The sequence below is a fragment of the Zea mays genome, chromosome 7 (genome assembly GCF_902167145.1).
Source record: "Zea mays cultivar B73 chromosome 7, Zm-B73-REFERENCE-NAM-5.0, whole genome shotgun sequence".
NCBI classification, from domain to species: Eukaryota; Viridiplantae; Streptophyta; class Magnoliopsida; order Poales; family Poaceae; genus Zea; species Zea mays.
In genome coordinates, this window is record NC_050102.1 from 11,321,341 (window position 1) to 11,393,429 (window position 72,089).

General features: G+C 43.8%; 2 protein-coding genes across 56 annotated transcripts; one reads left to right on the forward strand and one right to left on the reverse strand.

Annotated features, from left to right (window-relative positions):
- Positions 1-9,644: 9,644 nt before the first annotated feature.
- On the reverse strand, positions 9,645-20,052 carry LOC542082 (DNA methyl transferase 1). 6 transcript variants are annotated; one of them, XM_008653622.4, is made up of 14 exons: positions 19,461-19,594; positions 18,792-18,831; positions 18,100-18,364; positions 14,070-15,543; positions 12,426-13,905; positions 12,116-12,280; positions 11,834-12,026; positions 11,642-11,753; positions 11,421-11,568; positions 11,121-11,318; positions 10,745-11,023; positions 10,504-10,665; positions 10,210-10,428; positions 9,645-10,129 (listed from the first exon to the last, which is right to left on the reverse strand). In XM_008653622.4, the coding sequence occupies exons 3-14, from the start codon at positions 18,149-18,151 to the stop codon at positions 9,971-9,973; spliced, it is 4,641 nt and encodes a 1,546-aa protein (XP_008651844.2). In that variant the 5' UTR covers positions 18,152-18,364; positions 18,792-18,831; positions 19,461-19,594; the 3' UTR covers positions 9,645-9,970.
- On the forward strand, positions 19,793-34,250 carry LOC103632028 (DNA (cytosine-5)-methyltransferase 1B). 50 transcript variants are annotated; one of them, XM_035960841.1, is made up of 16 exons: positions 20,009-20,165; positions 21,453-24,094; positions 24,177-24,294; positions 24,718-24,757; positions 25,181-25,445; positions 28,016-29,489; positions 30,039-31,518; positions 31,664-31,828; positions 31,918-32,110; positions 32,191-32,302; positions 32,376-32,523; positions 32,626-32,823; positions 32,921-33,199; positions 33,280-33,441; positions 33,517-33,735; positions 33,816-34,247. In XM_035960841.1, the coding sequence occupies exons 5-16, from the start codon at positions 25,394-25,396 to the stop codon at positions 33,972-33,974; spliced, it is 4,641 nt and encodes a 1,546-aa protein (XP_035816734.1). In that variant the 5' UTR covers positions 20,009-20,165; positions 21,453-24,094; positions 24,177-24,294; positions 24,718-24,757; positions 25,181-25,393; the 3' UTR covers positions 33,975-34,247. The 50 variants fall into 50 exon arrangements, with proteins under 50 accessions (XP_008652112.1, XP_020396507.1, XP_035816717.1 ...); XM_035960830.1 differs by lacking the exons at positions 20,009-20,165; positions 24,177-24,294 and adding exons at positions 20,205-20,457; positions 20,576-20,734 and having other exon boundaries at positions 21,453-21,540; positions 25,097-25,445; positions 33,816-34,250; XM_035960843.1 differs by lacking the exons at positions 20,009-20,165; positions 24,177-24,294 and adding exons at positions 20,205-20,457; positions 20,576-20,734 and having other exon boundaries at positions 21,453-21,540; positions 33,816-34,250.
- The last annotated feature ends 37,839 nt before the right edge of the window (positions 34,251-72,089 follow it).

Consider the following 72,089-nt stretch of genomic DNA (forward strand, 5'->3'; position numbering starts at 1 on the left):
GGGGCCGCGGGTCAGTCAGCCGCGGGGACAGATATGGTAGTTGACTTGACTGAAGGTGGTGTGACAGCGGGAGCGTCAGCACACGCACTAAAACGGCGCGCCAATCACCGATCAGGTCATGTTGAGGCGAAGTACAGGCTTTGGCCCCACCTGCAGGCTCGCATCCTCCCCTGAGGTGGACCCGGGGGCCACTGTCGGTACCTTGAAACTAGGGTACCCTTTACTACTGTATGAAGACGCAGTACCCGCACGGCTATCTTTAGTCACGTGGTAAAGGAGCTGTACGTGGGACCAGGCCATGACTCGCCCCAGCCTCGGGCGACTACTCTGGGCCAGCAACAGCACCTAACCCCACCACGTGGGTGGCTCCGAGGCCGCCACATGTCCAGAGAAAGTGATATACTCCAAGGCATCAACAGTGAGTCCGGACCCCCACGGGAAAGTGTCGGACTCCTGGATATACAGTTCGGACCTCCAAGTTGGTCCAGGACGCCCACATGTACGGACCGGACCCCTAGAATGGGATCCGGACCCCCCCCCCCGTATGGGGTCCGGACCGCCCACAGTAGGGTCCCAAGGTTCCAGGACAGAGCACACCCGGGCCTTAATCACTACTGGAATTCGGCTCTTTGCCGAGTGCCGGCGGCTTTGCCGAGTGCTTTTTATCGGGCACTCGGCAAAGCCGACTTTGCCAAGGGCCGCACTCGGCAAAGACCTACGCTCGGTAAAGGTCTTATTTACCGAGTGCGGGACACTCGGCACAGCCCAGCACTCGGCAAAGACTGCTTTGCCGAGAGTCAAACACTCGGCAAAGACGGCTCTCGGCAAAGGGCCGTTAGCGGCCGTCTACAGCTGACGGTCGTCAGTCTTTGCCGAGTGCCACATATTGGGCACTCGGCAAAGGACGCTTTGCCGAGTGTCTTCTCTAGACACTCGGCAAAGTATATTTTTATTTTTTTTATTTTGTCTCCTAAACTTTTTGTGGTATGTTCCTACACTATGTAGACCTATATTTATCATTTGTGGACAATTATAACAGAGTTTCAATCGTTAGTAGATTTAGTTCGTTTATTTGAATTTCTTCGAAAAATTCAGATTTGAACTGCAGGTCACTCGAAACTTGGAAAACCGTGCATGCAAAAATGATATTCATGTTACTTAGCATAAGTTATGACCGATTACAGGAGCGGACCGGAAACTTCGAGCAACATGCTCACTAAACATGGCCGTGAACTTGCCATCTACATCTTTAAAAATTGTATAAAACACAAACAAAGTCAGAAAATCATGAAACTTGTCCACGTGTCATAATATCATATGTACAGGCTGTGATAAAAAATTGAAAAAATTTCGAGAAAACTATGACGCGCTATGTGTACAAACCTAAGAGATCCACATTGAAACTCTATGATTTCATGTGTAGTTCTCTTAGGTTTCTACATATAGTGTCTCACAACTTTGTCCAAACATTCTCAATTTTTTATCACAACCTGTACATATGATATCATGATACGTGGACAAGTTTCATGATTTTCTGACTTTGTTTGTGTTTTATACAATTTTTAAACATGTGGATGGCAAGTTCATGACCATGTTTAGTGAGCATGTTGCTCGAAGTTTCCGGTCCGCTCCTGAAATCGGTCGTAACTTGTGCTAAATAGGACGGGTATCATTTTTGCATGCACGATTTCCCAAGTTTCGAGTGACCTGCAGTTCAAATATGAATTTTCCGAAGAAATTCAAATAAATGAACTAAATCTAATAGTTATAAAAAACACTTTTATAATTGTACCAAAATGGTACTTGTAGGTCTACATAGTGTAGGAACACACCACAAAAAGTTTGGTTGCCAAAAATAAAAAAAATAAAATATACTTTGTCGAGTGCTGTCCAGTTAGCACTCGGCAAAGACGGCTTTGCCGAGTGCCTGTCCATTGGCACTCGGCAAAGTCTGTAGAACACATCTTTGCCGAGTGCTCTACAGCTAGCACTCGGCAAAGGCGTCTTTGCCGAGTGCCCGAGATCCGGCACTCGGCAAAGTTTATTTTTAAATTTTAAAAAAATCTTTGCCGAGTGCCAGATCGCGGGCAATCGGCAAAGAAGGTAACTTAACCGCCCGACGGGCTCTCTTCTCTCTTTCTCTCCTTTCACTTCCTTCTCTTCCACCCGCCCGGCACGCCGCCGCTCCCACACCGCCGCCCGCGACCGCCGCCCGCCCCACGCTCCCGGCTCGCCGCCGGTGCCGCCCGTCAAGTCGCCCGGCCTCCCCACGCGCCGTTACGGCGCCCCCAGCGCCGCGCCCCGCCACCGTCGTCACGCCGCCTGCCTCCCGCACCCGCGGCGAGCACCGCCGTCACGCCCACCGCCGGCCGCGCCCACCGCCGTCGCGCCACCGCCATCACCGACCCAACACCATCCCGTCTTCTACCTCGGTCCCTCTCCGACGAATTTAGTGAGTATAATAAGTTTAATTAGTTTAGTATGTATTTATTGAGTTTATAGTATATGTGTTTAGTGGATTTAGTGATTTTCGTGAGTTTAATTAGTTTTGTATGTGTGTTTAGTGAGTTTATACTATATGTTTTTAGTGAATATAGTGACTTTAGTGAGTTTAATTAGTTTAGTATGTGTGTTTAGAGAGTTTATACTATTTTAGTTAATTTGGCATAATGTGATAGTGGATATGGATGCCGTTGAAATATTTGTGATGGTGGATATGGATGCCACTTAGATGTGACTTGCATTCATCGTGTCGTTTGTATATGTGTGTGTCAGCCATCGTGCTGTTAGATGTATTTGCAGGTTTTGGAAACCTCTCCGTACAGGGGAAGTGCTGCCGATTTTTTTGACATACTTGTTTATTTTTTACAGAGAAGATACTTGTCTTTCTAGCCACTGCGGGTCTGCCTGCACCGCGTCGCGTCGCCACTGCAACAACCCGCCACAGCCCCGCTAGCCTGATTCCACCGTCACCCTAGGTATAACCTCAATTTCCGCATCATGATCGTAGATCACGTAACCCAGTTAGGCGTCTCCCGTTCGAAAGAGATACGGTGTAGATATGCAGATCTTTGCATATCTACAAATGTATCAGTTTCGAATTGTCCACGTTTTTTGGACAGCCCGCGGTTGCCTAGATGGTGTTAGTTTCCATGCTCTACTCCAGTCCGAGACAGAGTTTCGGCGTCACCTCCCTATTGTTCTTCGGACAGTACACTCTCCCTGTCAGGACATGTATCCGGAGAACAGCGGAGAGGTGCTGCCGAAATTCTATCTCGGATCAGAGTAGAGCATGGAAACTAACTCCATCTACGCAACCGCGGGTGGGATTAGGACCTATCCTCACCTATTAGAAGGTACGAACGTAGTGTACATGCATTACATGTCTATATTAAACTATACTCGGTTATATATGTTAGAGGATGGAGGACAGTGAGTTGATGTACACGGGACGCCTTCGACGTAATGATGTCACCCCTGAATGGATTAGGAAGACCGATGCTTTCGTGGAACGGGCATATGGCGAAGCTGCTAAAGGAGCTAGCCTAGTCCCTTGTCCGTGCAGCAAATGTGACAACCGGAAAAGAAAACCAAAGAAGGCCATGGTAGAACATATTTGGAAGAATGGATTTACGCTGGACTATACTCGGTGGATCTTCCATGGTGAAGCGCATCGCACGAGAGAGGAGGTGGTGAGACAACGCGTCGAGGATTACGATGCTGATGCCGGGGTAGCGGACTTGTTGAACGACTATCACGAGGCACAGTTCGCCGAAGGACGTACGGAGGACGAGCCAGAGGCGTCCGCAAAGGCATTCTACGACATGTTTGACACGGCACAGAAACCCCTTCACGGCAAGACAAAGGTTTCTCAACTGGATGACATTGGGCGTATAATGGCGTTCAAGTCGCAGTATAGCATGAGTCGAGACGCCTTCGATGGTTTGTTGACAGTTATTGGCGGCCTAAGCGTATAATCGAGGCGTCCATTGCAGAGGCATACATACTGGAGGAGGTGTCAAACTTCACAACAACTTACTATGGTGACAAACTGCCGAGCGTGCATAATCCACCCCCTCGTTACAATGATGGCGACAATGAATCGAACCTCAGCATTTTTCGAGGGCAACTCGGAAGCGCGAGTGGTTCGACCACCAAGACCCTGAGACATGAAGAGTGGCGCCATATCATGCTATATGTATTGACCAACCTTGAAGAGGTGACGCCATACATGGAGCAATTTCTTCATGAATTCTGGCATCGATCAAGGGACCCAACTCCACAGGAATATGATACCCTTCTTGGAAAGGGTGCGGGAAATGGATTGCCCGATTTCATTTCCTGGTTTAAACATAAGGTACGTGCTTAGTTTGTCATTTGAAGTTGCTCTTACATGCGAATAATATAACAATCTAGCGTGTTTGAACTTGCAGGGCCAAAGAGAGCCGTCTATGAGTGCCGAGTTGAGACAAGTAGCCAATGGCTTTGCCTATAGGGTCAGGAAATTTTCTGGGTATGACGTCAATGGATACCGTTTTCGCACAACAAGCTACGACCAAAGTCGGCCCAATCAAAAAACCACGTGTTCTGGAGTCTTTACGCCCGGGCTTGACGAGGTCGAGTATTATGGAAGAATTGAAGAAATATATGAACTCAATTTTTATGGTTCCAAACCTCTTACTCCAGTGATATTCAAATGTCATTGGTTTGACCCTGAAGTTACGAGACGGACACATTCTAATCTTGGGCTAGTCGAAATTCGACAGGATTCCATCTTACTAGGAGACGATGTCTATATTGTGGCCCAACAGGCCACACAAGTGTATTATCTTCCATATGCGTGCCAAACGAAACAACATCTTAAGGGTTGGGATGTTGTGTATAAGGTATCACCGCACGCTAAATTACCTGTTCCAAACGATGAAGATTATAACTTAGACCCGGACACATATGACGGAGAGTTCTTCCAAGAAGATGGACTCGAAGGGCGATTTGAGATAGACTTAACCGAAGCGATCGGAATGGAAGTAGATATTGAAACGCCGGATGATGAAATGGTTGTTGATGAGGAGGATGAGGTGCAAAATGAGAATGACTTAGAAATGCTTGAAGGCAATGCCAATGACGAAATTGCGCCTTCAGATGGTGTTGACTATGAAATGGTTGATAGTGATGATGACACTTATGATCCGGCTAACCCGGACACATATGAAGATTATTTTTAATCGATGTAATGCTATATTTTATTTATTTTGCATATGTTTCTAAATACATATTTTTTTATCTGTGTTTAATTACTTACTCTTAATTGCAGGTTGTTGAACAAAGATGGTGGGCGGTGGGACGAGGACGAGGAGGGGGAGGGGGAGGGGGAGGAGGAGCACCCGTAGGACGGAGGAGGAGGCGCAGCAGGACGACGCCGTACAGTAGCAGGTGGAGCAGCAAGCCGCTGTCGATGCGGCGCAGCAGGACGACGACGATGCGGCACAGCAGGACGACGACGACGCCGCTCAGCAGGAAGTCTCAGGTTCTGGCTCCTCAGGTTCGAGGAGTATCTACTTGCGAGGTCCCGCGAGTCTCCCTCCACGACCCATACTTCGTGACAGACGTCCGCTGATACGACCTGATGGAGAGAGGTAGGTAACTTTAGATGTTGTTGCTGCTTTTTCATATTATATGTTCAAATTAATAATAGAAACTAATACTTTATCTTAATCACTTGGACAGGTCTTGGATGATTTTGGAGACTGCAGGGGGTCACGGCCGCAACCCCAATGGCATCCTCGGCCTTCTATGCAGGGAACACTTCCCTGGACTTGTCGAGTACGCCGGAGTGACGAGCCCAGCATACACCTTCGACCACTACGCCGTCGCCCCCGATGCAGTAGATCGGGACGGCAGACAATTCAACAACAAGGCGGAGCGGGTGAAGCAAGAGCTGTGGGTAAGTCTTCCTCGCACTATATTGTTTAATAAGTCGCATTTGTTGCATATTCTTGAAATAATGTATGGATACATCGTCTTTGTATGTAGGATTTCTTCAGATGCGAGGCTGGATACGAGGCCAGGGCGGATGTGGTGGCTACGACGAGCTGTAAGAAGCTCATCGTGGACATGCACTACGAGGCGCGCATCCAGGCCATCGTCACTTACCACGGCTCCGTCCTTGGGGAGAAGGTGACCAAGAAGGACGCCCGAACCATGTCGTTGACTCCGGACCAGTACTTGCAGGTAAATACAAAACTTTATTATTGGTACTAAATATGCTTAATTTTATCTTCTGATATGTTGTGTACTTGTATTTTTTTAGATGGTTCCTCATTGGTGCGCCGCGCATCCTGAGTGCTGGGAGCAGATGGTGCAGAGGTGGTGCTCGGCTGAGTGGGACAAGGCGCACAACGCTAGCCGGGAACGGCGTTTGATGATGCAAGGTCCCTCCCAATATCAAGGCAACCGCAGCCTGGGCAAATACGCGGAAGCATGGGTACACGCTCTTTTTTATTTAGGTATATAACTTTCGATTAGACATGATTTCTAACCATCTCGTTGGTTTTCTCGCAGTCGGCGGCACATGGTGGCGCGCCTTGCTCCACGTTCTCGGCATATGCTATGGCCCACAAGGGGAAGGCGACGTCCGACGTCACCTACAACCTGGATGACGGGCCCGAGGCGTACACCAACCCCGCCATCCACAACCGCCTCAGTGAGTACATCGCCATGGCCAAGGAGGTCCATGGGCCAGATTACGATTCGAGGACCGAGGACATCGACGGAGATGTCCTCATGAGGGTCGGAGGAGGCAAGAGGCATGGGCGGTACTGGATTGCCGACGGGGCAATCGACTCGTCCTCCACTCCCACTCTCTCTCAGGTGCGAGCAAGGAGCACGAGCGCGAGCCCAGCCATACGACCTCGGCAGGACAGCTCACAGCATCGTATCCAGCAACTCCAGGTTATTCCTTATCTATTCATCGTTCATTGATTATTATATATCTTCTCTTTGCATTATCGTAACATTAGGGCGAAATATTACAGACTCAGCTAGATGATGAGAGGAGGCAACGTGAGGAGCTGGAGAAGAGGATAGCGGAGATGTTCGCGTACATGCAGAGCCTTGGCGCCGCACAGGGTCATGCTCCACCACCTCCGTTGTTCCCTGCAGCTGACCCTGCTGAGTTCACTACTCCTGTGAGTATCAAAATTTTAGTACTGCATGATATATATTCATATGTTCTCACACATACAATCTCTTCTCTGTGCAGGGTCAATCGGCGGCGTCGAACAACCCTCACGCTTCGTCCAGCCCTTCACCGAACCAGTCCAGATGCCCACCTCGTTGATGATCTGTTTTGTGATGATCCAGACTTATATTTGTGAGTGTTGGTGATGTTAGTTAGACTTGGTCTTGTGAGATACTTGGTGATGTTAGTGATGATCCAGACTTATATCTGTTTTGTGATGATCCTGACTTATATTTGTGAGACTTATATTAGTGAGACTTTGTGATATATATGGTGTTCATGATAAATGTGTTCATTCTGTGATGCGATTGATATATAATGTGATGTGAATGATATATATCTTTTGTTTGTTTGGATGGAACAGCAAAAACAAATAAAAAAGGGACATCCTGGTCACTTTGCCGAGTGTAACACTCGGCAAAGGGTAGCTTTGCCGAGTGCTATGACCTTGGCACTCGGCAAAGAAGGAAACCTGGGAACCGATAAAGCCATCTTTGCCGAGTGCTGACCATGGCACTCGGCAAAGAAGGAAACCTGGGAACCGGTAAAGTCATCTTTAACGAGTGCTGTTGCTAAGGCACTCGGCAAAGTGACTGGCAAAGGGGCCCACTGGAGGACTCTTTGCCGAGTGCCAGTCCACTAGACACTCGGCAAAGAAGCCTCCTTTGTCGAGTGCCTACGAGAGCTCTCGGCACAGGGACTGGCGGTGGGGCCCACTAGACCCGTCTTTGCCGAGGGCTGCTAGAGCAGACACTCGGCAAAATTAGCCTCTTTGCCGAGTGCCAAAGAAGACACTCGGCAAAGGATCCGTCACCGTCACTTGGCGCCGTGACGGTGACTTTTCTTTGCCGAGTGTCAAATGGCACTCGGCAAATTCTTTGCCGAGTGCCCGACAAAAAGTACTCGGCAAAGAGGCTGTTGCTGATGTACAGTTCGCCGAGCGTTCTTTGCCAAGTGTTACACTCGGCAAAGCCTTTGCCGAGTGTCTGCGACACTCGGCAAAGGAGCTGTGTCCGGTAGTGAATCAGGGCCCAGGCAGGGGTCCGGAGCTGACACGTGTCCAGACCTGGTCTGGTGTGATCCGGACCTATCCGCATACACTCTTGCTCCCTGCTCAAGCGGAGACCCGATGCTGCCACGTGGCATACTGCGCGCGGCATAAGCCAACGAGCGGAACCTGACATGACGCCTCTGGGCTACGCGCGCCTTCGCATTCAGTACGAATAAGACTTGCACCTGTCCATTCCACTGACAGGCGGCGTGTTCAGTCCACGATACGTGGGTCGTGCAGTTACTCACCATTACTCACGTGTTACCAAGGGTTACTACCTATCAATGCTGCATGGACTGCAGTCATCATGACTCCCGCTGATTACTCATGTGTTACTCTGTCAGCATTAGTTATTCACATAATGTATTTCTTCCATTATGCTCATGGGCCCGCATGTCGGGGCTTAGCATCCTTGTATGTGCCTCCCTTAAACTATAAAAGGTAAGGCACACAACGTTACAAGGGACAAACTCAATTTACACGCTCAAGCACACCGCCAATACAACTTACACACAGTGGAGGTAGGGTATTACGCTCCGACGATCTGAACCACTATAATTCCTCGTGTCCTCTTGTGTTCATCTCGAATTCACCAAACATGCAACCGCTTAGGCCCCTCCTCATCTTAGGATTAGGGCGGGTGCATTCCGCCACCCGGCCGGTGGATTTCCCCACCGACACTTCGCCTTGACGCACCCTCCACGATCACGTCGCCTGCCGCCACCGGTTCCCTCTAGAACCGCCACCGCCGAGTTTTGAGGCCCATACTCAACAAAACCAGGCATCTGTAGCGCTGGGTGGTTTTGAGGCCCAGACCACCAAACCTGCCGTGAACACCGCACCTCGTGCACGTCCTCCACGATCAGACGCGTATCCCGCCAGTCCTCGACCACGCCGGCAACATGGTCCACTCCACCACGTCCTCGCACAAAGTGCGTGTCCCAGGTGTCAGTCACCGCGGTTGGTCACCTGGCTGCTCTGATCCGTCAGTCAAGACCCAACACTCGCCCTTCACCGCTCCCGGTCCATCAGGACGAGCCCGCATGACCTTCACCACAGCCATCGTCCATCGACCACCGTTCCTGTGCTCCAATCCGAAACACAAGGGATAAGTCAACCTTGTGTTCGCAATTCTTAACTACCCAAAAACAGTGCTACCACAAGTATGTAATAGGATGCCCTTAACCAATTAATTAGGATTGCTAGTATGACATGATATAAAGGTGGCACATAGAGAAAAAGTTAGAAAAAACCGCTACGAATAGTCTTAGCCCCAATCGACACTTGAACTAATCCATTTAATCTTGTTGTTCATCCTTTAAAAAATAAATTCCATAATTAGGGGCAAAAAAATTGAGCGACTAAATAGTCACTATTAGTGGCATAATTTAAATGCCTCTACAAAATTTAAGTTAATCTCATGTTGTCATTAATCACCAACACTAGTTGAAAGTTTAGAGCCAACAAAATGGAACACATGGCAACTAGAGTACACTAGATTTTCTCAAGTTTTTAGATATAACCGCTACCCTGAATCAGGGTAACAATCAGCAATCGACACTTCTCTAACATATACATTCAGGAGTCCATTAAGACTGATAAAACCAAAATTAACTGGTCCTCAAGGACGACCTCAGCGCTTAGCTTCATGGGTCATGGTTTGATGGAAGGAAAACTTCTCATGGTGCAGGCACGCCTGCGCTGGCTTCCTGACGCTTGTCAACGGCTTCCTTCAGCTTCCTCCCAAGTGCATAGGCAAGAGGCGGGGGCACGGCATTGCCAATCTGCCGGTGCTTGTTCTGGATGTTGCCCGCAAATTCATAGCTGTCAGGAAAGCCCTGCACGGCAAAGATTGGATCATATTAGACAGGAGTGTCATTGTCATTTTGCAGATGGAAATGGATGTAGACCAGCTTACCTGTGACCGAGCACATTCCCGGACTGTGATGATCCTGTCTTGATCAGGGTGGAAGCACATGCCGACCTTGCCCATTGGCTGGGGATCAGTGACGGATGTGGGGAAGTTGCCTTCCCAGTCCAGCCTCCCGTACAGTCCTTTCCACTGATTGTGCCTCTTGGCTGTGTTGGGCAGGCACCAAGGTATCAGGTCAGCCATCTGCCCATTTGACAGCTTAACCTGTAAGAATAGCAAGGGCCAAGGGTCAGTGCTCCATGGACAGAAGGAATATAACAACAGATTTCAGAAAATTACCTTCTCGTCCGGTAGGTCATGCCAATCACAACCCGGCCGTTTCGGAATGTGTTGACACCTTATTAGGTTCAGCTCATTCATCTCCTTAGATATGTGATCATTCAGTACCATCATATTCCCTCTTATCTTCTTCTGGAACCAAGACACAGGCTCACCTCCATACTGCACAAGATAATCAGTAGCTCATTTAGCATATAGCTCAAAGAAAAGAAAAAATAGATGATCAAGAAGCACCAGTTACCTCAAGCGTGAGTTTGCTGGCACCATTTCCCACTTTAGGCAGATCCCCAACTGTATCTCTAACAGTAATCGCTCGGAAAGGCGCTCCACCAGCAGTGCTTCTTGCAGCTGCATAGTATTGGCCATCAGGCAGTGTTATCTTCAGCTCAGGGCTAGCAAACACATGCATCGGCTCTGGCCAATCAGGAAGCATCTCTCCAGGTGCAGCAGCCCAAATAAACGCCCTTTTCCTGGACTGGGCAACACCAAAAGCCCCTGCTTCTAGAATTCCAAACCGGACCTAACCAAATGGCAAACAATTTCTGAGTATACAGATTTAAACCACCATAAAAAGTGTAAGCTATAGGTCTTAGCAGATAATGAATTAACAGAAATACCTGGTATCCCATCTCCAGAAGAGATGCAACTGCCAAACGGAAGGTCTGCCCTTTGTTGAAGGAAACAAAGTTCCGAACATTTTCTAACAGAAAGAATCTGGGACGGAAATACTCAGCGAATGAGAGGAATGCTAGAATCATCTCACACTGAACTTTACTCCATGGGCTTTGGTTGAATCTATTCATCCCAGAGAATCCCTGACAACAAAAGAATAAACAATTCAAGCATTTGAATGACAAAACTGAACAGGTGACTGATGATTTTCTGGCCTATACATAGAACTGTAGATAATAACAAACCTGACACGGAGGACCACCATTTATGAATTCAACTTCGCCAGGGACTGGAAGATTATTAATGTTCACTTCTGGAAGTTTTGCTGCTTGTTCAGCAGCTTCAGAAGTTGAAACACAATCATCAGTATCCCCACATTTATCCATAATCGCCCTGCATTACCAAAAATATTGGTTCTGTTCAACAACAAAAAATATAATAATGGCATCAAACAATTTGCACTTACTTTAGAATCACATTGCAGTTATCTACAAAGACCACAGCCTCTGGATGATTTTTATTAAATGCTTCACCAGCAGGCTCTTCGTATTCAATCGCCCATTTTGTAAAAGATACACCTACAGCATTGAACAATGAGGAAATTTTTTATTTGTTGGTCATGTTCATGGTATACAGCATCAGTGTTAACAATACATACCAGCTTGCTGCAGCCCTTCTGATAAACCTCCACAGCCAGCAAAAATGTCAAGAGTAGCTAGACGGTTCTCTTTAGGCACATCCAACCATTTACCTGAATCTATTTGATCAGGCTCACAGATCTGCTTTCCTTTGTTCTTTTTCAACGCACTTGTCCTTTGCACCATAGACATAAACCTAACATTTGGAGGCAACTGCTCCAGACATGGAACACACATTCAGGAAACTATCAAAACTGCCACTCAATGAATCAGAATAGCAACTTCAGTACAGTACAGCTAACCTGCTTGAGAGCTCCACTGGCACGGTCATATATAAGTTCACAGAAAAATACATGTTCAAACATCACTGGAAGGTCTGAACTTGCAAGATCGTTCTTCTTTCTAACCTCACATTTTCCCTCTATCATATCCACAGGCACATCAATTACATCCTCACTATAGTAGACCTGAATCGAACAAACTAAAGTTAACAAGAAAGAAACAAGAATGACCATTCTCAGGACTCTAGGATTTGCTCACATGTTTGAGAAAAAGTAACAATGAAGTTATGGAGTAGATAAATCAAGCATACAAGATAGAAAAAAAGATGACCTCTCTGATGTCAGAAGCATAGGCTTTGGCTGATGAAATGTCATCTGGTCTGTAAAATCTTCTAGCACTGATATTTGCTGATGCTGGATTGAGTTTTTTAGATCCAGCCCCTTCAGGGATGGATAATATTTGACAAACTGCATAGGGCTTTAGACCCACATTTCGGCCAGCCTTGAAGGTTGCACGATCCTCATCTTCAGCAAAAAAATCAGGGCTTATGTATAAAAACTCATTGACATTATATGTAACCTTTCTGTAGACAAAGCTGGTCTTCGAGAATATTTTTAATTCATCAGAATCTGGCTCTATATTATCACAAGAACTACATAAACCACTACCAAGACCCATTTTATCTCGGGAGAGGGCAAAGAAGGCACCCTTCTCAGGCCAGTACAAGCTTTTGCAGAAATATACCATGGGCTGGCCCTTTTTCTTTCTCTCTTCTGCTTTGACCTGCTCAACTTTATCAGCTTCAGAATTCTCTTTTCTGTACTTGTGACCCCAAGGCCTTGATTGGATATCAACCATTACCAATTCTTTGATGTCATCTAATTTGAATTCTAAGCAGTCATTAGTTAAGAAAACCTCCCTCTCATTTGCCGCATTGTCAAGAATTGTCTGTGAACCTTTTTGCAGAATCCTCCCATGAACCATTTTTGAACCATCAACTTTCTGGAACATGTACTCAACAAAACACATGACTGTGTCTCCTGAATCATCTTCTAGAGCTACTGTTCCACCAACAGGTATTCTGAGTTCCCTAACATAAGCACATTTATATAGAGTTTCTCCAGACAATGTTTTCCCAGATGTTTCACCTTCCCATCTGATTTCCTTACAAGTTTGTGATAGCAACTTCCGGGACCGTGTTGATGGAGGAGTCTTTGAGATGTTCTCTTCAATCTGTCCTTCATCTTCAGCATCCTCATCTTCATTTTCTTCTTGTTCATCATCAATTTCTTTTATTTCATTTCCATCTCCCTCCTTGGAATCTTCAGGGAAATGATGTGCATAGTAATCACTCCAGATTCTGTTGATGAGCCTGGTTGTTGTTGCACGCATTGCTTTTTTCCTCGATGCTGGACCCATTGCTGCACTTGGATTCAGATTCTCTCCCCTCATCACTTGAGTTTTTTTCTTCATAACTAACTTTGTATGCCTCCTCTGTTCCATCTTCAATAAAAGACCACTGACAAATGCACTCCGACGGATAGTCTCATCTGGAAAATCTGCAAACTGCTGGAGTATTATCTGTCCATGCACCACAATATATCTCTCAACAAGTGTGATGTTTGAAGATATAAATGCAGGGTTTCCTTTGTCAAATTCAGCTACTTTTCTTATGACATCTGCAAAAGAAAGCTTTGAGGCACGACTCTGCTCTTTCAACAGGGTAATGATGCTAACAGCAAGCCTTGCTGTTTTCAGTACAGGCTCACACCATGGAGCATATTGTTTTGTTGGTTGGCGTAGCTTGTACCTGAAATAAAACTCTAAATGTAAGTTGTAATGGAGCAAAGATTAAAAGAGCTAAAAGTGATGTTCAAATGGTATAAGAGGATACAGTGACACAACTGTTAAGAACACAGTTAATGACCACATAATGAAGCAGTGTACTGAAAGAAAGTAGCTGAGGGTACTTACCAGGCCACATCAGTCCGAATGGTTATACAAATCATTGAGCCACCAAACTCTATAATCCATTCTTTGATTGGGCTCAGATAAATAGGGATTCCCGCATCCAGTTGGTCAGCTTTGCTGGAGGAAGACGAAGATTTCACAGACTCAGCTGTAGAACAGCAACTGCCATCATCATCTCTCATGAAACCAGATCCAAAGACAACCACATCATTTTCTGCCCCTGATTTCATAGGGATCAATTCCAAAGATATAAGCCTGGAATCTGCATTGTACAGTGTCCAGTTATTGAGTATCCTAACTGGCACATCATCAGAAAATATGCTGTCATCACTATCAAATATGTATTCATCCATTTCCTGGCTAAATGGCTTATAGTATGCAGGAAGGGGATAGTCATTGGCAATCTCAGCTTCACTGATTTTTATGTAGACATTTTTCTGGGATGGTGTTCCACGCCTACCCCTCTGTTTCTTCATCATTTTCCATTCTTCTTCTTGTTGAAGTAATCTAGCTAATTTTGCATCATCATCGTCTTCTGCTGTCTCATCACACTCTGAGTCCTTAATTTTCAGACTTGTGTTCGAGAAGTTAGAGGGCAACTTGGTCAGTTCCACCCTAGATCTGCACTGGTCTCTTAGAGAAAGAAGAACTGGCAGGGTAGCAAACTTTTCATCATCATTGTTTGATGTCTCATCCAAACCAACAAGTTGATTGTATACAAATTCTCCAATGGATATCACCAAATCTTTGCTCATGGTTCCACTATATCCTTTCATGGCATTGGTTGACCGAACAACACTAGCAAGCAATTCATCCAGGCCCTGGTTAGGATTCCCACCAACTGATTTTGCAAGCTTTTTGAAAACTTCAACACACACCTGAGCCTTCTCATAGAAGTGGTCAAAATAAGATTTGTAATTGGTTGATGGTTTCACACATTCATAGTCAGCAACATCAGTTGACACCCAGATTACAGGAGTACCTTCATCATAACCAGAAATATTCCAGTCCTCAATTCGCCCAAATCCTTCACAGCGTACTCCTCTTTCACGCTCTTTTTCTAGATCATCATCCATGGGCATGATAAGAGCTGTTATAAAGAAGTCATCAATTTCTGACATTTCAAAGGGTTGTGGGTTCCCTTCTGCATCATGCAAGATAAAATCGATCAACTTCCGGCAAGGTGGTGGATCTTCTGGTCCAAGTTTTGTAAGATTGACAGCATCTACTTCTTCCTCCTCCATCCGATTCTTCTTGACCATAACAACAGATTTTTTTTCGGATAAGCGTATGGATTTCTCTTTGAAATCAGAACAGGCCGCTGCTCTCCTTGGTCTCTTGCGGGTAACATGTCCATCACCTTTTTCGACTCCATGATGCACCTCTTCTGTTGCATCCAGAGGTCCATTCTCCAGCTTGTTGTTTTCTGTGGATTCCTCTTCCTTCTTTTGTGGCTTTGCTCTGCATCTTCTTGTTCCTGAAAAATCATTGGTCAGCATATCAATCAGATATATGCCTATATAGGGGAACAAAAGTTAAAATAACAGTACTGAAAAGTGAACAGAAAGAAAAGAAAAACACACCGGCCAGAGATGCAGACAAAACACAAATTCAACAAAAAAGGAAGGTTAGGGTGACTGACTAGATTTAAGGAACAGAATAAATACTGACCAAATGACAAAAGATTGTTAATGCTTGCTATCAGTAACTAGAAAAATATAGACCTGTGAAGTGCAGCAACAAAGACAATATTTAAGACAAAAGATCATTTAGAAATACCTTCATTTTTTTTCTAAAATATCATTAGTGGTAAAAAATGGAGTTGTAGCCTGTAAATAGTGTCCCCTTTCCTAAATTTAAAACTACATGAGCCACAATATTGCATCAGGGGACCACATTCTAAAAAGGTAGGCACTTTAATATCCGACCATTCCAAGAATAGAAAGAAAAAAATAATATAAGCCACTGGAATGCCAGAGCCTATGTAATTAATCTACCAGTGTACCCTTGGAGAAACAAAATAGATCCTCAAAAATGGCTTGAATTTACTGAACACTCAGCATACCTCTGTTATCATAGTTGCAATACCAATCCCAATGGTTCATGTGAAATGTGTAGAGGAAAACGGTAACCAATTCACATAATTTGCTTATAACGTAAGATTCTGCAACAACTGACATTACCATTATGGGCGGGTAAATGGGAACACAAAAATGCCAAATACTTTACCAGTGTCACATGGGACACGTGCTAGTGCGGGTATTGGTGTCCGGTATGGGTGCAGGTGTCCAGTTTGACAAAAAAATGGGGGGGGACCACCTGGAAACCGACAAGGTTTCTGGCTCCGCAAAAAAAAAGGGAACACAGATGTCTGGGTAACACTGGTGTCACAACTCAGGAAAGATATTTGCGTCAGATGTAAGAGACTGGGATGACTCCATATCCAACTAAGGCCTTGTTCGGTTATTCCAATTCCATGTGGATTGGAGTGTATTGGAATGGATTGGGATGAATTTTGACTTGCTGTGGATTTAAACCGACTCAATACCCACATGGGTTAACGGGGAACTGACAAGCCCTAATTTGATCAAGGAGAGACGTACATTTGACTGTATTAAGATAGGGACCCACCAAACCACGGAAAGCAGGCAAGAACCTCATGTACACTTGCTTAATTGGTGGTCACAGAACCATCTGCACCGCCACCAGCCATGAGGTGGGTGCACCACCGGTGCAATGCCAAGGCTCAAACCCAGGACAGGAGCGCCACACCAGGGCCCTCTAACTTAACTACATTACAGGAAGAAGCGACAAATCCACATAGTTATCTTTTAACTAGTACGTGATTGGAATTGATACGATTGGGGGTTTTATATGAATTTTGATGAGTATATGACAAATGGCAGGTGTGCAGCATGGTTGGAGAACAGAACAAGGGAGACATGGTTCGATAAGGTGAGGTGGTGTCATGCATCACCCAGTCTTTTTTTACAGTCAATAGGGAGGAAGATGCTCATAGCGCTTGTTTTCGAATCCGTATGTGGGCTAAAAATGCACATATACACGTTTTTGTTTAAAGAAATTTGGTTGGGTTTAGGGAAGATTTGAGAAAGCAACAAAGAACAGAAAGGAAGCAAAATGGGATGAAGAAATGTCCTGGTTCAAGGTGGAGATCAGTAAGTGCCAGACTCAAAAGTTTAATACCAGCAATGATGCCAAAGATCCATAAACACAGCGGCGGGTTGAACAAGTTCAAAATGAAAGTTTATGTGCTGCCAGGCTGCTTCGTTAAAGGTAGGAGCAGTGGAGGGAGCTCATAATTCTATAAATAGAAAATAAGGATAATAAAACAGTTCTAACAGACATATGTTGTAAACTAGACAAAGAACAACTTTGATGGTATTAAAAAGTAGTGCATTGTTCTATTGGTATATAACTCAATTGTTTTTCAGTAACTGGAAACCAAATTTTCCACGCTAAAACTATTTGACCAAAAAACACTTGATTCTAGTGAAAAAAATTTAGAATTTGTTAAATTGGAACTAAATTCTCTTTTCAGAGTTGAATTATGAGCTTGAATAATCTAATTTCCACCAATGTATAAAATTCCTGAAATAAGATTGTATTTGATCAATCTAAATGATTTGTTTCTCATTATAGGTGAGTAGTATGATACTTGAACATGGATGGATACAAATTGAGTATTTATTAATAAGTAAAATAAAATACTATGTATGGTTTAACGACTGTCATTTCCTCTACCCACTTGGTGTTTTGAAATATGATTATTTCCACATTAGAGGCTGTAGGTGCAATGGCAGGATTTGGCATAAAAGCTAACGCTTGGATCTAAAAAATCTATGTGATCCATAATTTATACCACTGCAACAGTTTTCCCCTTTCGTAATAGACACCAGAGTATTCGCTATATCTTGTTGTCAATTCTTTCTTGTCGTATAAGATATTGCATAAAAGATTAGTTTTGAGAAAGATTCCTTAGAAAAGTTCCTTGTACCTAAAAAAAGTGATTTACCTTGTGGTTGTTGCAAGAAACATACATGTATTTGCATCACAATACTCTGCATGTGTGATAATAAACTTCCATTTAAATGTTACACTGGTTCATTCGTCAGTGTATTGTCTAGTTAATGTTTAAGTCAAATGACCATGCTAGTGACCACATGTTTGCTACAAAGTGGCTAGTGCTTGTTGCTCCACCACCACCAATGATGGCCCAGCCTCACCATTGTCAATATCACAACCACACTTTGAAGCTTTGTCATTGCCTCCTGCTGCACCTAGAATGGCCATAAGTGCTAGATCTAATCAAGTAAGATAAGGCAAGCAATGTAAGGAAATTCCATGTGAGACGACCACATCACCAACCTGTGTCATTTCACTGCCACAACTATGCACAAACACAAGCAAAAGAGAAACAAAATCAACAGAGCACTTTCTATAACGAGCAAATAACACATACACAAAACCACTAGCAGCTCCAACAAGGGAGAAGATTGTAATGATTTACAAACTTTGGCACAAAAGATATAATGTATACTTGTTTTTGCAATGAAGGGCACATTTTGAACTTTTGTGGAAGTAGGTGTAATCAACTGGGAATAAAATAGTATATATTACATTGCATTCCTTAATATTGAGAGAACTAAAGCTACCAAAACTTGAAGTAATCCAAAAACAAATAAATTAGGTAAGTAAGAACAATACCTGTGGTAACAGGAGATCTCGGAGTTTTCACCATGTCACCCTGTAAATTTAATGTTAGTCGTAAAGAACTATAAAATAAATGCAGGAAACTAGGGATGGCAATGAGTCGGGTATAGTAATTACCCGCCCATGACCATACCCGCGGGATTACAAATACCCGCCCGCGAACATACCCGCGGGTAAAATCTTGTACTCGTACCCATCGGGTATCAGGCGGATATCAAGTACCCACAGGTACAATTATGTGTTTATAAGATATGCATGTATAGTTATAGTTTTAGCTCATTGTTCACATAATTCAAATCACAACAATTAAAAGTAATGATCATTGTTCACATCACAATACAAATAGTTCAAACAAAATAGGTAAAATTTAGTTTAGTTCCCTGTTCACATAATTCAAAGTTTCAAACGCTTGGACATAAACTGATGGACAACACAGTTGTAACATTACAAGGCTTACAGCAGCAGCACCAGCACCAGCACGGTTGTGTTGCATGGTCGGCTCAAGGCAGCAGCACCAGGCAGCAGCATGGTTGTAGGGATACGGGCAGCACACACGACCAACAACTGAACAAAGGGACACCGTAGGAACAAAACAGCAAGGCACAAAACTTGGACCGTTGGTCGGCGAGCCCGAGGTCGCAGGGCGACGTGCTTGCAACTTACTGGATCTGTAGGCCTGGAGGGCAGCTTCACGGCACCAGCTCGTCGCAGCAGGGATGACCGGCACCAGCTGGTCGCTGATGGCTGGGGACGGACAGGGCTCGTCCGCTGCCTGGATCTCTGGTCTCGCACGCGCAGGGAACCAGGGACTCGCCGGCTCGCGCTCGCTGGCACGCGGGTGGGCGGGGGCGGTGGCTGGCCGCCGGACTCCGGTGGCGCGGTGGCGGCGTGGTCTAGGATCTGGGTGTTGGCGGCTGCTGCGACCTGCGAATAGGGGTCTGGGGCCTAGGGCATGGGCGCCGTGCTTGAACGCCTGGGGGAGGGGCCGAGTGGGGGTGGAGCAAAGATTATCAAAAAAGAGAACCGGGAAGCAGGAGCGGCAAGGGGCCCTGCTTGGGTGGCGGCCAGCGCGCCCGTGGGAACCGGGAATTTTTTGGGTTTTCGGGGCCCCCGCGCTCGTTTCCCGCCAAAAGCCTCCGCCCAGCCCCGCCTCTCCACGTGCTCCTCGCCTCGCCGCCGCGGCCACAGCCGAGAGGCCGAGACCAAAACCCCAAACGCGGGATGACAGCCTGACCGGAGCGCGCTATAAAACGCCTCTCGTCCAAAACCCCCTCGGTTCGACCCCCTTTCCGCCCGCCTGCTTGTCGAGTTGCTCCACCCCGGCCCCCGCGCACGCGCCTCCCGTGCCGCCCCGGCGCCGCCGCGTCCGTAAGTCCGCCCGCCTCCACAGCTACTTTCCTTCGTTGTTGGTCGGGGCTGTCGGCTGAGTTTTGGGGGTCTCGAGTAGTGGATCCGCGTGGTCCCGGTGGTGAGCCGTGCGGCGGCGGCCGCCGCCGCTTCCGTCGTTCGAGTTCTCCGTCCGGGTGGGGGCTTAGCCATTTCGGAGGATTAGCTTCCGGATCCGCTTTGCTGCTGCTTGTGCTTATGTGGCGATTTGAGCGGGGATTCGAGCGGTCTCACCTTCGAGATTTCCGTCGGAGTGTTCTTCAGCTTCATCTTAGTGAGTTTCGTATAGTATTGTTATTTTAGGTGTCGCTGTTGCGATTTTGGACGACTTTTGTGTCGCGGTAGTGCAAGATTTCGCCCCTTGGCAGTTCAATTTGTGAGGATTTATGCAGGATTTTGGGGCTGGATTAGCAAGCGGAAGCACATCGTTTGCTGCGCTTTCCCCTTTCCGTTACTACCATAGTGAGGACTGAGGAGTTATGATTCCGTGGATTCAGGATGAGAGCACTGAAGAGGGTTGGTGCGCCTGTTGCCTCGGGAGTCGTGCACTCGTGCGTGTTCTCTTTTTTGATAATCTTTGCTCCAGTCCCCCCTCCGCATCTCACACTGTTGTTTCTGGCGTGAGCTCTGGAGATTTGTAAAGAGTATTCGTGGTTCTTGGGTGTAGGGCCCTGGGTTTCCATATGCTTAAGTTTGTGAAGTTCACAACTGCCACTACTGGTAATAAGTAGGAAATACGAGATTGTTTGGAAACAATTTTTGGGATGGTTGGGTGGAAGTCCAGGGGCAGGGAATGCTTTGTTTTAGGACATACTTGGGAGCATTGGGAATGGGGTGGATAAGATCCTGTTATTCCATTTTGAGCGGCAAGCAGATTTAGCCCTTTCAACACCCTTGCTGCCAAAGGGGCTAGAGTGCCTGTAATTCTTCATGTTTGGGGTTGCCATTGCCTCATGTTCGTACAGGTCTTAAATCTGTGTGAGTCTAACGCTCCTTCTGGCAGTGGCTGCTATCTGTAATTCTTTTATAAACCTTAAAGTCCTTTTCACTTGTCTGGTATATTCTTCCTAGAAGTCTAGGAATAGATATTTTGGAGCTGTTGAGTGGAGGTTTGCACTGCATTGATTAACCTTTCGCCCATTATGTCTTCCTCACTAATAGCGTAGGCTGCTTTTGCCTTATTTGTTATCTCCTAGTGTACGGTTAAGTAGATATTTATCCTAGTGTACAGTGCACTACTTTTGATATTGTAATGTTACTGCACTGCAGGAGCAGCAGATTTTTGCGTGGGGGATTCCTGTTCTTCCCCATCAATTGCTTGCTGCGCCAGTATCCCAGCACTAATTGCCTTCAGCTGGTGATTTTCTTCTTTATTCTAGTCGGTATTTGCACTTTGCCCTGTTTTCTCAAGCTGCTGAGCTGTTTCAGTGATTTTTGTTGTGCTGTTTAGATGTGGTGAATGTGGGCTTGCCACCAATAACCCATGAACTGTCTGAGTGTGCTTTGTTTACAGTGGAATGCTCTGGCTTTTACATGCCATTTTAGAGGCTGTAACATGACATGAGTGCCGCTCTATACTGGGAATTGGGGTTGTGGCGTGGGGTGTTTGATACTTGAAAAATAAAAAACAAAATGAATGTATTTAGGTGGAGGCCGACCCGAGCTGGGTTAGCTGGGTCTTTCCCCCCAAATGGTGTCCAATTTAAATGATCTCTTCTTTTCTGAAGCTCAAGTGTAGTGATTTATTTGAGCTCTTATCTCCTACTTCCTCTGTTCCAAATTATGTCAGCTCTATTTTTTCTAGATACATTGTTTTTCCTATGTATCTCCATATAGGCTATGTCTAGACACATAAAATAGCTATGTATCTAAAGCCAAAATGACTTATAATTCGGAACAGAGGGAGTTGTAGGTAACCAGAGCACTGTAGCAGGCCAGTATTGCTATATAAGACAGAAACTATAGTGCCATTGTATTACATTTTGTTGTAATTTCCCAGTTCTTGTCATTAGGTTGATTTTTATTCTGCTTTCTCTAAATCATTTGCCTTGGGCGTGAAATATACCAAATGGGGCCAAATTAGTTATATGCTACTTTCATTTTTATGGTTAATGGATTTATTTCATTAAGCTTATGAAACGACCCGGTCTCTACAAAGTATTCGACCCATAACAGACAACCATTCAGATAAACACCAAAGCTAGATAACAGAATAGACCCATAGTTCTAGCCTATTGCTAAACTTCCAGCCATTTTTGGCAAACATCTCCATTGCAATAATTTCCAGTCATGAGCACACAGCCTTTAGCTGCCTTTGGTTCTCCTCTGTCTGAAGGGCAGCCCAGTTCCTGATCTAGAAGGTACTCCTGAAAATTACCTGTAGAGGAGATTGGATTGTAACATTATTAAAAACCAGATCATTTCTACACAGCCACAGAGACCAAGTCACAGCAGCAGCATCCACACAAATCATTCTTTTTAAATCTGGTTTGAAAGCATTGAGCCACTGCCCAAAGAACTGTACTGAACCAAATGGGGCTTGCAGTCCAGTTGCTATTTCTATAATTCTCCAAATAAAATTTGCAAACCCACAATTAAAGAACAAGTGATAAACAGTTTCAGCACAGTTACAATAGCAGCACTTATCACTTCCCTTCCAGTTTTTCCTCGTGATTGTATGATTTCTATCTTCTCACTAAACTTATCATTTATGTGGTTAATGCTATAATGTTGCTCTCTATTCTTCTGTTTTTATAGCTAATGCCTGTGAGTAATTATTCTTGTGCTTCTACATGATTTAGAGTGCAGAGCAGTTGAGGATGACTCATGTATCTGTTTCTTGTGCAAGTTTTTCTGTTAATATTGAGTGCCTACCTCTGCTTTATGTCTTGATAATGATTTGCCAGCAATCTGCTGTATGACCTGTTATAGTTCTGCCTGAAGTAGTAGGTGTAGTTAGTTCTATTCAGAATATATGTTATGTTTGATTTCTATGCATGCTTTTACAAAAAGAAATATTCTGCTATTTATTGCTGTGACCTTGTAGTTCAAACTTTTTGTGGATTTTATTCATACAATATACTGCTTGTCTGCAGCTTGCATTGCATCAGATATCTGTTGCATGCCATCTAAACACAAAAGGACACTTTGTTGATGTGCTGTCAATAAAACCCTAACTTAGACTATGCCTGGCTGAACCATTTGACTACTTTATTTTTGAGTGAGTAGCATAGAAATATGCCCCCTTATTATTTTGTCATTTCACATAGTTCTTATTATCTGAGTGGCAGGTGGGTTTCCTGTAGGGATGACAATTTTACTCGCGGGTTTGGATATCCGCTGGATATCTGACCAGTTGGATTCGGATTCGGGTATAATAATTCACCCGTGGGTCTTATCCGTACCCAACCCGTGGTAAAGTCGGGTCAGGTTCGGATATTATACTTTACCCGTTGGTCCCTGGCGGATATCAGAAAATAGCCAAATAGCTAATTGCGGCCCACTTGGTAGGCAAATAGCCCAGCCCACACTACTCCTCTAACCGTAACCCTAGGCCATCCGGCCACACCCAGGCCCCCACCCGCCACTCCGCCAGGCCGCCACCCACCCCCACTCGGCCACTCCCCCAGGCGTTCAAGCACGGCGCCCATGCCCTAGCCCCTAGACCCCTATTCGCAGGTCGCAGCAGCCGCCAACACCCAGATCCCATACCACGCCGCCACCGCGCCACCGGAGTCCGGCGGCCAGCCCCCGCCCACCGGCGAGTCCCTGGCTCCCTGCGCGTGCGAGACCAGAGATCCAGGCAGCGGACGAGCCCTCTCCGTCCCCAGCCATTAGCGACCAGCTGGTGCCGGTCATCCCTGCTGCGACGAGCTGGTGCCGTGAAGCCGCCCTCCAGGCCTACAGATCCAGTAAGTTGCAAGCACGTTGCCCTGCGACCTCGGGCTCGCCGACCAACAGTCCAAGTTTTGTGCCTTACTGTTTTGTTCCTAGGGTGTCCCTTTGTTCAGTTGTTGGTCGTGTGTGCTGCCCGTATCCCTACAACCATGCTGGTGCCTGGTGCTGCTGCCTTGAGCTGACCATGCAAAACAACCGTGCTGGTGCTTCTGCTGTAAGCCTTGTAATGTTACAACTGTGTTGTCCATCAGTTTATGTCCAAGCGTTTGAAACTTTGAATTATGTGAACAGGGAACTAAACTAAATTTTACCTATTTTGTTTGAACTATTTGTATTGTGATGTGAACAATGATCATTACTTCTAATTATTGTGATTTGAATTATGTGAACAATGAGCTAAAATTATAACTATACATGCATATCTTATAAACACATAATTGTACCTGCGGGTACTTGATATCCGCCCGATACCCGATGGGTACGAGTACAAGATTTTACCCGTGGGTATGTTCGCGGGCGGGTATTGGTAATCCTGCGGGTATGGTCGTGGGCGGGTAATTACTATACCCGACCCATTGCCATCCCTAGTTTCCTGCATTTATTTTATAGTTCTTTACGACTAACATTAAATTTACAGGGTGACATGGTGAAAACTCCGAGATCTCCTGTTACCACAGGTATTGTTCTTACTTACCTAATTTATTTGTTTTTGTATTACTTCATGTTTTGGTAGCTTTAGTTCTCTCAATATTAAGGAATGCAATGTAATGTATACTATTTTGTTCCCAGTTGATTACACCTACTTCCACAAAAGTTCAAAATGTACCCTTCATTGCAAAAACAAGTATACATTATATCTTTTGTGCCAAAGTTTGTAAATCATTACAATCTTCTCCCTTGTTGGAGCTGCTAGTGGTTTTCTGTATGTGTTATTTGCTCGTTATAGAAAGTGCTCTGTTGATTTTCTTTCTCTTTTGCTTGTGTTTGTGCATAATTGTGGCAGTGAAATGACACAGGTTGGTGATGTGGCCGTCTCACATGGAATTTCCCTACATTGCTTGCCTTATCTTGATTAGATCTAGCACTTATGGCCATTCTAGGTGCAGCAGGAGGCAATGACAAAGCTTCAAAGTGTGGTTGTGATATTGACAATGGTGAGGCTGGGCCATCATTGGTGGTGGTGGAGCAACAAGCACTAGCCACTTTGTAGCAAACATGTGGTCACTAGCATGGTCATTTGACTTAATCATTAACTAGACAATACACTGACGAATGAACCAGTGTAACATTTAAATGGAAGTTTATTATCACACATGCAGAGTATTGTGATGCAAATACATGTATGTTTCTTGCAACAACCACAAGGTAAATCACTTTTTTTAGGTACAAGGAACTTTTCTAAGAAATCTTTCTCAAAACTAATCTTTTATGCAATATCTTATACGACAAGAAAGAATTGACAACAAGATATAGCGAATACTCTGGTGTCTATTACGAAAGGGGAAAACTGTTGCAGTGGTATAAATTATGGATCACATAGATTTTTTAGATCCAAGTGTTAGCTTTTATGCCAAATCCTGCCATTGCACCTACAGCCTCTAATGTGGAAATAATCATATTTCAAAACACCAAGTGGGTAGAGGAAATGACAGTCGTTAAACCATACATAGTATTTTATTTTACTTATTAATAAATACTCAATTTGTATCCATCCATATTCAAGTATCATACTACTCACCTATAATGAGAAACAAATCATTTAGATTGATCAAATACAATCTTATTTCAGGAATTTTATACATTGGTGGAAATTAGATTATTCAAGCTCATAATTCAACTCTGAAAAGAGAATTTAGTTCCAATTTAACAAATTCTAAAAAAATCTTTTCACTAGAATCAAGTGTTTTTTGGTCAAATAGTTTTAGCGTGGAAAATTTGGTTTCCTGTTACTGAAAAACAATTGAGTTATATACCAATAGAACAATGCACTACTTTTTAATACCATCAAAGTTGTTCTTTATCTAATTTACAACATGTCTGTTAGAACTGTTTTCTTATCCTTATTTTCTATTAATAGAATTATGAGCTCCCTCCACTGCTCCTACCTTTAACGAAGCAGCCTGGCAGCACATAAACTTTCATTTTGAACTTGTTCAACCCGCTGCTGTGTTTATGGATCTTTGGCATCATTGATGGCATTAAACTTTTGAGTCTGGCACTTACTGATCTCCACCTTGAACCAGGACATTTCTTCATCCCATTTTGCTTCCTTTCTGTTCTTTGTTGCTTTCTCAAATCTTCCCTAAACCCAACCAAATTTCTTTAAACAAAAACGTGTATATGTGCATTTTTAGCCCACACGCGGATTCGAGAACAAGCTCTATGAGCATCTTCCTCCCTATTGACTGTCAAAAAAAAGACGGTGATGCATGACACCACCTCACCTTATCGAATCATGTCTCCCTTGTTCTGTTCTCCAACCATGCTGCACACCTGCCATTTGTCATATACTCATCAAAATTCATATAAAACCCCCAATTGTATCAATTCCAATCCCGTACTAGTTAAAAGATAACTATGTGGAGTTGTCGCTTCTTCCCGTAATGTAGTTAAGTTAGAGGGCCCTGGTGTGGCGCTCCTTCCTGGGTTTGAGCCTTGGCATTGCACCGGTGGTGCACCCACCTCATGGCTGGTGGCGGTGCAGATGGTTCTGTGACCACCAATGAAGCGAGTGCACATGAGGTTCTTGCCTGCTTTCCGTGGTTTGGTGGGTCCCTATCTTAATACAGTCAAATGTACATCTCTCCTTGATCAAATTTCCCCGTTAACCCATGTGGATTATGTGGTATTGAGTCGTTTAAATCCATAGCAAGTCAAAATTCATCACAATCCATTCCAATACACTCCAATCCACATGGAATTGGAATAACCGAACAAGACCTTAGTTGGAAATTGAGTCATTCCAGTAATCCAGTCTCTTACATCTGACACAAATATCTTTCCTGAGTTGTGACAACCAGTGTTACCCAGACATCTGCGTTCCTTTTTTTTGCGGAGCCAGAAAACTTGTCGGTTTCCAAGTGGTGTACCCCCCCCCCCCCCCAATTTTTTTTTGTCAAACTGGACACCTGCACCCGTACCGGACACAAATACCCGCACTAGCATGTGTCCCATGTGACACTGGTAAAGTATTTGGCATTTTGTGTTCCCATTTACCCTCCCATAATGGTAATGTCAGTTGTTGCAGAATCTTACGTTATAAGCAAATCATGTGAATTGGTTACCGTTTTCCTATACACATTTCACATGAACCATTGGGATTGGTATTGCAACTATGATAACAGAGGTATGCTGAGTGTTCAGTAAATTCAAGCCATTTTTGAGGATCTATTTTGTTTCTCCAAGGGTACACTGGTAGATTAATTACATAGGCTCTGGCATTCCAGTGGCTTATATTATTATTTTTTCTTTCTATTCTTGGAATGGTCGGATATTAAACTGCCTACCTTTTAGAATGTGGTCTCCTGATGCAATATTGTGGCTCATGTAGTTTTAAATTTAGGAAAGGGAACACTATTTACAGGCTACAACTCCATTTTTTACCACTAATGATATTTTAGAAAAAAAATGAAGGTATTTCTAAATGATCTATTGTCTTAAATATTGTCTTTGTTGCTGCACTTCACAGGTCTATATTTTTCTAGTTACTGATAGCAAGCATTAACAATCTTTTGTCATTTGGTCAGTATTTATTCTGTTCCTTAAATCTAGTCAGTCACCCTAACCTTCCTTTTTTGTTGATTTTGTGTTTTGTCTGCATCTCTGGCCGGTGTGTTTTTCTTTTCTTTCTGTTCACTTTTCAGTACTGTTATTTTAACTTTTGTTCCCCTATATAGGCATATATCTGATTGATATGCTGACCAATGATTTTTCAGGAACAAGAAGATGCAGAGCAAAGCCACAAAAGAAGGAAGAGGAATCCACAGAAAACAACAAGCTGGAGAATGGATCTCTGGATGCAACAGAAGAGGTGCATCATGGAGTCGAAAAAGGTGATGGACATGTTACCCGCAAGAGACCAAGGAGATCAGCGGCCTGTTCTGATTTCAAAGAGAAATCCATACGCTTATCCGAAAAAAAATCTGTTGTCATGGTCAAGAAGAATCGGATGGAGGAGGAAGAAGTAGATGCTGTCAATCTGACAAAACTTGGACCAGAAGATCCACCACCTTGCCGGAAGTTGATCGATTTTATCTTGCATGATGCAGAAGGGAACCCACAACCCTTTGAAATGTCAGAAATTGATGACTTCTTTATAACAGCTCTTATCATGCCCATGGATGATGATCTAGAAAAAGAGCGTGAAAGAGGAGTACGCTGTGAAGGATTTGGGCGAATTGAGGACTGGAATATTTCTGGTTATGATGAAGGTACTCCTGTAATCTGGGTGTCAACTGATGTTGCTGACTATGAATGTGTGAAACCATCAACCAATTACAAATCTTATTTTGACCACTTCTATGAGAAGGCTCAGGTGTGTGTTGAAGTTTTCAAAAAGCTTGCAAAATCAGTTGGTGGGAATCCTAACCAGGGCCTGGATGAATTGCTTGCTAGTGTTGTTCGGTCAACCAATGCCATGAAAGGATATAGTGGAACCATGAGCAAAGATTTGGTGATATCCATTGGAGAATTTGTATACAATCAACTTGTTGGTTTGGATGAGACATCAAACAATGATGATGAAAAGTTTGCTACCCTGCCAGTTCTTCTTTCTCTAAGAGACCAGTGCAGATCTAGGGTGGAACTGACCAAGTTGCCCTCTAACTTCTCGAACACAAGTCTGAAAATTAAGGACTCAGAGTGTGATGAGACAGCAGAAGACGATGATGATGCAAAATTAGCTAGATTACTTCAACAAGAAGAAGAATGGAAAATGATGAAGAAACAGAGGGGTAGGCGTGGAACACCATCCCAGAAAAATGTCTACATAAAAATCAGTGAAGCTGAGATTGCCAATGACTATCCCCTTCCTGCATACTATAAGCCATTTAGCCAGGAAATGGATGAATACATATTTGATAGTGATGACAGCATATTTTCTGATGATGTGCCAGTTAGGATACTCAATAACTGGACACTGTACAATGCAGATTCCAGGCTTATATCTTTGGAATTGATCCCTATGAAATCAGGGGCAGAAAATGATGTGGTTATCTTTGGATCTGGTTTCATGAGAGATGATGATGGCAGTTGCTGTTCTACAGCTGAGTCTGTGAAATCTTCGTCTTCCTCCAGCAAAGCTGACCAACTGGATGCAGGAATCCCTATTTATTTGAGCCCAATCAAAGAATGGATTATAGAGTTTGGTGGCTCAATGATTTGTATAACCATTCGGACTGATGTGGCCTGGTAAGTACCCTCAGCTACTTTCTTTCAGTACACTGCTTCATTATGTGGTCATTAATTGTGTTCTTAACAGTTGTGTCACTGTATCCTCTTATACCATTTCAGTGTTATTAAAACTACGTTTAAACGATGTTTAAACTACGTTTAAACGTCAAAACTCTAATTAGATGTTGAAACCACGTTTTAGCGTTTTGGCGTTCTAAACTGTAAAACGTAGTGTTTTATGCATTTTAGACCATTAGCTACTTTTGGGCCCAGTCTATTAGTTACTTTCGAGGTTTAATCCAGCTCATGGGTGAAGTTTTGGTAAGCCACTAGCCTCTCTATTTTGGTATTTAACTTCATATTATTGTCTGAAATTATAATGTATTGGTATTTTTCCTATGTTGTTTAAAACTACATTTAAACAAAGTTCAAACTTTTAAAAGTCAAAATTTCACCCATGAGCGTTCCAACGTTTTATCGTTTTAATAACCTTGTACCATTTGAACATCACTTTTAGCTCTTTTAATCTTTGCTCCATTACAACTTACATTTAGAGTTTTATTTCAGGTACAAGCTACGCCAACCAACAAAACAATATGCTCCATGGTGTGAGCCTGTACTGAAAACAGCAAGGCTTGCTGTTAGCATCATTACCCTGTTGAAAGAGCAGAGTCGTGCCTCAAAGCTTTCTTTTGCTGATGTCATAAGAAAAGTAGCTGAATTTGACAAAGGAAACCCTGCATTTATATCTTCAAACATCACACTTGTTGAGAGATATATTGTGGTGCATGGACAGATAATACTCCAGCAGTTTGCAGATTTTCCAGATGAGACTATCCGTCGGAGTGCATTTGTCAGTGGTCTTTTATTGAAGATGGAACAGAGGAGGCATACAAAGTTAGTTATGAAGAAAAAAACTCAAGTGATGAGGGGAGAGAATCTGAATCCAAGTGCAGCAATGGGTCCAGCATCGAGGAAAAAAGCAATGCGTGCAACAACAACCAGGCTCATCAACAGAATCTGGAGTGATTACTATGCACATCATTTCCCTGAAGATTCCAAGGAGGGAGATGGAAATGAAACAAAAGAAATTGATGATGAACAAGAAGAAAATGAAGATGAGGATGCTGAAGATGAAGGGCAGATTGAAGAGAACATCTCAAAGACTCCTCCATCAACACGGTCCCGGAAGTTGCTATCACAAACTTGTAAGGAAATCAGATGGGAAGGTGAAACATCTGGGAAAACATTGTCTGGAGAAACTCTATATAAATGTGCTTATGTTAGGGAACTCAGAATACCTGTTGGTGGAACAGTGGCTCTAGAAGATGATTCAGGAGACACAGTCATTTGTTTTGTTGAGTACATGTTCCAGAAAGTTGATGGTTCAAAAATGGTTCATGGGAGGATTCTGCAAAAAGGTTCACAGACAATTCTTGGCAATGCGGCAAATGAGAGGGAGGTTTTCTTAACTAATGACTGCTTAGAATTCAAATTAGATGACATCAAGGAATTGGTAATGGTTGATATCCAATCAAGGCCTTGGGGTCACAAGTACAGAAAAGAGAATTCTGAAGCTGATAAAGTTGAGCAGGTCAAAGCAGAAGAGAGAAAGAAAAAGGGCCAGCCCATGGTATATTTCTGCAAAAGCTTGTACTGGCCTGAGAAGGGTGCCTTCTTTGCCCTCTCCCGAGATAAAATGGGTCTTGGTAGTGGTTTATGTAGTTCTTGTGATAATATAGAGCCAGATTCTGATGAATTGAAAATATTCTCGAAGACCAGCTTTGTCTACAGAAAGGTTACATATAATGTCAATGAGTTTTTATACATAAGACCTGATTTTTTTGCTGAAGATGAGGATCGTGCAACCTTCAAGGCTGGCCGAAATGTGGGTCTAAAGCCCTATGCAGTTTGTCAAATATTGTCCATCCCTGAAGGGGCTGGATCTAAAAAACTCAATCCAGCATCAGCAAATATCAGTGCTAGAAGATTTTACAGACCAGATGACATTTCATCAGCCAAAGCCTATGCATCTGACATCAGAGAGGTCATCTTTTTTTCTATCTTGTATGCTTGATTTATCTACTCCATAACTTCATTGTTACTTTTTCTCAAACATGTGAGCAAATCCTAGAGTCCTGAGAATGGTCATTCTTGTTTCTTTCTTCTTAACTTTAGTTTGTTCGATTCAGGTCTACTATAGTGAGGATGTAATTGATGTGCCTGTGGATATGATAGAGGGAAAATGTGAGGTTAGAAAGAAGAACGATCTTGCAAGTTCAGACCTTCCAGTGATGTTTGAACATGTATTTTTCTGTGAACTTATATATGACCGTGCCAGTGGAGCTCTCAAGCAGGTTAGCTGTACTGTACTGAAGTTGCTATTCTGATTCATTGAGTGGCAGTTTTGATAGTTTCCTGAATATGTGTTCCATGTCTGGAGCAGTTGCCTCCAAATGTTAGGTTTATGTCTATGGTGCAAAGGACAAGTGCGTTGAAAAAGAACAAAGGAAAGCAGATCTGTGAGCCTGATCAAATAGATTCAGGTAAATGGTTGGATGTGCCTAAAGAGAACCGTCTAGCTACTCTTGACATTTTTGCTGGCTGTGGAGGTTTATCAGAAGGGCTGCAGCAAGCTGGTATGTATTGTTAACACTGATGCTGTATACCATGAACATGACCAACAAATAAAAAATTTCCTCATTGTTCAATGCTGTAGGTGTATCTTTTACAAAATGGGCGATTGAATACGAAGAGCCTGCTGGTGAAGCATTTAATAAAAATCATCCAGAGGCTGTGGTCTTTGTAGATAACTGCAATGTGATTCTAAAGTAAGTGCAAATTGTTTGATGCCATTATTATATTTTTTGTTGTTGAACAGAACCAATATTTTTGGTAATGCAGGGCAATTATGGATAAATGTGGGGATACTGATGATTGTGTTTCAACTTCTGAAGCTGCTGAACAAGCAGCAAAACTTCCAGAAGTGAACATTAATAATCTTCCAGTCCCTGGCGAAGTTGAATTCATAAATGGTGGTCCTCCGTGTCAGGTTTGTTATTATCTACAGTTCTATGTATAGGCCAGAAAATCATCAGTCACCTGTTCAGTTTTGTCATTCAAATGCTTGAATTGTTTATTCTTTTGTTGTCAGGGATTCTCTGGGATGAATAGATTCAACCAAAGCCCATGGAGTAAAGTTCAGTGTGAGATGATTCTAGCATTCCTCTCATTCGCTGAGTATTTCCGTCCCAGATTCTTTCTGTTAGAAAATGTTCGGAACTTTGTTTCCTTCAACAAAGGGCAGACCTTCCGTTTGGCAGTTGCATCTCTTCTGGAGATGGGATACCAGGTATTTCTGTTAATTCATTATCTGCTAAGACCTATAGCTTACACTTTTTATGGTGGTTTAAATCTGTATACTCAGAAATTGTTTGCCATTTGGTTAGGTCCGGTTTGGAATTCTAGAAGCAGGGGCTTTTGGTGTTGCCCAGTCCAGGAAAAGGGCGTTTATTTGGGCTGCTGCACCTGGAGAGATGCTTCCTGATTGGCCAGAGCCGATGCATGTGTTTGCTAGCCCTGAGCTGAAGATAACACTGCCTGATGGCCAATACTATGCAGCTGCAAGAAGCACTGCTGGTGGAGCGCCTTTCCGAGCGATTACTGTTAGAGATACAATTGGGGATCTGCCTAAAGTGGGAAATGGTGCCAGCAAACTCACGCTTGAGGTAACTGGTGCTTCTTGATCATCTATTTTTTTCTTTTCTTTGAGCTATATGCTAAATGAGCTACTGATTATCTTGTGCAGTATGGAGGTGAGCCCGTGTCTTGGTTCCAGAAGAAGATAAGAGGGAATATGATGGTACTGAATGATCACATATCTAAGGAGATGAATGAGCTGAACCTAATAAGGTGCCAACACATTCCGAAACGGCCGGGTTGTGATTGGCATGACCTACCGGACGAGAAGGTAATTTTCTGAAATCTGTTGTTATATTCCTTCTGTCCATGGAGCACTGACCCTTGGCCCTTGCTATTCTTACAGGTTAAGCTGTCAAATGGGCAGATGGCTGACCTGATACCTTGGTGCCTGCCCAACACAGCCAAGAGGCACAATCAGTGGAAAGGACTGTACGGGAGGCTGGACTGGGAAGGCAACTTCCCCACATCCGTCACTGATCCCCAGCCAATGGGCAAGGTCGGCATGTGCTTCCACCCTGATCAAGACAGGATCATCACAGTCCGGGAATGTGCTCGGTCACAGGTAAGCTGGTCTACATCCATTTCCATCTGCAAAATGACAATGACACTCCTGTCTAATATGATCCAATCTTTGCCGTGCAGGGCTTTCCTGACAGCTATGAATTTGCGGGCAACATCCAGAACAAGCACCGGCAGATTGGCAATGCCGTGCCCCCGCCTCTTGCCTATGCACTTGGGAGGAAGCTGAAGGAAGCCGTTGACAAGCGTCAGGAAGCCAGCGCAGGCGTGCCTGCACCATGAGAAGTTTTCCTTCCATCAAACCATGACCCATGAAGCTAAGCGCTGAGGTCGTCCTTGAGGACCAGTTAATTTTGGTTTTATCAGTCTTAATGCACTCCTGAATGTATATGTTAGAGAAGTGTCGATTGCTGATTGTTACCCTGATTCAGGGTAGCGGTTATATCTAAAAACTTGAGAAAATCTAGTGTACTCTAGTTGTCATGTGTTCCATTTTGTTGGCTCTAAACTTTCAACTAGTTTTGGTGATTAATGACAACATGAGATTAAATTAAATTTTGTAGAGGCATTTAAATTAGGCCACTAATAGTGACTATTTAGTCGCTCAATTTTTTTGCCCCTAATTATGGAATTTGTTTTTTAAAGGATGAACAACAAGATTAAATGGATTAGTTCAAGTGTCGATTGGGGCTAAGACTATCCGTAGCGGTTTTTTCTAACTTTTTCTCTATGTGCCACCTTTATATCATGTCATACTAGCAATTCTAATTAATTGATTAAGGGTATCCCATTACATGCTTGTGGTAGCACTGTTTTTGGGTGGTTTTCCATGTTTCAATTAAATAATGTGATATTATCATGAACAATAAATAAATCATTAACAATAAAACATGATTATAATTTATATGTAGGATTAATCATAAAACTAGGTAGATCAACATCAAAAGTAATAATTCATTAGTATGCAACGTGTAAGGTAAATAAGATTAGGTAACCTATTAGGTCCCATCAGTTTAACCTAACAATGCCACAGTGATTAACAGGATCATAAATATTATTAGGTCAAAGAATGTAATCAAGTACACAACTTATCTTTTATATGCAAATCCAACTGCTCAGATGTTGGACTTTAGGTTTCTCATAACTTTGGTTGTAATCGTAGCAGTACGTACAAATAAGCAAATAATAAATACAATAACATTATATCAAATATGGAATCAAACTATATATTAATATTGTACGCGTTGTAACGAAACTCTAGGTCTGAGAACCACTAAAATCGAAATTAAAATGTGAAAGTTATGAATTTTCTAAGTTTCTAGAATTATTTTTATATTAAATATCATTTTCAACCTAGATTGTGGGTATAAATATGCTAAAACACAGGGTTCAATTTAAAAAGATTTGAACCTAAATGTAATACTCTATACGTGCTCAGATTGTGGGTTTGTTTTGAAGAATTCCAAGGAGTCTTAAACAATTTTGCCAGGGACGAAGGGGCACAGGCTTATCTTAGTCGCTCGATCTAAGATCGAGGGTCCAGATTAGATCAGCTTTAAATCGAACTGGTATGCAATTGTCGCCGTTGGATCAAGAGTCTTCGATCCAGATTATATCGTGAAGGGGTATCTCCTCAAGCTAATCTGAATCGTTGGTATTGGATCAACGACCCGCATTTTTAGTGATCCTGATATAATCTATTTCGTCGGCGATCGATACAACGGCCAGCAGCTCTTCACCCACCTCCCGACTACCTGAGGTGGTGTCGCCCAATCCCCGCGGCGGCGCACCGCCGGAGCCATCCCATCTATGCGCTTTGATAGCTAAAACTGTGACGTAAGAGGTGCTACACGTAGATGATGATATGCCGAACAAAATGAGAAGTGTCTTACCTACAAACGGTGCTCAGATGAAGCTGGTCCTGCTGTACCGCAGCTCCACAGCGGCGGCGGGCTTCCGGCGAGTGATTCTGTCGCACCCGTCCACCCCATTTGTTAGAGAAAGCAACAAGCGCGTGCGGTGTGCTCCGGTGAAGATCCTTGACCCGATCTCGGACCCCAAACGACACCTTAGATGAAGTCTCACGGCGACGACAATCTTTCTTCTCGCTCGGCTTCTCTATCCCTTACGACAGTGGCGCTCGTCACACGATGAATAAGAAGGGTGTAACACCCACTTTGTAAATTGCTAGAAATAATACCAATAGAGAAACAATTTCTCTTTATGTGAGTTTGATCTTTATGCATCATCATATGTGAACACCATGTCCAAAAACAATTAATAAAAATATATACTACCAAATTATGCATCATGCTGGTATTTTTTTATTTTGTGTGCATTTTGTGACAACATAGAATAGTGTGAAAAGAAATATACTTAGGACCCAAATGGAAATTTAAAATCTAAAAGAAATTCTAGAAATTGGAAAGAAAGAAAGAAAATACTATGCAATACAAAAAAATAAAACTTATAAATAGATAAATTTATTCCACAATGATTTACCCAAATCATATACTCAGAAATTTGAGTACAAGTTCATCACATATTTGAAATTCAAATTTAGATTCAAAAATAAGAAAAAAAAGAAAAAAGAGAAAGAAGAAAACAGAAAATAAAAGGAGAAAAGAATAAAACCTTACTTGGGCCAAGAACACCCTATTCGGCCCAACACCGGATTACCTCCACTGCGGCCCAACTTCACCCCCCTGCGCGCGCGCCCACTGGTCAACCTCTTCTCTCGCGCTCACGCTCACTATCTCACTGGAATGCGGGGCTCGCTCGACAGTTTCACACCACTCCCGCGCGCACACCCGACTTACTCGCCTATGCCACTGAGTTCTGGGACCCGCACGTCAGGGAGGGTCGTCGTCAACCACTCGCCCGAGCTTCGCGCGGGTGATGGCGAGTCGACCGGCGCAAAATCCGCGTGTGCGGTGACGATTCTTCCCCTGTGCCTATAAGGAATTGAGGTCGCGGTTCTTCCCTCTCCCTTTCCCCGAATACGCTAGCCGTCTGACCCTTGAATAGCACCGCGGGCGCCTCGCCGTGGACAAGAAAGAGAGCAGAGCGCCGCCGTGCGGGGATTCCGTCCAACCGGCGATTTGGTCCTTCGATCGGGACCGGGGTGGCTCCGCGACGTTGTGGGGGTGGTTGTGCGCCTCGTTTCGGTTAGGACTGGCGAACCGGGAGCCCGTAATTCCTCACCGAAGCTCCGTCACCACCACCGTACCGCCCTTCGTCAACATCGGGTCGCTACGCTCTCCGATTCCTCGGTAAGACCTCCCCATTGAGTTTGCATCCGTCTTACCTACAAGTAGCCACCTTCAGAATAGGGATTAGTGTCTTGCACCCTCGATTGGTGTGGATCCGACTCCCCCTCTGCCGTGGCTCGGCGGCGGCGCCATGGTCGGCTGTCGTGGAGGGAGAGAACCTGGTGACCGTCGATTCTCGATGAACGGTGGGGATTAGAGCTTGGCGTACCCTTTCGCGTGAACGATTTGAGCCACTGATCTGTTAACGGACGGATCCTGTTGGATCTCATCTCATAAAACCACGACCGTCGGATTTAGATCCGAGGGCTACAGCTGCATACCGGTTCAGTAGTTGGCGGTCTAATCCGGGCCGTTCATTTGAGATCGTGCAGCTCTCGGCGATGGATACCCCTTCGCGGGCACTTTTGTTAAAGAAACCCCCTGGTTTCCAGTATTCAACCCGCAGTCCACACTGAGGGTTACTGAGTCTGGGAGAAGTTTTATGGTTTAACCCCGAGTTTCTCCGTAATTCGTGCTCAGACCAGGGAACCAAGAATTTAGCAAAAACAGTATAAGAAATACTTTTTAGTACATGAATAAGTCCCAAAACTCATTTAATTCATGGAAAATTCATAGTAAATCCTTTTTGCTCCATTCCAGTTCCCATAATTTTATATTAATATTGCCTACTACTTGGTGACACTGTTTTAACATGGAATCTATACTAGAATTGATTACTCAAATAATTTTGTAGCAAGCACACACGAACTTCGGAAATTCATAATATGATCGATGGTCCATTTATAAATTAGATCAAAGTGAGTTAATTATTTATAAGATTCTCTCATATGATTTATAATAACCAATTTATAATATAATTTAATATTTTAATCACGCAGATCTTTTATAAAATCATAACTCCTTAATCATAACTCTGATCGTAGTAGTTCTCGAGCCCACGATCTCGTAGCTTCGCGAAGATCATTATTATTCAGTTTGTACTTATGTTTGGTGTGATGTTAATTTTATATATACCATGTTTGTTTGTATTGCTACGACTAGCAGTGAGGTCACGAGGATCTGAAGAATCACCCTGGTAATTGGAATCTCAAGTGCCAGGCAAGTTGTGCCCTTGTCCACTTTGTACCCAATAATGTTCTTTATAATCATTTACCATGCATAGGTTTAATTTTGATGGGACCCAATAGGTCACCCTAGTTTGTTTATCCTGAATACCTTGTTTACCCCTGAATCACTTGGGTAGTTCTGCTACTGCTTTATATGGTTTTAGGTTAATATTTCATTATATCTATGTTACAATTATGTTGTTATTTTATTTATGTTCATGACAAGATCATTAAATGTTAATTGGAACATAGAGCTTAACTTGAGAAACACGTGCCACCACAAGGGTTTATGGACGCCCTTGGCTGATTAATTAGGAAAGCTAGTGGAGGACTACCTTACCCGAAAGGGGCAAGGGCAGTAGGGGAGTGGTCAGTGTAGGGAGGTCCTTGCTTGATTTTGCTGCGATAGCGGTCAGGCAAGAACCCTGCATTGGAGCTTCCTATAAACTGTAGCGGGTTTTCTGAAGCTAGTGGAACTTTGTAAAGGCCTCGTAGTGTTACCCTGCCTCGCCTCCTCGGTAGAGGTGTATGGGAAGTCGCGATCCCTTGGCAGATGGGTAACATGACTTGTGGGTAAAGGGTACCACCTCTGCAGAGTGTAAAACTGGTATACTAGCCGAGCTCACGGTCATGAGCAGCTCAGGACTCTCTGATGATTAAATTATGGAACTTAAATTCAATTTTGTCATTTGCATATGCATGGGTTTATTATTAATTTGTTCTATTACTTTATTTAAGGTTTGGTATTTACTTACACTTAGTAATTGCTAATAAAATTTTGATCAACTACTTAAAAGCAATGCTCAGCTTTAACCATTCTCTTTGATAAGCCTTACACTCCATGAGCTCCCACCTTTGGTGAGTTCATGTCACATTATTCCCCACGACTTGTTGAGCAATGAACGTATGTGGGCTCACCCTTGCTGTCTCACACCCCCCACAAGAGAAGAACAGGTGGTTCAGGAGGAGCCACAAGGCGAGGAGTTTGATCTGATCTAGGTGGCGTTTCTCAGTTGACATTGGCGCCAACGATCCTTAGTTCGTTTTATGTTTATTCTTTTATTTTGTAATAAGTCTTCCGATATGTAATAAATACTCTGATTATTGTGACATTTATCTCTATACACTCTGTTATTGTATATGTTGTCTTCTTGGCGCATGTATGAGATGCACCTGGCTTTGTTCCTTAAAGCCGGGTGTGACAGAAGTGGTATCAGAGGAAATGTTGACTGTAGGACAAAACCTAGATAGAAATGGACAAACCCTCTCCTACTTACCTTACTCTGACTCATTCTATACTTATCTCATCTTGATCTTGTCTCACCTTCTGCTACTCTACTCTGGTTAATCTTATCTTTTCTACTCTAAGACAAGATGGATTTCACACCTTGGAATCCTACCACTATGATCTTTTTAAGAGATAGGGAACCCAAGACAAAATTTAAAACTATTTTCTTTAAAAATGTTGTTTGATTGTGCTGATGCTAAATGCCTGATTTGCTTCTTTGATTGATTGAATTATTATAGATGGACATCTTAGTATGTACCACCATAAGGTAATAAATTAGCTATGGTAGGTAAAATATTAATCCGCTTAACTAATAAATCCCCCATAGTAACATTTCTCGTAATTACTCGCCTTGTCTACAATTCTTCCTTTCTTACCCTGTGTTCTAACCCAGATGGGCTACCCCTATAGTGTTAGAAGAGAGCACTATAGATGTGATCCCTGGTATGTCATGGTTAAGAAAGGCAAAGGCACTTTATACATTGTGCTAAGGGAACCGTAGAACTCACCAGTTCCAAAGGACAAAGATTTGAAGTTGAGTTGGTCATTGATCTCTTACCTGGGACTGCTCCTATTTCTAAACGGCTATATAGGATGTCCGTAGGAGAACTAAAGGAACTTAAGAAGCAATTAATGGAATTACAAGAGGCTGGATATATTCATCTGAATTCTTCACCTTGTGGAGCACCGGTTCTAATTGTACAGAAGAAAGAAGGATCACAAGGGATGTGCGTGGATTATAGGACCCTTAATGATGTTACTGTGAAGAACAAGTATCCATTACCCCGCATTGAAGATTTATTTAATCGGATAAGAGGTGCAAGAGTATTCTCGAAGATCGATCTCCGATCAAGATACCATCAAATGAAGATTAGGCCATCGGATATTCCCAAGACGGATTGCTCGACTCGATATGGATTATATGAGTTCACTGTTATGTCATTTGGATTAACCAATGCACCAACTTATTTTATGAATTTGATGAATAAGGTGTTTATGGAGTATTTGGACAGATTCGTCGTGGTGTTCATCGACGATATTCTTATCTATTCTAAGAGTGAAAGTGATCATGAAGAACATCTAAGGTTGGTGTTACAGAAACTACGAGATAATCAGCTCTACGCCAAGTTTAGTAAGTGCGAGTTTTGGATTGACAAGGTGCCATTTCTTGGACATATCATTTCTAATGGAGGAATATCAGTGGATCCTACTAAGGTTAAGGAGATAATGGAGTGGAGAGTACCTGAAAGGGAATTAGGCTTACACCTAGTTCCTAAATAATTTTGGTGGTTGAATTGCCCAACACAAATAATTGGACTAACTAGTTTGCCCAAGTGTGTAGATTATACAGGTGTAAAAGGTTCACACTCAGCCAATAAAAAGACCAAGTTTTGGATTCAATAAAGGAGCAAAGGGGCAACCGAAGGCACCCCTGGTCTGGCGCACCGGACTGTCCGGTGTGCCACCGGACAGTGAACAGTACCTGTCCGGTGCACCAGGGGACTCAGACTCAAACTCGCCACCTTCGGGAATTTCCAGGGGCGACTCGGCTATAATTCACCGGACTGTCCGGTGTACACCGGACAGTGTCCGGTGCGCCAAGGGAGGTCGGCCTCAGGAACTCGCCAGCTTCGGGAAACGCCAACGGCTAGTCCACTATAATTCACCGGACTGTCCGGTGTGCACCGGACTGTCCGGTGCGCCTCCGAAGCAACGGTCATCTCCGCGCCAACAGCTCTCTGCCGCGCATTTAATGCGCGCTCTGCGCGCGCAGAAGTCAGAATCGCCCATGCTGGCACACCGGACATCAAACAGTACCTGTCCGGTGTGCACCGGACATCTAGGCGGGCCCACAAGTCAGAAGCTCCAACGGTCAGAATCCAACGGCAGTGATGACGTGGCAGGGGCACCGGACTGTCCGGTGTGCACCGGACTGTCCGGTGCGCCATCGAGCAGACGCCTCCAGCCAACGGTCAAGTTTGGTGGTTGGGGCTATAAATACCCCAACCACCCCACCATTCATTGCATCCAAGTTTTCCACTTCTCAACTACTACAAGAGCTCTAGCATTCAATTCTAGACACACAAAAGAGATCAAATCCTCTCCAATTCCACACAAAGCCCTAGTGACTAGTGAGAGTGATTTGCCGTGTTCATTTGAGCTCTTGCGCTTGGATTGCTTCTTTTCTTTCTCACTTGCTCTTGAGATCACAACTCCATTGTAATCAAGGCAAGAGGCACCAATTGTGTGGTGGCCCTTGCGGGGAAGTTTTGTTCCCGGCTTTGATTTGAGAAGAGAAGCTCACTCGGTCCAAGGGACCGTTTGAGAGAGGGAAGGGTTGAAAGAGACCCGGCCTTTGTGGCCTCCTCAACGGGGAGTAGGTTTGCAAGAACCGAACCTCGGTAAAACAAATCTCCGTGTCTCACTTGCTTATTCGCTTGGGATTTGTTTTGCGCCCTCTCTCTCGGACTCGTTTATATTTCTAACGCTAACCCGGCTTGTAGTTGTGTTTATATTTGTAAATTTCAGTTTCGCCCTATTCACCCCCCCTCTAGGCGACTATCAATTGGTATCAGAGCCCGGTGCTTCATTAGAGCCTAACCGCTCGAAGTGATGTCGGGAGATCACGCCAAGAAGGAGATGGAGACCGGCGAAAAGCCCACTACAAGCCACGGGAGCACTTCATCGGAAGAGTCCCGCACCAAGAGGAAGGAGAAGAAGAAGGACTCCTCCAAACGGAAGGAGAAAAAGTCTTCCTCTTCTCATCACAAAGAGAAGAAGGAAAAATCTTCTTCTCACAAGCCGCATCGGAGAGGGGACAAGCACAAAAGGATGAGGAAGGTGGTCTACTACGAGACCGACACTTCATCAACATCAACCTCCGACTCCGACGCGCCCTCCATCACTTCTAAGCGCCAAGAGCGCAAGAAGTATAGTAAGATCCCCCTACGCTACCCTCGCATTTCCAAACATACACCTTTACTTTCCGTCCCATTAGGCAAACCACCAACTTTTGATGGTGAAGATTACGCTAGGTGGAGCGATTTAATGCGATTTCATCTAACCTCGCTCCACAAAAGTATATGGGATGTTGTTGAGTTTGGTGCACAGGTACCGTCAGTAGGGGATGAAAACTATGATGAGGATGAGGTGGCCCAAATCGAGCACTTCAACTCTCAAGCAACAACAATACTCTTAGCCTCTTTAAGTAGAGAAGAGTATAACAAAGTTCAAGGGTTGAAGAACGCAAAGGAGATTTGGGATTTACTCAAGACCGCGCATGAAGGTGATGAGCTCACCAAGATCACCAAGCGGGAAACGATTGAGGGGGAGCTCGGTCGGTTCCGGCTTCGCAAAGGGGAGGAGCCACAACACATGTACAATCGGCTCAAGACCTTGGTGAACCAAGCGCGCAACCTCGGGAGCGTAAAATGGGATGACCACGAGGTGGTTAAGGTTATTCTAAGATCACTTATTTTCCTTAACCCTACTCAAGTTCAATTAATTCGTGGTAATCCTAGATATACTAAAATGACCCCCGAGGAAGTTATCGGGAATTTTGTAAGTTTTGAGTGCATGATCGAAGGCTCGAGGAAGATCAACGAGCTTGATGATGCCACCACATCCGAAGCTCAACCCGTTGCATTCAAGGCAACGGAGGAGAAGAAGGAGGAGTCTACACCAAGTCGACAACCCATAGACGCCTCCAAGCTCGACAATGAGGAAATGGCGCTCGTCATCAAGAGCTTCCGCCAAATCCTCAAGCAAAGGAGGGGAAAGGATTACAAGTCCCGCTCCAAGAAGGTTTGCTACAAGTGTGGTAAGCCCGGTCATTTTATTGCTAAATGTCCTATATCTAGTGACAGTGACCGAGGCGACGACAAGAAGGGGAGAAGAAAGGAGAAGAAGAGGTACTACAAGAAGAAGGGTGGCGATGCCCATGTTTGTCGCGAGTGGGACTCCGACGAAAGCTCAAGCGACTCCTCCGACGACGAGGACGCCGCCAACATCGCTGTCACCAAGGGACTCCTCTTCCCCAACGTCGGCCACAAGTGCCTCATGGCAAAGGACGGCAAAAAGAAGGTTAAATCCAAATCCTCCACTAAATATGAATCCTCTAGTGATGACAATGCTAGTGATGAAGAAGATAATTTGTGTTCCCTTTTTGCCAACCTTAACATAGCTCAAAAGGAAAAATTGAATGAATTGGTTAGTGCTATTCATGAAAAGGATGACCTTTTGGATTCCCAAGAGGATTGTCTAATTAAAGAAAACAAAAAACATGTTAAGGTTAAAAAGGCTTATGCTCTTGAAATTGAGAAATGTGAAAAATTATCTAGTGAGCTAAGCACTTGTCGTGAGATGATTGACAACCTTAGAAATGAAAATGCTATTTTAAATGCTAAGGTTGATTCACATGTTTGTAATGTTTCAATTCCCAATCTTAGAGATGATAATGTTGACTTGCTTGCTAAGATTGATGAATTGAATGTATCTCTTGCTAGCCTTAGATTAGAGAATGAAAATTTAATTGCTAAGGCTAAAGATTTTGATGTTTGCAAAGTTACAATTTCCAATCTTAAAGATAAAAATGATATTCTTCATGCTAAGATTGTGGAACTTGATTCTTGCAAACCCTCTACATCTACCATTGAGCATGTCACTATTTGTGCTAGATGTAGAGATATTGATGTTAATGCTATTCATGATCACATGATCTTAAATAAGCAACAAAATGATCATATAGCTAAACTTGATGCTAAAATTGCCGAGCACAACTTAGAAAATGAGAAATTTAAATTTGCTCGTAGCATGCTTTATAATGGGAGACGCCCTGGCATTAAGGATGGCATTGGCTTCCAGAGGGGAGACAATGTCAAAATTAGTGCCCCTCCTAAAAGATTGTCAAATTTTGTTAAGGGCAAGGCTCCCATGCCTCAGGATAACGAGGGTTACATTTTATACCCTGCCGGTTATCCCGAGGACAAAATTAGGAAAATTCATTCTAGGAAGTCTCACTCTGCCCCTAATCATGCTCTTATGTATAAGGGTGAGACATCTAGCTCTAGGCAACCAACCCGTGCCAAGTTGCCTAGAAAGAAAACTCCTAGTGCATCAAACGATCATAACATTTCATTTAAAACTTTTGATGCATCTTATGTTTTGACTAACAAATCCGGCAAGGTAGTTGCCAAATATGTTGGGGGCAAGCACAAGGGCTTCAAGACTTGTGTTTGGGTACCCAAAGTTCTTGTGTCTAATGCCAAAGGACCCAAAACCGTTTGGGTACCTAAAGTCAAGAACTAAAATTGTTTTGTAGGTTTATGCATCCGGGGGCTCAAGTTGGATACTCGACAGCGGGTGCACAAACCACATGACCGGGGAGAAAAGGATGTTCTCCTCATATGAGAAAAACCAAGATCCCCAACGAGCTATCACATTCGGGGATGGAAATCAAGGTTTGGTCAAAGGACTTGGTAAAATTGCTATATCTCCTGACCATTCTATTTCCAATGTTTTTCTTGTTGATTCTTTAGATTACAACTTGCTTTCTGTTTCCCAATTATGTCAAATGGGCTACAACTGTCTTTTTACTGATACAGGTGTCACTGTCTTTAGAAGAAGTGATGATTCAATAGCATTCAAGGGTGTGTTAGAGGGTCAGCTATACTTAGTAGATTTTGATAAAGCTGAACTTGACACATGCTTAATTGCTAAGACTAACATGGGTTGGCTCTGGCACCGCCGACTAGCCCATGTTGGGATGAAGAATCTTCATAAGCTTCTAAAGGGAGAGCACATTTTAGGATTAACAAATGTTCATTTTGAGAAAGACAGGATTTGTAGCGCATGCCAGGCGGGGAAGCAAGTTGGAGTCCATCATCCACACAAGAACATCATGACGACCGACAGGCCGCTTGAGCTACTCCACATGGATCTTTTCGGCCCGATTGCTTACATAAGCATCGGCGGGAGTAAGTATTGTCTTGTAATAGTGGATGATTATTCTCGCTTCACTTGGGTATTCTTTTTACAGGAAAAATCTCAAACCCAAGAAACCTTAAAGGGATTCTTGAGACGGGCTCAAAATGAGTTCGGCTTAAGGATCAAGAAAATAAGAAGCGACAACAGAACGGAGTTCAAGAACTCACAAATTGAAGGCTTCCTTGAGGAGGAGGGCATCAAGCATGAGTTCTCCTCTCCCTACACGCCACAACAAAATGGTGTAGTGGAGAGAAAGAATCGAACTCTATTGGACATGGCAAGAACCATGCTTGATGAGTACAAGACACCGGACCGGTTTTGGGCTGAAGCGGTCAACACCGCCTGCTACGCCATCAACCGGTTATATCTTCACCGAATCCTCAAGAAGACATCATATGAACTCCTAACCGGTAAAAAGCCCAACATTTCATACTTTAGAGTTTTTGGTAGCAAATGCTTTATTCTTGTTAAAAGAGGTAGAAAATCTAAATTTGCTCCTAAAACTGTAGAAGGCTTTTTACTTGGTTATGACTCAAACACAAAGGCATATAGGGTCTTTAACAAGTCCACTGGACTAGTTGAAGTCTCATGTGACGTTGTGTTTGATGAAACTAACGGCTCTCAAGTAGAGCAAGCTGATCTTGATGAGATAGGTAATGAAGAGGCTCCATGCATAGCGCTAAGGAACATGTCCATTGGGGACGTGTGTCCTAAGGAATCCGAAGAGCCTTCAAGAGCACAAGATCAACCATCCTCCACCACGCAAGCATCTCCACCAACTCAAAATGATGATGAGGCTCAAGTTGATGAAGGACAAAATCAAGAAGATAAGCCACCTCAAGATGATGGCAATGATCAAGGGGGAGATGCAAATGATCAAGAAAAGGAGGATGAGGAAGAACCAAGGCCGCCACACCCAAGAGTCCACCAAGCAATCCAACGAGATCACCCCGTCGACACCATCCTCGACGACATTCATAAGGGGGTAACCACTCGATCTCGTGTTGCACATTTTTGTGAACATTACTCTTTTGTTTCCTCTATTGAGCCACACAGGATAGAGGAAGCACTTCAAGATTCGGATTGGGTGGTGGCAATGCAAGAGGAGCTCAACAATTTCACAAGGAACGAGGTATGGCATTTAGTTCCACGTCCTAACCAAAATGTTGTAGGAACCAAATGGGTCTTCCGCAACAAGCAAGATGAGCATGGTGTGGTGACAAGGAACAAAGCTCGACTCGTGGCCAAAGGGTATTCACAAGTCGAAGGTTTGGATTTCGGTGAAACCTATGCACCTGTAGCTAGGCTTGAGTCAATTCGCATATTATTGGCCTATGCTACTTACCATGGCTTTAAGCTCTATCAAATGGACGTGAAAAGTGCCTTCCTCAACGGACCAATCAAGGAAGAGGTCTATGTTGAGCAACCTCCCGGCTTTGAAGACAGTGAGTACCCTAACCATGTCTATAGGCTCTCTAAGGCGCTTTATGGGCTCAAGCAAGCCCCAAGAGCATGGTATGAATGCCTAAGAGATTTCCTTATTTCTAATGGCTTCAAAGTCGGCAAGGCCGATCCTACACTCTTTACTAAAACTCTTGAAAATGACTTGTTTGTATGCCAAATTTATGTTGATGATATTATATTTGGGTCTACTAACGAGTCTACATGTGAAGAGTTTAGTAGGATCATGACACAGAAATTCGAGATGTCGATGATGGGGGAGTTGAAGTATTTTCTAGGATTCCAAGTCAAGCAACTCCAAGAGGGCACCTTCATTTGCCAAACGAAGTACACTCAAGACATTCTAACCAAGTTTGGAATGAAGGATGCCAAGCCCATCAAGACACCCATGGGAACCAATGGGCATCTCGACCTCGACACGGGAGGTAAATCCGTCGATCAAAAGGTATACCGGTCGATGATTGGTTCATTGCTTTATTTATGTGCATCTCGACCGGATATTATGCTTTCCGTTTGCATGTGTGCAAGATTTCAATCCGACCCTAAGGAATCCCACCTTACGGCCGTAAAACGAATCTTGAGATATTTGGCTTTTACTCCTAAGTTTGGGCTTTGGTACCCTCGGGGATCCACATTTGATTTGATTGGTTATTCGGATGCCGATTGGGCGGGGTGCAAAATCAATAGGAAGAGCACATCGGGGACTTGCCAGTTCTTGGGAAGATCCTTGGTGTCTTGGGCTTCAAAGAAGCAAAATTCGGTCGCTCTTTCCACCGCCGAAGCCGAGTACATTGCCGCAGGTCATTGTTGCGCGCAATTGCTTTGGATGAGGCAAACCCTGCGGGACTATGGTTACAATTTAACCAAAGTCCCTTTGCTATGTGATAATGAGAGTGCAATCAAAATGGCCGACAATCCCGTCGAGCATAGCCGCACTAAGCACATAGCCATTCGGTATCATTTTCTTAGGGATCACCAACAAAAGGGAGATATCGAGATTTCTTACATTAACACTAAAGATCAATTAGCCGATATCTTTACCAAGCCTCTTGATGAACAATCTTTTACCAGACTTAGGCATGAGCTCAATATTCTTGATTCTAGAAATTTCTTTTGCTAGCTTGCACTCATAGCTCATTTGAATACCTTCAATTATATCTCTTTTATATGCTATGACCAATGTGTTTTCAAGTCTATTTCAAACCAAGTCATAGGTATATTGAAAGGGAATTGGAGTCTTCGGCAAAGACAAAGGCTTCCACTCCGTAACTCATACTTCGCCATCACTCCAAGCATCTCTCTATTCCTTGGGGAGGAATGAGAATTCAAAGCAAAAGGACTTCGTCTTTGGTATAATCTTAACTCATTTACTTATGACCAAAGGGGACGATAGTACCTAAGGGCTCTAATGGTTCCGTTTTTGGCGATTCATGCCAAAAAGGGGGAGAAATGAGCCCAAAGCAAAAGGACCGCACCACCACCAATTTCAAAACTTAGTGTTTTCCAAGAAGTATTTATCAATTGGGATCCTGTTGTGTTCAAAAGGGGGAGAAAGTAGTATTTCAAAATGGTATATCAAAACCCTCTTGAACACTAAGAGGAGGATTTAATTTAGGGGGAGTTTTGTTTAGTCAAAGGAAAAGCATTTGAAACAGAGGGAGAAAATTTCAAATCTTGAAAATGCTTTGCAAACTCTTATTCATTTACCTTTGACTATTTGCAAAAGATCTTTGAAATGAATTTACAAAAATTTTTTTGCAAAAACAAAACATGTGGTGCAAACGTGGTCCAAAATACTAAATAAGAAAGAAACATTCCATGCATATCTTGTAAGCAGCTATATTGGCTCAATTCCAAGCAACCTTTACACTTACATTATGCAAACTAGTTCAAATTATGCACATCTCTGTTTGCTTTGGTTTGTGTTGGCATCAATCACCAAAAAGGGGGAGATTGAAAGGGAATTAGGCTTACACCTAGTTCCTAAATAATTTTGGTGGTTGAATTGCCCAACACAAATAATTGGACTAACTAGTTTGCCCAAGTGTGTAGATTATACAGGTGTAAAAGGTTCACACTCAGCCAATAAAAAGACCAAGTTTTGGATTCAATAAAGGAGCAAAGGGGCAACCGAAGGCACCCCTGGTCTGGCGCACCGGACTGTCCGGTGTGCCACCGGACAGTGAACAGTACCTGTCCGGTGCACCAGGGGACTCAGACTCAAACTCGCCACCTTCGGGAATTTCCAGGGGCGACTCGGCTATAATTCACCGGACTGTCCGGTGTACACCGGACAGTGTCCGGTGCGCCAAGGGAGGTCGGCCTCAGGAACTCGCCAGCTTCGGGAAACGCCAACGGCTAGTCCACTATAATTCACCGGACTGTCCGGTGTGCACCGGACTGTCCGGTGCGCCTCCGAAGCAACGGTCATCTCCGCGCCAACGGCTCTCTGCCGCGCATTTAATGCGCGCTCTGCGCGCGCAGAAGTCAGAATCGCCCATGCTGGCACACCGGACATCAAACAGTACCTGTCCGGTGTGCACCGGACATCCAGGCGGGCCCACAAGTCAGAAGCTCCAACGGTCAGAATCCAACGGCAGTGATGACGTGGCAGGGGCACCGGACTGTCCGGTGTGCACCGGACTGTCCGGTGCGCCATCGAGCAGACGCCTCCAGCCAACGGTCAAGTTTGGTGGTTGGGGCTATAAATACCCCAACCACCCCACCATTCATTGCATCCAAGTTTTCCACTTCTCAACTACTACAAGAGCTCTAGCATTCAATTCTAGACACACAAAAGAGATCAAATCCTCTCCAATTCCACACAAAGCCCTAGTGACTAGTGAGAGTGATTTGCCGTGTTCATTTGAGCTCTTGCGCTTGGATTGCTTCTTTTCTTTCTCACTTGCTCTTGAGATCACAACTCCATTGTAATCAAGGCAAGAGGCACCAATTGTGTGGTGGCCCTTGCGGGGAAGTTTTGTTCCCGGCTTTGATTTGAGAAGAGAAGCTCACTCGGTCCAAGGGACCGTTTGAGAGAGGGAAGGGTTGAAAGAGACCCGGCCTTTGTGGCCTCCTCAACGGGGAGTAGGTTTGCAAGAACCGAACCTCGGTAAAACAAATCTCCGTGTCTCACTTGCTTATTCGCTTGGGATTTGTTTTGCGCCCTCTCTCTCGGACTCGTTTATATTTCTAACGCTAACCCGGCTTGTAGTTGTGTTTATATTTGTAAATTTCAGTTTCGCCCTATTCACCCCCCCTCTAGGCGACTATCAGTACCCACTATAGTTACAGAGGTTCGGAGTCTCTTGGGACTTGTAGGATATTATTGGAGATTTATTGAAGGATTTTCTAAGATTGCTAAGCCTATGACCTCACTTCTGGAGAAGGAAAGAGAGTTTAAGTGGGGCGAGAAGTACTAAGGTAGTTTTAACCAACTGAAGTTGAGATTGATGTCACCACCAGTGTTGGTTATGCCAGATCTACAGAAGGGATTTGATATTTATTGTGATGCATGTGGTTAAAGCTAGGGATGTATACTCATGCAAGAAGGACATGTGATCGCCTACACGTCTCGTCGGTTACGGAAAACATGAGTTGAACTACCCTACTCATGACATGGAATTGGCAGCCGTTGTGCATGCACTTAAGATTTGGATACATTATATATGGGAACCGAGTGTCAAGTATACACGGATCATAAGAGTTTGAAGTATATATTCACTCAGAAGGATCTCAACCTTAGGCAACGCCGTTGGTTGGAGCTTATTAAGGATTATGACTTGGAGATTCACTACCACCTAGGCAAGGCGAATTTGGTTGCATATGCCTTCAGTCGAAAGGAGCACATTCATTCCGCTATTGTTGTTCAGCTACCTGATGAATTAGCAAAATATTTTGAGAGACTCAACCTGGGAATTGTTACTCATAGGGAAGGAGTTACCATCGAATTGGAACCTACCTTGGAGCAAGAAATCCGCAAAGGTCAAATTGGTGATGCCAAAATACAAGAGATTAAGGATCTGATTACTGAAGGTCGAGGTCCGGAATTCACGGAGGATGAGCAAGGCACCATATGGTTCAAGGACAGGATGTGTGTTCCTGATATTGAAAGCCTTCGTGAGACTATATTAAAGGAGGCCCATGACTCGGATTATTCTATTCATCCTGGTAGTACCAAGATGTATTAGGATTTGAAGCGGAAATATTGGTGGTATGGATTGAAGAGAGATGTGGCTGCACATGTGGCGATGTGCGATGTGTGTCAAAGAGTCAAGGCTAAACACCAGAGACCAGCTGGACTATTATACCCATTAAAGATACCTGAATGGAAGTGGGAAGAGATTGGTAAGGACTTCATTACCAGATTGTCTTGCACCCAGAAAGGATATGATGCTATATGGGTTATTATGGATAGACTAACCAAAGTGGCTCATTTCATTCCGGTCAAGACTACTTATAAGATACCTCAATTGGTAGAGTAATATATGGCTCGGATTGTGTCTCTACACGGTGTACCGAAGAAGATCATTTTGGATAGAGGACCACAGTTTACCCCTAGATTTTGGAAAAGTTTCCATGAGAATATGGATGCGAAGTTGGATTTTAGTTCGGACTACCTTAGACTGATGGACAGACTGAAAGGACTAATCAAGTATTGGAAGACATGTTGAGAGCTTGTGCCCTTCAGCATGGTAGTAGTGGGACAAGAGTCTACCTTATGCTGAGTCTCATATAATAATAGTTACCAGGCCAGTCTGAAGATGTCACTGTTCGAGACTCTATACGGCAGGAAATGCAGGATTCCTCTACATTGGATCAGACTGGAGGAAGACAGTTCTTTGGATCTAAACTTATTCAAGAGGCAGAAGAACAAGTCTGTATAATCAAGGAGAACTTGAGGGTAGCTCAGACCAGACAAAAGAGCTACGCAGATAATAGAAGAAGACCACTGGAATTTGAGGAAGGTGATCATGTGTACCTCAAGATGTCACCACTTCGTGGGATGAGGAGATTTAATGTCAAGGGCAAATTGTCCCCTCGCTATATTGGACCATTCTGAGTTTTTAGGCGAGTTGGAGAGATGGCCTATCAACTCGAGCTACCTGCTACTCTATCAGATGTGCATAATGTGTTCCACGTGTCTCAACTTAAGAAGTGTCTCCGTGTCCCCGAGGAACAGTTACCAATGGAAGAGCTCAGTGTTCAAGGTGATTTGACTTACACGGAATACCCGATCAAGATTTTGGATACCTTGACTCGAGTTACGAGAAATAAGGTGATAAAGATGTGCAAAGTGCAATGGAGTCACCACGGTGAAGATGAAGCAACTTGGGAAAGAGAAGAAGAGCTTCGTATAGATTTTCCCCATCTTTTCCCTCGTACTACCTAAATCTCGAGGGCGAGATTATTTTTAAGCCCACTTTGTAAATTGCTAGAAATAATACCAATAGAGAAACAATTTCTCTTTATGTGAGTTTGATCTTTATGCATCATCATATGTGAACACCATGTCCAAAAACAATTAATAAAAATATATACAATTAATAAAAATATATACTACCAAATTATGCATCATGCTGGTAATTTTTTATTTTGTGTGCATTTTGTGACAACATAGAATAGTGTGAAAAGAAATATACTTAGGACCCAAATGGAAATTTAAAATCTAAAAGAAATTCTAGAAATTGGAAAGAAAGAAAGAAAATACTATGCAATACAAAAAAATAAAATTTATAAATAGATAAATTTATTCCACAATGATTTACCCAAATCATATACTCAGAAATTTGAGTACAAGTTCATCACAGATTTGAAATTCAAATTTAGATTCAAAAATAAGAAAAAAAAGAAAAAAGAGAAAGAAGAAAACAGAAAATAAAAGGAGAAAAGAATAAAACCTTACTTGGGCCAAGAACACCCTATTCGGCCCAACACCGGATTACCTCCACTGCGGCCCAACTTCACCCCCCTGCGCGCGCGCCCACTGGTCAACCTCTTCTCTCGCGCTCACGCTCACTATCTCACTGGAATGCGGGGCCCGCTCGACAGTTTCACACCACTCCCGCGCGCACACCCGACTTACTCGCCTATGCCACTGAGTTCTAGGACCCGCACGTCAGGGAGGGTCGTCGTCAACCACTCGCCCGAGCTTCGCGCGGGTGATGGCGAGTCGACCGGCGCAAAATCCGCGTGTGCGGTGACGATTCTTCCCCTGTGCCTATAAGGAATTGAGGTCGCGGTTCTTCCCTCTCCCTTTCCCCGAATACGCTAGCCGTCTGACCCTTGAATAGCACCGTGGGCGCCTCGCCGCGGACAAGAAAGAGAGCAGAGCGCCGCCGTGCGGGGATTCCGTCCAACCGGCGATTTGGTCCTTCGATCGGGACCGGGGTGGCTCCGCGACGTTGTGGGGGTGGTTGTGCGCCTCGTTTCGGTTAGGACTGGCGAACCGGGAGCCCGAAATTCCTCACCGAAGCTCCATCACCACCACCGTACCGCCCTTCGTCAACATCGGGTCGCTACGCTCTCCGATTCCTCGGTAAGACCTCCCCATTGAGTTTGCATCCGTCTTACCTACAAGTAGCCACCTTTAGAATAGGGATTAGTGTCTTGCACCCTCGATTGGCGTGGATCCGACTCCCCTTCTGTCGTGGCTCGGCGGCGCCGCCATGGTCGGCTGTCGTGGAGGGAGAGAACCTGGTGACTGTCGATTCCCGATGAACGGTGGGGATTAGAGCTTGGCGTACCCTTTCGCGTGAACGATTTGAGCCACTGATCTGTTAACGGACGGATCCTGTTGGATCTCATCTCATAAAACCACGACCGTCGGATTTAGATCCGAGGGCTACAGCTGCATACCGGTTCAGTAGTTGGCGGTCTAATCCGGGCCGTTCATTTGAGATCATGCAGCTCTCGGCGATGGATACCCCTTCGCGGGCACTTTTGTTAAAGAAACCCCCTGGTTTCCAGTATTCAACCCGCAGTCCACACTGAGGCTTACTGAGTCTAGGAGAAGTTTTATGGTTTAACCCCGAGTTTCTCCGTAATTCGTGCTCAGACCAGGGAACCAAGAATTTAGCAAAAACAGTATAAGGAATACTTTTTAGTACATGAATAAGTCCCAAAACTCATTTAATTCATGGAAAATTCATAGTAAATCCTTTTTGCTCCATTCCAGTTCCCATAATTTTATATTAATATTGCCTACTACTTGGTGACACTGTTTTAACATGGAATCTATACTAGAATTGATTACTCAATTAATTTTGTAGCAAGCACACACGAACTTCGGAAATTCATAATATGATCGATGGTCCATTTATAAATTAGATCAAAGTGAGTTAATTATTTATAAGATTCTCTCATATGATTTATAATAACCAATTTATAATATAATTTAATATTTTAATCACGCAGATCTTTTATAAAATCATAACTCCTTAATCATAACTCCGATCGTAGTAGTTCTCGAGCCCACGATCTCGTAGCTTCGCGAACATCATTATTATTCAGTTTGTACTTATGTTTGGTGTGATGTTAATTTTATATATACCATGTTTGTTTGTATTGCTACGACTAGCAGTGAGGTCACGAGGATCTGAAGAATCACCCTGGTAATTGGAATCTCAAGTGCCAGGCAAGTTGTGCCCTTGTCCACTTTGTACCCAATAATGTTCTTTATAATCATTTACCATGCATAGGTTTAATTTTGATGGGACCCAATAGGTCACCCTAGTTTGTTTATCATGAATACCTTGTTTACCCCTGAATCACTTGGGTAGTTCTGCTACTGCTTTATATGGTTTTGGGTTAATATTTCATTATATCTATGTTACAATTATGTTGTTATTTTATTTATGTTCATGACAAGATCATTAAATGTTAATTGGAACATAGAGCTTAACTTGAGAAACACGTGCCACCACAAGGGTTTATGGACGCCCTTGGCTGATTAATTAGGAAAGCTAGTGGAGGACTACCTTACCCGAAAGGGGCAAGGGCAGTAGGGGAGTGGTCAGTGTAGGGAGGTCCTTGCTTGATTTTGTTGCGATGGCGGTCAGGCAAGAACCCTGCATTGGAGCTTCCTATAAACTGTAGCGGGTTTTCTGAAGCTAGTGGAACTTTGTAAAGGCCTCGTAGTGTTACCCTGCCTCGCCTCCTCGGTAGAGGTGTATGGGAAGTCGCGATCCCTTGGCAGATGGGTAACATGACTTGTGGGTAAAGGGTACCACCTCTGCAGAGTGTAAAACTGGTATACTAGCCGAGCTCACGGTCATGAGCAGCTCAGGACTCTCTGATGATTAAATTATGGAACTTAAATTCAATTTTGTCATTTGCATATGCATGGGTTTATTATTAATTTGTTCTATTACTTTATTTAAGGTTTGGTATTTACTTACACTTAGTAATTGCTAATAAAATTTTGATCAACTACTTAAAAGCAATGCTCAGCTTTAACCATTCTCTTTGATAAGCCTTACACTCCATGAGCTCCCACCTTTGGTGAGTTCATGTCACATTATTCCCCACGACTTGTTGAGCGATGAACGTATGTGAGCTCACCCTTGCTGTCTCACACCCCCCCACAGGAGAAGAACAGGTGGTTCAGGAGGAGCCACAAGGCGAGGAGTTTGATCTGATCTAGGTGGCGTTTCTCAGTTGACATTGGCGCCAACGATCCTTAGTTCGTTTTATGTTTATTCTTTTATTTTGTAATAAGTCTTCCGATATGTAATAAATACTCTGATTATTGTGACATTTATCTCTATACACTCTGTAATTGTATATGTTGTCTTCTTGGCGCATGTATGAGATGCACCTGGCTTTGTTCCTTAAAGCCGGGTGTGACAAAGGGGGGGGTCACGAGGCTATATATATACACTAACACCGAGCCTTGCGGAAGGAATCGACAACGGTGGATAAGCTCGGGATGGCGTCTGCGTCCAAGTGCAGAGTCGGTTCCAATCTCCATGGTGTAGCCCTGATCGGAGAGGATGGACCTAACAACCCGTGACCACCGATCAGTGTGGGTGGCGCACGCGCGTTGCGAGAGGCTGAGTCTAACCGGGCGGGACCACACAATATTGACTCAAAAACAAGAAAGAGGGGAGGGGAGATAATAGGCCGATGAGGGTGAATCTCTATCGGGTCAAGAGGACACGATACCGGTAAGGCTTCCTTATTTTTTCTTTTTATTTTCGGTTTTTGTAATGCCCAAAATTTGTATCAGGAAAATATTAATAATAATAATGATATAAAAAATAATTATGTAGCGTTTTGGGATTATGGAACCCTCGGAGATTATTGGTGTTCTTTTCTCTGTGCATACTCAATTATGGAAATTAAAGTAGTTGTTGGGTCTATGCTTCGTCGCCGAAGGTCTTCGAGGGAGAAGCGGCTTTCGGCTGAAGCTGTTTGTATGAGATGGCCGAAGGTTCCTTTTCATGAAGCTTCGATATTACAAACCGACTTAAAGATAGAATGACCTTTTAGTCCATAAAGGTCTGAGTCAATGTTGTAAACTTTTATGAGGGGCATAATTGTAATTCCTCACAGGCTGTGTCCTGTGCCTATAAATAGTGAACAGTATTCCGTTACTGTTCATGCATTCTGATAATTGCAGTCACATCTTTCGGAAATCAACCTTTGCCAAGGCAGAGGTATTATTGTATTCAGTGATTCAATATATTAAGTAAATATAATATAATTCGTCTATAATTTATTTATCTCTTTATTTTATGTTATCTTATACAATCTATTGAAATTTTATTACGAAGACTCAAGCTTCGTAATTATATTCTCATCAACCTTCGTCCAAGACTCATTATCCTCAAGGCAATAATGTTTCATGGACGAAGGACGTTAACATTTAACATTTTATGTTGCCTTGTTCTTAATTCATAGCATTTGAGAACAAGTCCCCAACATTGGCGCCCACCTCCGGTGAACTCACTTCCACTTTTTGAGCTGATGGCTTCGTTCAACGATCAAGCTGGAGCTGCTTCGGACCCGAAGCTGGTGCTCCCGATTACAGGTGGTTCGTCCTCAGAGCCAGCCAACAAGAAACAGAAGAAGGAAGCACAGAGAAGGGTACAACATGTTGGGGTGCAAGGACCCTTCATCAAGTCGAGATGGTCTCACATCCCTATTACCTTCTCCCAAGAGGATCTTCAACTCAAGGATTACCCACACAATGATGCCATGGTTATCTCTTGTGTTATCAAAGGATTTCTGGTCCACAATGTCTTGGTTGACACAGGCAGTGCAGCTGATATCATATTTGCTAAGGCCTTCAGACAAATGCAAGAGCCAGAAGATAAGATTCACGATGCTACACATCCTCTCTGTGGCTTCGGAGGAAGGCAGATTGTAGCACTGGGCAAGATCACCATGTCAGTGACCTTCGGGTTCATCAACAACACTAGAACTGAACAAGTTGTGTTTGACATTGTTGACATGGAATACCCTTACAATGCAATTATTGGTCGTGGCACCCTCAATGCCTTCGAAGCAATTCTTCATCCTGCTTATCTTTGCATGAAGATACCTTCGGATCAAGGACCCATCGCTATTCATGGAAGTCAGGAAGCTGCCAGAAGGGCCGAAGGAAACTGGACTGACTCAAAAGCAATCCATAACATAGATGGAGCTGAAGTTTGTGAACAGTACAAATTCAGAAGGGAAAAAGCAGCTTTAGCAGATCAGCCGAAGCCCATGCTCTTATGTGAGGACATAGCAGAGCAGAAGGTGCTGTTGGGCTCTCAATTATCTGAATAACAGGAGAAAACCTTGATAAGGTTTTTGTTCAACAACAAAGATGTTTTTGCATGGTCAGCCAATGATCTCTGCGGAGTTAATAGGGATGTTATTGAACATTCGCTCAATGTTGATCCATCCTTCAGACCCAGAAAGCAGAGGCTTCGGAAAATGTCTGATGATAAGGCCGAAGGTGCTCGTAATGAAGTCAAAAGACTCCTCAGTGCAGGAGTTATCAGAGAAGTAAAGTACCCAGAATGGCTAGCTAACACTGTTATGGTAAAAAAGGCCAATGGCAAGTGGCGAATGTGTATCGATTTTACAGATCTCAACAAGGCTTGTCCGAAGGACGAGTTCCCATTGCCAAGGATAGACTCTTTAGTTGATGCAACAGCTTCTTCAGAGCTCATGAGTCTGCTAGACTGTTACTCAAGCTACCACCAAATCTGGATGAAGAAGGAAGATGAGCCGAAAACTAGCTTCATAACCCCAAGTGGCACATATTGCTATCTTCGGATGCCTGAGGGGCTCAAAAACGCTGGAGGAAGTTTCAGCAGAATGACTGCGAAGGTTCTCCAGTCTCAGATAGGCAGAAATGTGCTAACTTATGTTGATGACATCATTGTAAAAAGCACGAAACAGGAAAATCATGTTGCTGATTTGCAGGAGACCTTCGCCAGTTTCAGACAAGCTGGCTTAAAGTTGAATCTAGAAAAATGTGTCTTCGGTGTAAAGAAGGGGAAATTTCTTGGATGCTTGGTTTCAACAAAGGGAATTGAAGCTAATCCAAGTAAAATTGAAGCCATACTTCGAATGGAGCCACCAACCACAAAAAAGGGGGCCCAAAGATTAACAGGAAGGTTGGCATCTCTTAATAGATTTATATCCAGATCAGCAGAAAGGAATCTACCATTCTTCGAAGTGCTGAAATCAGCTGAAGTCTTTCAATGGGGACCAAGCCAACAAAAAGCCTTCGAGGAGTTGAAGCAATATCTGATAGATTTAACAACATTAACTCCACCGACGCCAGGGGCTCCTTTGTTATTATATGTGGCAGCTTCGCACTCAGTGGTAAGTGCAGCACTTGTCCAGGAGAAGCTTGATGGTCAAGTCAAGAAGCAGGTCCCAGTATATTTTGTATCTGAAGTTCTTAGTATATCAAAGAAAAACTATACAGAATTAGAGAAGGTGTTATATGCTGTTTTGATGGCATCCAGGAAGCTTCGGCATTACTTTCAAGCATACAATATTGTTGTTCCTTCTTCGCAGCCGTTGAAGGATATTATGAGAAATAGAGAAGCCACTGGGCGGATTGGAAAATGGGCTGCAGAGCTCAATGAATTTTGCATTGATTATGTGCATAGATCTTCGATCCAGTCCCAGGCGTTAGCAGACTTCATTGCTGACTGGACGTCAGGGGCTCAGGATGAAGAAACAAATAAAGATGCCGAAGTATGGACAGTGTTTTGCGATGGATCTTGGGGAACCTTCGGGGCAGGAGCAGCTGCTGTGTTGGTATCGCCATCCAAAGTTAAAACTTGTTATGCGGCAAGACTTGATTTTAGTTGTACAAATAATATTACCGAGTACGAAGCCTTGCTTTTGGGTCTTCGGAAGCTAAGAGCAATGGGAATCAGAAGGGCCATTCTTAAAACTGATTCCCAGGTTGTTTCGGGTCATATTGACAAGAGTTGCAAGGCTAAAGATCCGAAGCTTGAAAAATATCTGGAACTGGTTCGAAGAGTCGAAGCTTCATTCGAAGGATTTTCTGTCAAAAATATCCCTCGAGGACAAAATGAGCATGCTGATTTGCTAGCTAAGTCAGCAGCACAGGGGCTGCCCTTACCTTCGGATGTGTTCTTCGAAACAATAAAAGCACCTTTGGTGGAACTTCTTGAAAGAGCAGTCCTCAATATATCTCCTGTTTATAGCGAAGATTGGAGAACCGAGATTATCTCTTACCTTCAGGGTAAATTCCTTTCAGATGACGAAACTTATAACAGGAGGATAGAGGCAAGAGCTCGTCCATATATCATGATAGAGGGGGAGTTGTACAAGCATGGAGTTTGGATTAGCTCTAATTTGTGATCTATGTTTTTAGAGAAAACCTTTTTAAGAAAAACGAAAAGAAAACACACAAGCTCAGCAATGATAAGCACAAACAAATCAAATGTTTTGAATAAGGGTAGAATAGAGTTTTTCCAAAGCACAGGCTACTCAGATTCGGGGGCTAAGCATAACTACTATTGCTTGGCTCCTGAATTGAGAACTATGCTAAATGCAACTTATGAGCACTAACGTTAAAGCATCACATATGCACTCAAAAGGGGAGAAAACATCAAGCGAAATTCATTTTGAAATGCCCTAGGTGGCCACACAAATAGAGTTTTTCAAGGCACGGGACTACACGATTACCTCTCATACATGCAGGGCTCTAGCCAAAGTGAAGAAAAACTTCACTACCCAATGCATGCAGAGGACTGGGCATACTAACTTCAGACCAGGCAACTTCTCTTCTGGCAAGGCTGACGCACAACTTCAATCTGAGATATCTCCTGGATGGGTCAACAGGGAGCTGATGTTGATGACTTCTTCTGGCAGCGACTGAGATGGCAGCACGGGGTCGAACTCTTCTTCAAGCGGGACTGGCTCTTGTAGCTCCTCAGAGTGCGGTGGTGTTGGCGGGGTGCTTGCAGCTTCTTCCTTGACCTCAAGGGATGGTGCTAGAATCTTCTTCATGGCGAGGGGCTCAAACATCTCTAGCGGGGGATCTTGGGAGGACTCGGGGTGCTCTTGCTTATCCATAGCCTGAGGGAAGACTGGAATTCCTTCCAAGACTATGGCTCCTTTCGGGAGTTCCCAAGCCTTCTTCTCTCCTCTGATAGAGACCAGGTGACCTTCAAGAATCTGGGGGTCTTCAGCTTTCCTGGGTTGAACTGGGTTGGATGAAGTGGGCTCTTGGATCCACAGGGCTCTACGTTGGTTATGGGTGACCAACTTGGCCTCCATCAACTTCTGGACGTGCTCATCCTTGGCTTGCTTCAGGGCTTCAACAGCAATGACTTCACGACTCTCCAAGGCAGTTGCACGGGCTTGAGCTGTGGTGAGATCCACATGCAGCTGATGGTTGCGCTTCTCTGCATCGGTGGTGCCGAGCCAAGAAATCATACTATGCATCAAGGGTGAGCAGGTATGCAGTGAGGTACACGACTGTGGGGTCGTCCTCAAGCAGCTGCTGCTCTTCCAATGCACGCATCCTGGCCATCCAAGCGGGACGGTCTCTCTGAAAGGGCGGAAAGAATCTGAGCGGAGTGTCGGCCACTTCTTCTTCGTAGATCTGACACAGGGCCCTCAATGCCTTGCGAGCGACGACTTGGCAGGTGTCTTTGAATCTGTGCCCAGCAGCAGTGACACTCCATTCCACATGGTGTGGACTGGATCCAATGTATACAGTCACGACACACTTCTCTGTGCCATGCTCGACGAATTCACGACCATCATACTCTGGTTGACTCCTGATTCCGAGGCGAACTGTGCATGCTCTCAGCAACTTGGGGAAACCATCTTCATTCTGGCAAAAGCTGGTTTGGCAATGGACCTCCATCTGACTTCTGAGAGAAGGAAAGGGGGAAAACATTTTTGAAATGAAGGGATGAGAGCAAGAATTTTTTTAAGAAAATAGTTTTGACTCAAAAACTTTTGATCGGGCTAAAGGTTACGTCCTGCGGCCAACCTAACAGCTCTGATACCACCTGAAGCGTCCCCAATCCTCTGGGACTCAAATGTGATACAATTACTAGTCCCAGGAGGCTAGTAAACACATTTATACATCAGATGATACCAAATCTGCTTAAACGAGACAAACCTACAAAGGTGGCGAACAACTTTAAGAGTTGGTCCACAACTCGGGACATATCATCAGAGTGGGGCTGAAGCAGCCCGATATACGCAGCGAAGCAATTCAGCGGTCCAACAGCCACAGGCAAGGTTGGGAACAGTCGTAACTCTTACCCGATCTCCTTTTTTCTGAAAAAACAACAAATAAGCAAGGGTGAGTACAAACGTACTCAGCAGCCCACCTTCACCCGCGGAATGGGGAAATCAGATATAATGCATGGAATATGTAGAGCTCAGGATATTTGCAGAAACAACAATATTTTATGCAGGGTTGTTTTGAAAAACATTTTGTATTTTGCAAAGTGCATCCTCTCCAAAAGGAGCAGGAAGTTTTTCAATATTAGAACAAAATCCCCTGGACTAAACCATCCAGGTATCTCAGCAGTTTCCCACTTGTTTTCCTTTTCAAAAACAGCTACTGGACTTCCCGTCCACCATAGCTCACGGCTCAACCGCCGAACCTTTTTAGAAACCACTTTTCTCAAAAGCATCTCTTTTTTTTGGAAAACAAAACATTAATTGCCATACCATACCAGACTCGTCCATTCCTGTGGACACAGACTATTCGAATAGGTTTTCAAACTCTGCGTAGAGGTGTACACTTTACCCACTAGTCCGGCTCTGCGATCTCATGATCAATGAGATCCGAATCCGAATCTCTTTCTTTCCCCGCACGTCCTAACCTTAACGGTTATCCGGAAGGAGTCAGGCCACCACCATGTCCAAACCGGACAAAACTTTCCCCCTCCTTATCCTCCCGGTGCTCCCCAGCTTTCATAACCCTAGGGTTGGACCGTACGAGTTCAGATTGAGTGACTGCCCACACAGTCTCGAGTGGTTGTACTATTAAAGAGTACAGGTAGAGAAGATGACAAACCGGTCCTTATACGAGGGGACAATCCTTCTGCTCACGCCTAAACCAGCTGAGCCATCACCTTAGGCCCTCCCCTAAACCAGGGAGTCCCTGATTATCCCACTCACAAGGTGATAAGGGTGAAAACCCTTCATCATACACATTTTGAAAAGCATTTTCTTTTGAAAACTCACACCCTTTCTCAAATCATTTGTAACAAATATATCAGGGATTGATTGCGGCAAGCGGCTGGGTGGCCATAATAACTTGTCTTAAAATCATATCATGCATAAAATAACAGGCTGAGGGTTGTGGTTGTAAAACATAGGTAATTTATGCATCAAAGGGATCCAGTGAGCTTACCATGCTTATTCGGCGAAGGGGGAAGGGGAGCTCACGGAACTGGCTTCTAGCTCCACTGCCTGGCGTAGACTTGCAGATCTGGCCTCCACGAGACGGCACGAACGCTTCGATAACTATGCAACATAAATAAGCAAACATACAAACAAGCAAGTATACCAACAAATATTTAGTATAGTGGTCAGAATAGCGATATATGGATGGGTAGAATCTTGAGTAGAATCTGTGTCATGTGGTGTTGTGATATTACTGGTGGTTGAGCGGAGGTGCTTACCAGGAGGGTGGACTGGAGGCGAAGCGACACTATGTGTGTAGCCGGTAGAGCAGAGTAACTGAGTGGGTGGGGTGTTTGCCTTGGTTGAGGGTGTTGAGTGTGTGTGGAGAGGGAGAGGATAGCTGGGTGTATGTGGTGTAGCACAGTGAAGTTCACTGTTGGTGAGAATAGTGACGAATGAATCGTCTGACTTAGTATGAACAGGAGAGTTATAGGCAGAATATAGGACAAGAGTATTTTGGGGGTTTTTCTGGAATATGGACCAGGATTAAGGGATGACATGGTTGGATAGGGAATAGTTTGATAAGAATTTAGAAACGAGAATTATTGGAATCTGAGTTTGGGAGCCTGGTTCGAAGGAATCTCAAAGTTAAGCGTGCTCAACTTGGAGAAACCTAGGATGGGTGACCAGATGGGAAGTTCCCACTGGAAGGAAAATCACAGTCACCGGAGTTCGTATGACTGGAATATGGGTCTGGCTGGTTTTAGGTGGACTGGACAGCATGATGTATGAGTAGTTGAAATTTGGGGTGATCGGCTAATCGATGAATAGTAACGACGAAAAAGGTACTAGATACCATCGATGAGTAGTAACGATAACGAATAGTAACGATGATGAATAGTAATACTGAATAGTAACGATGGTGAATAGCGTCGGTGAATAGTAACGATGAATAGTAACGGTGAATAGTGATGGTGAATAGTCGTACGAATGAATGATGAACGATGAATAGGAACTATGAACGAACGATGAATAGGAACTATGAACGAACGGACGAATGATCGAATGATCGGACGAACGAACGATCGGAATTTCGGCAGCATAACGGCAGGACAAAGATTATCTGGAAGAACGATGAATAGGGACCATGAACGAACGATGAACGATGAATAGGAACTATGAACGAACGATGAACGATCGAATGATCGAACGAACGAACGATCGGAATTTCGGCAGCATAACGGCAGGACAAAGATTATTTGGATGAACGAACGGACGAACGATCGAGTGATCGGACGAACGAACGATCGGAATTTCGGCAGCATAACGGCAGGACAAAGATTATCTGGAAGAACGATGAATAGGGACTATGAACGAACGATGAACGATGAATAGGAACTATGAACGAACGATGAACGATCGAATGATCGAACGAACGAACGATCGGAATTTCGGCAGCATAATGGTAGGAAAAAGATTACTTGGACGAACGAACGGACGAACGATCGAACGATCGGACGAACGGACGAACGAACCATGAACGATCGGACGAACGAACGAACAAACTAAGAACAGGGGACGAACGATCGAAGAACGATCGAACGATCCTTGTGCTAGTGTGTGCTTGTGTGGAACATGGAGTGGGTGTGTGTGGGGGGGGGGGAAGAGAGTTGCCATGAAATGGCTTGGGGTGGGATGAGAGGAGGCCCTTGCCCCTCTATTTATAGCCATGGTGGGGGGATTAGGGGGAGGGATGAGAGGATTAGTGGGAGGATTAGAGGATTAGTGGGAGGTTAGCATGTATTTGTCTTGTATAAGTGTAATTAGCTTGTAGAGCTTACCGTATGACACTGGAGGCATACGTATACGTATGAGCATGAGGAAAGTTATGAAGAAAATATTTGTAGGGACTTGAAAAATGATTCTGAAGGTATTCTCAAGAGGAAAATACCTGGAGATATATCGGTGGACTATTTGGGCAGTATTTCTGGAAAAAACTTGAAGAGGATCACTAGGGAAATATCTGGGCAGTATTTCTGTAAACAATTTGAGGGGGATCACTGGGGAAATATTTGTAGGATATTTTGAGGAGGATTTTAGAGAGAATATAGACCATTATACTTCATTTGTTGATATCAACGCACAAACAAACATTTTGAAATGAAATTTGAAATTCATTTTGAATTTAGAGCGAGTTTGAGAAAATTTCAGGATTTGAATTTTTGGGATGCTACAATTTCATAGAGATCCCTCTTATATTAAAAGACTCTCTCTTATCTTAAAATGATCCATCTTATCTTAAAAGATACTCTCTTACCTTAATAAACTCATCTCTTCTCGAAAGGATTCTCATCTTATCCTAATAGATATAACTAATCTCAAAAGATTCTATCTTATTCTTAGAAGACTCATCCTGCTCTAATGAGCATACTTATCCCAACTATTTTGCTTATCTCGTAATAGTGTAACCAACATGATCTATTCTAAAATAAATAAAGTAGATCTTATCTAGTTTAATCTGATTACACCAATTTAATTCTGATCTCATCTAATCTGGTCGGATATAATCTAATGGACAAACATGTTAGATAATACTGGTAAAATAAGATTGGATCCTACTCTTGTAAATATGATTTAACCTAAATTGGAGTCTTAGTCCAGCCTGACCATATGCAACTACCTTAACCATTCGATGGTTGCATAACCCCTCTGTTTTAACCCTTAGGGACTATGGTTACAAATTAACCAAAGTTCCTCTTCTATGTGATAATGAGAGTGCAATCCGCATGGCGGATAATCCCGTTGAGCATAGCCGCATTAAACACATAGCCATTCGGTATCACTTTTTAAGGGATCACCAACAAAAGGGAGATATCGAGATTTCTTACATTAATACTAAAGATCAATTAGTCGATATCTTTACCAAGCCTCTTGATGAACAAACTTTTAACAAACTTAGGCATGAGCTAAATATTCTTGATTCTAGGAACTTCTTTTGTTGATTTGCACACATAGCTCTTCTATATACCTTTGATCATGTCTCTTTCATATGCTATGACTAATGTGTTTTTAAGTCTATTTCAAACCAAGTCATAGGTACATTGAAAGGGAATTGGAGTCTTCGGCGAAGACAAAAGGCTTCCACTCCGTAACTCATCTCTCGCCGTTGCTCCGCGCATCTCTCCATCCTTTGGGGGAGAGTTCAAAGCAAAAGGACTTTGTCTTTGGTACAATCCTCACTCATTTATTTATGACCAAAGGGGAAGAAAAGTAGTTCTAGGGCTCTAATGATTCCGTTTTTGGCGATTCATGCCAAAGGGGGAGAGAGTATGAGCCCAAAGCAAAAGGACCGCACCACCACCAATTTCTAAAATTTTAGTTTTTCAAAGAGTATTTTCAAATTGGTATCTTACTTGTGATATAATTTCAAATTGGTATAACCTCTTCAAAATTAATATCAAAACCCTCTTGAACACTAAGAGGAGGATTTCATTAAGGGGGAGTTTTGTTTAGTCAAAGGAAAAGCATTTGAAACAGGGGGAGAAAAATTTCAAATCTTGAAGATGCTTTGCAAAATCTTATTCATTTACCTTTGACTATTTGCAAAAGAACTTTGAAAAGGATTTACAAAAGAATTTGCAAAAAACAAAACATGTGGTGCAAGCGTGGTCCAAAATGTTAAAAATGAAGAAACAATCCATGCATATCTTATAAGTATTTATATTGGCTCAATTCCAAGCAACCTTTGCACTTACATTATGCAAACTAGTTCAATTATGCACTTCTATATTTGCTTTGGTTTGTGTTGGCATCAATCACCAAAAAGGGGGAGATTGAAAGGGAATTAGGCTTACATCTATTTCCTAAATGATTTTGGTGGTTGAATTGCCCAACACAAATAATTGGACTAACTAGTTTGCTCGAGTGTATAAGTTATACATGTGTCAAAGGTTCACAATTAGTCAATAAAAAGACCAAGTATTGGGTTCAACAAAAGAGCAAAGGGACAACCGAAGGCACCTCTGGTCTGGCGCACCGGACTGTCCGGTGTGCCACCGGATAGTGTCCGGTGCACTAGAGGACTCCAAGTCGAACTCGTCACCTTCGGGAAAATCCAGAGGCGCTCCGCTATAATTCACCGGACTGTCCGGTGTACACCGGACAGTGTCCGGTGCTCCAAGGAAGAGCAGCTCTGGAACTCGCCAGCTTCGGGAATTCGCAACGGCTAGTCCGCTATAATTCACCGGACATGTCCGGTGTACATCGCACTGTCCGGTGTGACATCGAAGCAACGGATACTTCGGCGCCAACGGCTACCTGCAGCGCATTGAATGCGCGCCAGCGCGCGCAGAAGTCAGGCACGCCCATACTGGCGCACCGGACACTCTACAGTACATGTCCGGTGCGCCACCGGACATCCAGGCGGGCCCAGAAGACAGTGCTCCAATGGTCGAATCCCAACGGCTTTGGTGACGTGGCTGGCGCACCGGACATGTCCGGTGTGCACCGGACTGTCCGGTGCACCATACGACAGTCAGCACCACCAAACGGCTAGTTTGGTGGTTGGGGCTATAAATACCCCCAACCACCCCACATTCAAGACATCCAAGTTTTCACACTTCCAACCACTACAAGAGCTAGGCATTCAATTCTAGACACACTCAAGAGATCAAATCCTCTCCCAAATTCCAGACAAAGCTTTAGTGACTAGTGAGAGAGATTTGCTTGTGTTCTTTCGAGCTCTTGCGCTTGGATTGCTTTCCTCTTTCTTGATTCTTTATTGCGATCAAACTCACTTGTAATTGAGGCAAGGGACACCAATCTTGTGGTGGTCCTTGTAGGAACTTTGTGTTCCAAGTGATTGAGAAGAGAAAGCTCACTCGGTCCGAGGTACCGTTTGAGAGAGGGAAAGGGTTGAAAGAGACCCGGTCGTTGTGACCACCTCAACGGGGAGTAGGTTTGCAAGAACCGAACCTCGGTAAAACAAATCCACGTGTCACACCTCTTATTTGCTTGCGATTTGTTTTGCACCCTCTCTCGCGGACTTAATTACATTTCTAACGCTAACCCGGCTTGTAGTTGTGATTATTTTTGAGAATTTCAGTTTCGCCCTATTCACCCCCCTCTAGGCGACTATCAATTGGTATCGGAGCCCGGTGCTTCATTAGAGCCTAACCGCTCGAAGTGATGTCGGGAGAACTCGCCAAGAGGGAGATGGAGACCGGCGACAAGCCCGCTACAAGCCACGGGTCGACTTCATCGGAAGAGTCCCGCAACAAGAGGAAGGAGAAGAAAAACTCCTTCAACAAAGGGAAGGGAAAGGAGAAGAAATCCTCTTCCCACAAGTCGGATCGGAGAGGCGACAAACACAAGAGGATGAGGAAAGTGGTCTACTACGAGACCGACTCTTCATCACCATCGACCTCCGACTCCGATGCACCGTCCGTTACTTCTAAGCGCCAAGAGCGCAAGAAGTATAGTAAGATTCCTCTACGCTATCCCCATGTTTCAAAACGTACTCCTTTGCTCTCCGTTCCATTAGGCAAACCACCGGTTTTTGACGGTGAAGATTATAATATGTGGAGTGACAAAATGAAGCATCATCTAACCTCACTCCACACAAGCATATGGAATGTTGTTGAGTTTGGTGTACATGTACCATCCGTAGGGGATGAAGACTACGACTCGGACGAGGCGGCCCAAATCCACCACTTTAACTCCCAAGCCACTACTATACTCCTCGCCTCTCTAAGTCGAGAGGAGTATAATAAGGTGCAAGGGTTAAAAAGTGCGAAGGAAATTTGGGACATACTCAAGACCGCGCACGAAGGAGACGAGGTGACAAAGATCACCAAGCGGGAAACGATCGAGGGGGAGCTCGGTCGCTTCATGCTTCACCAAGGGGAGGATCCACAAGCCATGTACAACCGCTTGAAGACCTTGGTGAATCAAGTGCGCAACCTCGGGAGCGAAAAATGGGATGACCATGAGATGGTCAAGGTTATTCTTAGATCCCTCGTATTTCTTAACCCTACACAAGTTCAATTAATTCGAGGTGATCCTAGATATAAGCTAATGTCTCCCGAGGAAGTTATAGGAAAATTTGTGAGCTTTGAGCTAATGATTAAAGGCTCAAAGAAAATCATCGAGCAAGGCACCTCCTCCACACCCGAAGCACAACCGGTCGCGTTCAAGGCGACGGAGGAGAAGAAGGAAGAGTCTACATCAAGTAGACAACCCATCGACGCCTCCAAGCTCGACAACGAGGAGATGGCGCTCATCATCAAGAGCTTCCATCAAATCCTCAAGCAAAGGAGGGGGAAAGATTACAAGCCCCGCTCCAAGAAAGTGTGCTAAAATGTGGTAAGCCCGGTCATTTTGTTGCAAAATATCCAATATCTAGTGACAGTGATAGGGGCGACGACAAGAAGGGCAAGAGGAGAGAAAAGAAGAGGCACTACAAGAAGAAGGGCGGCGATGCCCATGTTTGCCGGGAGTGGGACTCTGACGAGAGCTCCACCGACTCCTCCTCCGACGAGGACGCCGCCAACATCGCCGTCACCAAAGGCCTTCTCTTCCCCAACGTCGGCCACAAGTGCCTCATGGCAAAGGACGGCAAAAAGAAGAAGGTTAAATCAAAATCCTCCACTAAATATGAATCTTCTAGTGATGATAATGCTAGTGACGAGGAAGATAATTTGTGTACCCTTTTTGCCAACCTTAACATGGAACAAAAGGAAAAGTTAAATGAATTAATTAGTGCCATTCATGAGAAGGATGACCTTTTGGATTCCCAAGAGGACTTCCTAATTAAAGAAAATAAGAAGCATGTTAAGGTTAAAAATGCTTATGCTCTTGAAGTAGAAAAATGTGAAAAACTATCTAGTGAGCTAAGCACTTGCCATGAAACTATTAACAACCTTAGAAATGAAAATGCTAAATTAATTGCTAAGGTTGATTAAAATGCTTGTGATGTTTCAATTCCCAATCATAGAAATGACAATGATGATTTGCTTGCTAAAATTGAAGAATTGAACATTTCCCTTGCTAGCCTTAAAGTTGAAAATGAAAAATTGCTTGCTAAGACTAAAGATTTTGATGTTTGCAATGTTACTATTTCTAACCTTAGAAGTGAAAACGATATATTACATGCTAAGGTTGTAGAATTAAAATCTTGCAAACCCTCTACATCTATCGTTGAGCATGTATCTATTTGTACTAGATGTAGAGATGTTGATATCAATGCTATTTATGATCACATGTCTTTAATTAAACAACAAAATGATCATATAGCAAAATTAGATGCAAAAATTGCCGAGCATAACTTAGAGAATGAAAAATTTAAATTTGCTCGTAGTATGCTTTATAATGGGAGACGCCCTGGCATCAAGGATGGCATTGGCTTCCAAAGGGGAGACAATGTCAAAATTAGTGCCCCTCCTAAAAGATTGTCTAATTTTGTTAAGGGCAAGGCTCCCATGCCTCAGGATAACGAGGGTTACATTTTGTACCCTGCCGGTTATCCCGAGAGCAAGATTAGGAGAATTCACTCTAGGAAGTCTCACTCTGGCCCAAATCATGCTTTTATGTATAAGGGTGAGACATCTAGTTCAAGGCAACCAACCCGTGCTAAGTTGCCTAAGAAGAGAACTCCTAATGCATCAAATGATCATGACATTTCATTCAAAACTTTTGATGCATCATATGTTTTAACTAACAAATCCGGCAAGGTAGTTGCCAAGTTTGTTGGGGGCAAACACAAGGGCTCCAAGACTTGTGTTTGGGTACCCAAAGTTCTTGTTTCTAATGCCAAAGGACCCAAAACCGTTTGGGTACCTAAAGTCAAGAACTAAACTTGTTTTGTAGGTTTATGCATCCGGGGGCTCAAGTTGGATCATCGATAGCGGGTGCACAAACCACATGACTGGGGAGAAGAAAATGTTCTCCTCCTACGAGAAAAATCAAGATCCCCAACGAGCGATCACATTCAGGGATGGAAACCAAGGTTTGGTCAAAGGATTTGGTAAAATTGCTATATCTCCTGACCATTCTATTTCCAATGTTTTTCTTGTAGATTCATTAGATTACAATTTGCTTTCTGTATCTCAATTATGCAAAATGGGTAACAACTGTCTTTTCACTGATGTAGGTGTCACTGTCTTTAGAAGAAGTGATGATTCAATAGCATTTAAGGGAGTGTTGGAGGGTCAGCTATACTTGGTAGATTTTGATAGAGCTGAACTCGACACTTGCTTAATTGCTAAGACTAACATGGGTTGGCTCTGGCACCGCCGACTACCCCATGTTGGGATGAAGAATCTTCATAAGCTTCTAAAGGGAGAGCACATTTTAGGACTAACCAATGTTCATTTTGAGAAAGACAGGGTTTGTAGCGCATGCCAAGCAGGAAAGCAAGTTGGTGTCCATCATCCACACAAGAACATCATGACGACCGACAGGCCGCTTGAGCTACTCCACATGGATCTATTCGGCCCGATTGCTTACATAAGTATCGGCGGGAGTAAGTATTGTCTTGTAATAGTGGATGATTATTCTCGCTTCACTTGGGTATTCTTTCTGCAGGAAAAATCTCAAACCCAAGAGACCTTAAAGGGATTCTTGAGACGGGCTCAAAATGAGTTCGGCTTAAGGATCAAGAAAATTAGAAGCGACAACGGGACGGAGTTCAAGAACTCACAAATTGAAGGCTTCCTTGAGGAGGAGGGCATCAAGCATGAGTTCTCTTCTCCCTACACCCCGCAACAAAATGTTGTAGTGGAGAGGAAGAATATAACTCTATTGGACATGGCAAGAACCATGCTTGATGAGTACAAGACTTCGGATCGGTTTTGGGCCGAGGCGGTCAACACCGCCTGCTACGCCATCAACCGGTTATATCTACACCGAATCCTCAAGAAAACATCCTATGAACTCCTAACCGGTAAAAAGCCCAACATTTCATATTTTAGAGTCTTTGGTAGCAAATGCTTTATTCTTGTTAAAAGAGGTAGAAAATCTAAATTTGCCCCTAAGACTGTAGAAGGCTTTTTACTAGGATATGATTCAAACACAAGGGCATATAGAGTCTTTAACAAGTCCTCCGGACAAGTTGAAGTTTCTTGTGACGTTGTGTTTGATGAGACTAACGGCTCTCAAGTAGAGCAAGTTGATCTTGATGAGATAGGTGATGAAGAGGCTCCATGCACCGCGCTAAGGAACATGTCCATTGGGGATGTGTGTCCTAAGGAATCCGAAGAGCCTCCAAATGCAAAAGACCAACCATCCTCCTCCACGCAAGCATCTCCGCCGACTCAAAATGAGGATGAAGCTCAAGTTCATGAAGTAGAAGATCAAGCAAATGAGCCACCTCAAGATGACGGCAATGATCAATGGGGAGATGCAAATGATCAAGACAAGGAGGATG

Coding starts and splice junctions, on each gene's coding strand:
- LOC542082 (XM_008653618.4), bottom strand. CDS start 19,290: ATGCAACACAACCGTGCTGGTGCTGGTGCTGCTGCT. Junction 15,544..18,310: donor TGGTTGTGATATTGACAATG/GTGAGGCTGGGC, acceptor ATGATTTTTCAG/GAACAAGAAGATGCAGAGCA. Junction 11,319..11,420: donor ATGGTGGTCCTCCGTGTCAG/GTTTGTTATTAT, acceptor TTTTGTTGTCAG/GGATTCTCTGGGATGAATAG.
- LOC103632028 (XM_035960820.1), top strand. CDS start 20,682: ATGAGAGCACTGAAGAGGGTTGGTGCGCCTGTTGCCTCGGGAGTCGTG. Junction 21,541..24,717: donor GCACTAATTGCCTTCAGCTG/GTGATTTTCTTC, acceptor TTAAATTTACAG/GGTGACATGGTGAAAACTCC. Junction 29,490..30,038: donor ATTCGGACTGATGTGGCCTG/GTAAGTACCCTC, acceptor GTTTTATTTCAG/GTACAAGCTACGCCAACCAA.